This window comes from Pipistrellus hanaki (genome assembly GCF_964339955.1).
Source record: "Pipistrellus hanaki genome assembly, chromosome: 3".
Taxonomy (NCBI): Eukaryota; Metazoa; Chordata; class Mammalia; order Chiroptera; family Vespertilionidae; genus Pipistrellus; species Pipistrellus hanaki.
Genome location: NC_140505.1, coordinates 140,034,160 through 140,094,351, shown reverse-complemented (window position 1 = coordinate 140,094,351; position 60,192 = coordinate 140,034,160). Strand labels below are relative to the sequence as shown.

General features: G+C 44.1%; 1 protein-coding gene across 1 annotated transcript; it reads right to left on the bottom strand.

The window, feature by feature from the left end:
* Positions 1-37,552: 37,552 nt before the first annotated feature.
* On the bottom strand, positions 37,553-58,427 carry GTSF1 (gametocyte specific factor 1). Its single transcript, XM_084879045.1, has 9 exons — positions 58,366-58,427; positions 55,596-55,640; positions 47,947-48,047; positions 45,851-45,977; positions 45,373-45,456; positions 44,854-44,917; positions 43,622-43,716; positions 41,548-41,580; positions 37,553-39,637 (listed from the first exon to the last, which is right to left on the bottom strand). The coding sequence occupies exons 2-8, from the start codon at positions 55,609-55,611 to the stop codon at positions 41,564-41,566; spliced, it is 504 nt and encodes a 167-aa protein (XP_084735171.1). The 5' UTR covers positions 55,612-55,640; positions 58,366-58,427; the 3' UTR covers positions 37,553-39,637; positions 41,548-41,563.
* Between the last annotated feature and the right edge of the window lie 1,765 nt (positions 58,428-60,192).

The following is a 60,192-nucleotide window of genomic DNA, read 5'->3' as shown; positions in this document are numbered from 1 at the left end:
CCTGGTTGTAGGGTCGGGAAACCTCTGTGGAGCTCCGTCCTGGAGTCTGGCAGTGGACCAAGAGCCCGGGAGTGATAGGGCGGGCGGTGTGATGGCCCCTCCGGGTCTTCTTGATAAGACCCACGTGACTCCTGTAACCTGGAGAATGGCAGCGTGGGGTGGGGACGAGGGGGGTGTTATCTTGCAAAGGGGCCACCCCATTCTTCCCAGATCCCCCGGGAAGTAGAGGAAGGAACTCTGCAGCGAGGGAAGGCGGCGACCCCCTGCCCACCCCTTCCTCCACCCCTGGCTCGGCGTAATGAGATCACCTTTCAGGATTCTAGTCTTTATCTCAGTCTGGGGGAGGGGGACCTAGGGGCCTAGATCCGCTCCTAACCTCTTCTCCTTTCCTGCCCGTCCCCTCCAGGACTTCTTTCCCTCCAGAACCATAATTCTCCGAATCAAGCCCCGCTCCCTCTGCTCCCCAGGCCTCTGCCCTCAGGGACTCAAAAGAAAAGTGCCCATAATCAGTGCTTTTTCTTCCGCTTTGAGTTTTGTTCTGCTGCTCTACTTTCTGTCCCAGATCACCCAGCTTTCCCCCCATCCCCTCCCCCTTTTCCTAAAAGCCCGTCTCTAGAGCCAAGGAGAAGCCAGCCGGTTAGCCTGTGGGGTGATGCTGGCCCCCAGCCCACGCTCACATATGCAGGTCCCGGTGTTTTCTGAGGTGAGGGCCGCAAGCCACCTCTGGGTCAGGACCCTCAGCCAGCCCCACCACAAAGATAACCTCTAAGGCAGAAACTGCTCTGGCCAAGGGCGGAGAGCCCTTTTGGGAAGAGAGGAGCTGAGGCCTGGCTGCTGTGCAGTCCAGCAAAGCACACACGTGGGAACCCGGTTCTCTTCCTCTTCGGCCTAGGCACAGGCTCTTTAGCTTTTTCCTGGACTTAGGAGCTCGGGGCAGAGGGGGGCGGGGCGCGAGGAGGGAGGTGTGTGACTCAGCCCCTCCCAGGGGCCTTGGTGGGGGACCGGGGACATAGCGTCCTACTCCAGGCCTCTTCCCAGCTCCACCGCCCCCCCAGCCTTGGCCAACTCAAACAGGCCCCCTCCCTGTCCATTCCCTGCTCCTGTTTACACGGGTAGCCCCTTAGTCATTCTCTGGCTGGCTTCTCCACTCTCTCCAGCATCCCTCCTCTCTTGGCTCTCTCTGCCCTTATAAGTCCTCTCCCAGTTGCCCCAACACCTCTTGCCTTCCCTCTCACCAGGCCTGCTCCAGGCCAGGCCTGGACTCGAGGTTTCCTCCTAGCTGGAGCTGCTTCGGCATTGCCCTCCGGGGCTGGAAGCTGCCCGGGAAGGTCAGCCAGGAGGGTCCCAAGAGGTCACCAGCCCCGCTTCAGGAGGAGGAAGTGGGTGTAGAACAAAGTGACTGGTCCAAGGTCACGTGGCCGGCCAGTCCGTGGCGAGTCTAGAACCGAAGCATTTGGACTCTAAGCCCAATGCCTTCTCCTCTCCGCGCATGGCCCTCGAGAGGCTCCATCGTCTCTCAGTTTTTTCCTGTCTTGTGTATCTCTCAGCTTGTCTCTGACCCAGCCGGTGTGTCTCCCAAGTGTCTCTGCTTTCTTTCTAGGACATGGCCTCTCCGGTAACCTCTGCCTCTCCATCTCTCAGGAGGAATGATTTGCTGTGGTGACAGACTGTTACTAATCACGGCCCGCTTGACAGAGGGGCAGAAGGGGTGCAGGGCAAGGGCGGGACGCTCACCAGGCTCCTGCTGTCGCCAGCCTGCCTGCCCAGAGGCTGGAGCTTCGGAACCAGAGAGTGAATTTCCATAGACATTTCCATAGAGGTGCACACCCGGAAGCCAGGAGCCGTGCTGAGCTCCAACTGGGTGGGAGGATTAATAGTGTTATTTAGCATGTGCCACCTGCCTGGCTCTGGCCTGGACCTGTAACCTGCCTTTATCCCCTTTAATCTTCCCAACTATCTAGCACTAAAAGTGTTATGATCTCCGTTTTACCGTGGGGAAACTGAGTCCCAGAGAATGAAGGGCCCAGCCGAGATCAACAGAAGTAAAGGGGCAGAGATGGAATCCAAGTTCATTCCCAGTGGCTTTCAAAGCCTGGTGCTTTTCCCGAGGCACTGCTAGTTGAGTCCCCCAAACCAGGCTGGGTTCCTATAGGGGGTGGGGGGATATTGTGGAGCAGAGATTTTTAACCCAGGTCCCTCATTCCCAGTGTGGGGTGGAGGGAAGATTGGGTGCACAGTCCATCCATCCTCTGGAACCGGATGGAAATGTGTGTGTGTGTGTGTGTGTGTGTACACGTGATTACTCTGGACTGAGGCTCGATGCTTCTTTTAGATTAGGGGTGTCGAACTCAATCAGAGAAGGGGCCAAAATCTAAAATCCAGCCTAAATCGCTGGCAGAATGGTTTACTGAACAGTCATAAACTGATAATGTCATAAACTGACAGCGGAGTGCAGTGATGACAGCGCGGTGCGGGCCACATTGCAAGGCCTGGCGGGCTGGATTTGGCCCGCGGGCCTTGTGTTTGACACATGTGTTTTAGATCCTCAAATGCCTGGAAATTCTGAAGCTGGCTGTCTTGCTCTCAGGAACAGGCCTTGTTGAGCCTGTGAAAAACCTGGCTGGGTGGCATTAGCTGAGTGAAATCTTCATGAAATTAAACTTCCCAGCTGGGGTGTAGTAGCTGTACAAACAGGGTGTAGGTGTGCTGAGATCTCGTCCATCCCCTCAGTCCCCGCAGCCGGCAAAGGCCCCGGGCTGGTGGCTTCTGGCCACAGCGACCTCTCTTGCTTATCCCAGGGGACTGTACACATCATACGTCCGTATGAGATGCCACAAAAAAGACTGGGAAGAGCTGGCTGGACAAAGGGGCCAGAGGGGCTTGTTGGCTTGTGGCTCCTGGCTCTGGGCCTGGGGTCCCACTCCTGCCCTGTGGTGGGGTGATGAATGGGAAGAGGGAGGAGGGCGGGCTGCTAATGGAAGATTATAGAGCTGCAAGGGGATTCCTGGAAGGAGAACAAGAGCCCAGTTATCCCGGGAGTCTGGGTCCAGAGCCAGCTGAAGCTGGGGCAGTGCCGTGTGTGTGTGTGTGTGTGTGTGTGTGTGTGTGTGTGTCTAAGAGAGAGTAATTGGAAAGTACAGGAGTGGGTCATTTGAACCCTGGGGTTCTGTTGCTGCCCTGACTCAAGGTCTCAGTCTGGGGAAACTGATGGCTCCATCATATGTGAGTCACCAGCCAGAACTTAAACTTCCTGTCTGACCCCATGTCCCAGACCTAAAATAAACCCCAACTCCCTCCCCTTCCCACCCCCACTTTGCTCAGAGCGCAGGGGGAAGGATGAAGGATGTTCTCCAGGGTGGCAAGATCAGGCCTGGGGGACGAGCTGCTTGGGCTCACTGGGTGCTCCGGGACCCTGCTCTCTCTCTAAGGACCAAACTGGGAGATTTTCCAGGCCGGGCTCAGCTAAGGAGGGACGGCAGGACAGGGATTAGGGGAAGGGCACTGACTGGAGAGGGACAGGGCTAAGGGGACACGGGGGTAAAAAACTATAAGACCCAGGGGTCCAAAGCAAGCAGATCAATGAGAAGGAATTTCCCCTACTCCAGCTAGTGCCTGCTCTTCCAGACCCTCTTCAGTTTTTCTAGTTTGCTTTCTTGGCAACAGAATTCGGCAATAGAATGTAACAATCCCAGATAGGAAGTTAAAAAGGAAGTAGGATTCTCTGGGGCGTCCTAGCGCTGACATCATTGGATTTGCTGCCCCCCCCCCCCCATTTCTCTCTGTTCTTTTTCTCTCTTGGCGGCCACGGACCTACCTTGGGAGAGGAGAGGAGGGCCTGGAGCTCCTGGGCTCCAGGGCCTGGAAACCGGAGGAGAGATCTTCCTGGGTGGGAGCTGTGGCCGGAGCATCAGTTTCCTGGGATGGTCTTCGCAGATGTAAGCACATCTGGAGCCCATCAGAGAGGGACCTGGAGCATCAGGATTCTCAATACACATCTGAGCGAGCCTGGGAGGCTCTGAGGAGGAGACAGGCATTCTCACTCACCCCCACGATTTGCCTGCCATTTCCAGTCCTCTCTGAGGAAGGATTACCAACCCCAGACAGGAAGTTAGGGCATTGGCAAGGGCCAGGAGGACGGCAAGACTTTTTCACTAGCTTCATCTCTTTCTGACTATAGAAGTGACGGCGTCTCTGATCGGGTGGGGACCAGGGTGTGTGTGTGTGTGTGTGTGTGTGTGTGTGTGTGTGTGTGTGTACAGCTTCAGTGTGCCATTTGTCCTTATCACAATGATATATTTGCTGTGGTTGGGGATGGGAACCAGCATGTCCCTCTTTGCTCTTCATGAACAGGCCTAAGTGTTCTCTCGACCTCTGGCACTTCTCACCCTTCTACCCACAAACACACGCACACACACACACTCCTTCCTCAGCTGCAAATTCCTCCCTGTCCATCAGCGCCTGGTAATGAGCACTTCGTTTTCCAGGATCACGCACAGGGCTAAGAACAGGTCCACCCTCCTGCCCTTCCCCTCAGGGAGACCTAGCCATTTGGAGTGCAGAATTAGGAGGTAAGTGGGGGTACAGTGGCCTCTGCAAGGGATCCAGGGGTCCCCAGCAGCCAGCCCCTCGGGGTAAAATGGGAAGTCTCTGGGGCTGAGATTCAGGCTTACTGATATGGAGCACTCTTGAGGAGCAAAGCTCTCTCTTTTTTCCACAGCTTTGGCTTGAGGAGATGGGGAACCAAGCCTTAAAAGAGTGTATATATATATATATATATATATATATATATAGTATTCCCCCCCCCCCCCCCATTGATTTCAGAGAGGAAGGGAGAGGGAGAGAGAGACAGAAACATCAATGATGAGGAAGAATTATCAATTGGTTGCCTCCTGCATGCTCCCTACTGGGAATCGAGCCTGCAACCCAGGAATGTACCCTGATCCCAAATTGAACTGTGACCTCCTGGTTCATAGGTAGATGTTCAACCACTGAGCCACACTGGGTGGGCACAAGTGTTTTATTTCTGGGTCTAATTTACCAAAATTGGGTTTCCTGCCTTATCTGCAGCGCAAGTTTAATGGCTATGCCTTCTGAGCCTCCATCTCTTATCATCTCTGGCCTCAATCCTTGACTGGATTTCACAAACCCCAAGGGGAGAAACCAAGGGGAGGAGATGTCCGACCCTCTGGCTCAGAGCCTTTTCAATAGCTGTCCAGCAGCTCAGAGACCAGAGACCGCTGTGTCCCAGGCTCTGAGACAGGTTTGACTAGAGGGTGCCAGCTGACAGAATGGTAGGGCTGGGGCCTTCAGGGGTCTAAGATAGAGGAGAAATGTGTGGTAGAGATGGGCCTGGGAAGTTTGGGGTTTGGGTAGGGAGCTGAGTGGCTGGGGGAGAAAAAGGTGGGATGGAGCTCTAAACCCTTACTACCAGCTCAGCCCTTTTTCTCCGCCACACCCTCACACCCAGCCTGCTCTCAACCCTACCCCCCAAGCGGATTGCTTACAGATGTTCCGAGGAAAGGGGTGGGGCTGAAAGGAGAAAGGGGAGGTAAGGGGTACAGGGAAGAAAACCTGAAGGAAGGAGAGGAGATTCATGGGAGGGTGGGCAGGTGGGCAAGCCTGTGAAGATGAAGAGTGGGAGGTAGACAGTTGGAGAGCAAGGCCCAGTTGGTGTGGCCCCGCCAAGGAGCGTGGGCCTATGAACCAGGAGGTCATGGTTCCATTTCCGGTCAGGGTGCATGTCCATGTTTTGGGCTCCATCCCCATATAGGGCGTGCAGGAGGCAGCCGATCAATGATTCTCTCTCATCAATGACGTTTCTCTCTCCCTTCCTCTCTCTGAAATTAATAAAAAATGTATGTGTATATATATATATATATATATATATATATATATATATCCCCACACAGTTGGAGAGGGCGAGAAGAAATGAAAAAGAGTGTTTGCTTTCTCTGTAATTCACCCTACTCAGTGCAGGCAAATTCATCCTAAACCAAGGCTCAGATGATGTTCTCAGCTCAAAACCCTCCATGGCGCCAACCTTTTTAACCAATAAAGTTCTGTCTTCTCCAAAGCACCTAGACCCGCACATGGCACATAATCAGTGCCATTGACCCAGTTCAGTGGGGGAGAGGGGGGTGTGGAGAGAGGAGGCAGGCAGGGGTGTGGGATCATGGAGTGTGGGAGATGGATAGAAACGGGCTGGGGGCAATCCTTTCTCCTGCTGGGTTGGGAACGCTTTGCTGGCCAGTGAGAGGCAGACTGAAGTCTGCTCCCCACCCCCTTCCCATTGGGGACCCAGCTTTCTGTGCCCTTTGTCATTCTGTGGGTCCTTGAATCGCCTCTCTTCCTTCTCTGGTTCCCTGCCCTCCCTTGCTTCACCTCTTGTGCACAGATTTCCAAGGCTTCTTCCTCCTCACTCCTCACCCCGCCGGCCAGTCTCCCTGGTCCCTCTGCCCCGGGTTTCTTTCCCCGTGTTGGGAGCATGGGGATGAAACAGAGCGGAGGTGTTCGCAGCTCTGGTTTGCTCTCAGCTCAGAGTCTCTTTCCCCCACCACACTGGTCCAGGGCTGAGATGTTTGTGTCTGAAGTCCCTTTGGCCTCTTTCCTGCTCCTGAATCCCAGGGGTGGCATTTGAGGGTGGGAGGAGGGGTGAGGTCCGAGGTGGAAAGTCTGACGCGGAGTCCAGGCCCCCAGCCCCTCTCAGACGGGCTGAGCTCATCTCTCCAAGCAACCACAGCTGGACATTTTCCATGCGATCACCTCGGGGAGGGCCGGCTCGGGGAACTCAGACAGCTGACCGGTTTCACAAGGAGGCTCCGGCCCGGGACGGAGCCCTCAGGTGCCGTCAGGCGCCTCGACTGTGCTCTGCGGGAAGCCCTGCGCGGAGGGAGACGCAGGGCTGGAGAAGAGCCAAAGCCGGGGTGGCTTTTGGGGCCGAGTTGGCACAGGTTTCCCTGTCCCTGCACATGAACGTTCGGCACTGTGCTGGCCAGGCTGGGAGCCGATACCGTGCGATGTGAATGTTTGTGTGAGGTGAAAACACATGTGTTTGTGTGTGGTCCGAACGTCTGAACATGCTTCTGACGGTGTGCATGCATGCGTGATGGGGCATCTATGTCCAGGTGGTCAATGGGTCAAAGATGTGTGGTGTGTGTGTGTGTGTGTGTGTGGTGTGAGATTGCCTTGCTCTCTTCCCAGTGCAGGGAGGTGAGACAGCCGCCCGCTCTCCTCACCACTCCATGCCTTCTCTCCCCCGCAGATAAGAGGAGGGCCGGAGAGAGCGCCACAGAGCAGAGAGAGGAAGGGGGCTCTCCTCTCCAGAAGAAGTTGGGGTGAGGGGCTTGTTGGACGGGCTGAGAGGAGAGTCCCCCCGCCCCAGGAATGGCTGCAGGGGCTGCAGGGAGAGTGGCCTGCGGCCCCCTGTCAGGAAGGGCGCTGGACTGGAAGCATGAGAGGGTGTCCAGCATGGGTCTCTGCACCCCTTCCCGCTCTCCCCCAGACCCGGAGATCGTGGGGCAGACTGGAGGAGCCCGGGAGAGGGGGAGGCAGGGCAGGGGTGGGCAGGAAGCGTTGGCTGTTTGTTCCCTCTCTTTCCTGCCGACTCCTTTGTGGCGGCAGACGGGCTTCCTTCCTCCAGGCGGTACCCTGGCTCCCAGCTCATTTCCACTCTCTGCCCCTCAGCACAGCTCCCGTCTGGCACGGAGCGCTGTTTCCAAGCTGGCTCTTCTGGGACAGGAGAGCTGCATGAGTGGGAATAGGGGCTGAGGAAGCAGGTGAGAGGCCAGTCTGCCCTTCCATCCCATCCAAGGCCAGCAGCCCAGGCCTGAATGAGCTGTGGAGTGGCTCAGCTGACGGGAGGCGCGCTGAACAACGCAGGGACCCAGGTGCTTGGCTACCTGGGGCCTCCTCTCCTTCAGCCCGGATGAGGCGAGAACAGGCTGGAGGGACACCCCACCCTCACCCTGGCCTCTCTTCCCTCTCTGTGTCCCTACTTGGCTGTCCTTGCCTCCGTCTGCCCCTGCCCCACCTCCCACCTCCATCCACTGCCCTACAAGTCCAGGAATGTAAGTTTCCTCTCTCACTCTCTCATTGATTAGTCATGGGCACCCCGATCCCCCAGGGAACCGTTACTCACCCTTGGGCCCCCCCTCCCCAGCAGCCGTCTCCCCAGAACTGGCTGGATTCCTGTAGGAGGAGCTCACAGAGCTGGACGTGGGTGGGGAGGGAGTGGGGGGTGTGGGTGGTGGACGGCGTCTCAGAGAGAGCCAGAGCAGCAGCCCTCCCGCTCCCCGATACACACGCACAGGAGGTCGTGCTCCTGGCTGTAGCGACCTGAGTGGCCACAGAGGTTTGGGCAAAAGGGCCGGGGCTGAGGTCGAGGCGTGTGTGGAGAAGGACCCAAAGCGACGGAGCATCTAGTCTCGTCACCGGTGCCGGCTCCGGGGCCGGGATGGGGGCCTGGGGCCCGCTCTTTGGACTTGGCTGAGCGCCCAGGCCTGGCCTCTGTCTCACAGAGTCAGACAGGGGCCTTTCCCAATAAGGAGCCTCCCAACTCCGGGTCTGCTCCCCTGCTGCCCCCGCTCCCGCTCCCCTTCCCGGCTCCTCTGCCCTAAAATGGCCACATTTCCCTTCTTCCCTTCCTCCTTTCGGCCCCCACACCTAGGCTTGGGCCCCAGGGGAGAGGAGGGGGCTGGGGGAGGGTGGGACCGCCCAGGGGCCAGATGGGAAGGTTTAGATGAGGGCGGTGGGATCTCAGGGAGAGAGGGGAGCGAGGCCACGCGGAGGGATATAGGGGTGGGGATGGAGGCTTGGCTTCCTGGAGTTATTGTGTTTTTTTTTTCATAATAATAATATGGTACCTATACTGTTATACATACCATTATTCATATACAAGTTATCACACAGATTATAACACGTGCTGTGTATTCTAAGAGCTTTCCATGTGTATTCACTCATTCCATCGGCACTGCCACTCTAGGCGGGAGCTGCTGTTGACCTATCTGGTGAGCTGTGGAAACTGAGGCAGAGAGACTCAGTTAAGGAACTTGCTCAGGCCACGTGGAAAAGCTGGACTCAAACCCACGCAATCTGGCTTCCCTTGAGGGGAAATCAGCCGCTCGCTTTGTCTGTGGAATCCTTGAGCCTCGCTGCCGGAGGCGTGGGAAGACCGAGCGGCTTCGGAGGTGCTGATGCTCACAGAAGCTGCCACTCACATGTGACCCGCTGGGGACCCTTGGGTGTTTGCATGGATTCAGACTAAACACTCCCAGAGAGCCAATGACCCATGTTTTAAAAAAAACAAAAACAAATCTATTGTGGAGTGACATGCAAATGATATGCAGGCTGGCACGGAAGCCAAATGGGCGAGACTGGTGGGGAAGGGGGGAGGGATGCAAGAAGAGGCCAAAGTGAGAGTCAGGGAAGAGCTGGGAGAAGGAAGAGAAAAAACGACAGGAGTGTGTGGAGGGACTTCCACGGGCCCTTCTCCAGCCTTTTCTTCTGTTCCAGGCAGTTAGAAACAGTGATTTACTCTCCCCAGTGAGGGGGAGGAAGGAAGAAGGGTCGAGAGTTCTTCTCGCCCTGCGGCGGACAGGGACCTCCTGGGATGGACCGAGGTGCTTGCCTTGGAAGTTGCAGCTTAAGGGAGACTGCCCTTTTCTGACCCTCAGCTTTGCCTTTTCCTAAACTGAAGGGATTGGACGAGACGACCCCTGAGGTTCCACCTCCAACACGTTGAGCTTCCGACATGGGAACACAGTGGGGAAACCAGAGTGGGGCCAGGGCTAAACAAACACTTGGTAACTAGGATGAGCTCAGGGCTCCTGGGGAAAGGCGCTGCAGTGGGTGATGGGAGGGAAGCCAGGCCAGGCAGGGCCCAGCCCCAGAAAAGTGAATGGACAAAACTCATTCATTCATTCATTTGTTCATTCAACTCTTCCTTCAGAAATTAACATCTAGGAACCCGAACTTCCCATTCAGGGAATAATGAGAGTATGAGCTCTGGGTGTCTAGGAAAGGCACACTCTCATTTTTGAAGTTTTGTGAGAAAAATGAGCATTTGAAGATATGCACCCACGCCACCTGACAAGTACCAGGTACAGATCTACGCTTTTTACATATATTACCTCATTTAACCTCAAAACAATCCTATGAGGCAGCATGTTTCACATCTTTCACCAATTTACCTATTTGACCATCACAACCACCCTGGGAAGTTAATAAGGGGAAGATCTTTTCTGGCTCTGGGTTCGAATCGGCTTAGCTGAGGGGAGGGTTGGTGTGCCGGCCTTCCAGCTCTGACAGCTGGGAGACGAAGAAGTACTAACTGGTAAGGTCACCGACAGCCACCAGTCCGAAGAAAAGGGCAATCTGATATCCTGGAGACTGTTTCTGAGAAGTCTCGGGATAGGAACCTTCAATCAGCCAAAGGATCTCGAAAGGCCAGAGGCAGAATTCTGATTCAGCTCGCTGCCTTTGTTTCCACCAACAGCTGGAGATAAGGAAATGGAACACGGAGTGGGGCTTCCCTATTGTTGGGGGCTGCTGGGAGGATTTTAAGTCTTTCAGTGATTGTCAAGTAAAGGCATTCTTCCATCACTGGGCGGGGAGGTGGAGGTGTGAGTGTTAGTGATGGGGGAGGAGGGGCTGGTGGTGGAGATGGTTCCCCTGGTTGACCTCCGACCAGCCAGAAGAGCCTGAGATTTCTGAGGAAATTTGCCAAAAGGGCACTGGGGGGGAGGGTCCGTGTGCTTGGGCTCCAGCCGGGGGTGAAGTCAGAGACATAAATCATGCCTCCCAACTGCCCATTTCCTCTTTGCGCTCCGTTCCCAGCCAAAAGCCCAGCTCTCCTGCCAGAGGAGTGAGTGTGGATGTGGGGGAGGGACCAAGATGCTGGAAGCGGGTGGCTGGAAACTGGAATTAGTGGGAATTAGCTGGGACTACAAATCTGGTCTCATTGGTGTCATGCAGCCGGCTCAGGGCCAGGGCTAGTAGGACAGGGAGCCGGGTTGTAGATCCCTCATTCCCTTGGGACACACCCACAGCCACACCCAGTCTGCTGAGTTCTCCTCTCCTACAAACAAAGGAGACACGCCTGGAGGCACAGACGACTACATAGACACACTTCCTCCTCTTCCCTCATCCGACTGTTGCGCACTTTTGCCAGAAATCCCCGTATCTTCTGGAGCAGCAATCTGCGCTGGGAAAAGGAGTGGGGGTTGAGAGGGACAGGCATCCTGGATTTTCACCGAGAAACATCCTCCTGCCAAAACTGGTGTGGCTCCGTGGATAGAGCGTCGGCCTGCAGACTGAGGGGTCCCAGGTTCGATTCTGGTCAAGGGCACATACCTTGGTTGTGGGCACATCCCCAGTAGGATGAAACAGCTGATCGATGATGTTTCTAACTCTCTATCCCTCTCTGTATAAAAATCAATAAAATATAAAAAAAGAAAAGAAAAGAAACCTCCTTTTCCTCCTAGCCAGTTTGGCTCGGGGGACAAGGTCCTGGGTTTGATCCAGGCCAAGGGCATATACATTGGTTTCAGATTGCAGGTGGGAGGCAACCAATCGATGTGTCTCTCTCACATGGATGTTTCTCTCTGTTCTCTCTCCTCCTTCCTACCTCCACTCTCTCTAATAATCAACGAAAATAAATATCCTTGGCTGAAGGTTAACAAAAAACAAAACAAACCAATGAACAAAACCAGAAACATACCACTCTGGTGATCTAATGGGCCTGCACTGTGTCCTCTCTTTTTCCTTCCCCCTGGGGACAGGTCTGGACGACCTTCCTCTGCCTTCAGGAGAAAGCGGGCCATGGTCCGCCCGGCGTGCAGTTCCTCTGAACCCCAGTGAAGGAGGAGGCAGAGCAGGAGCACGAGAGGGAATATCCATGTTGGGCGGGTATCGAGGGCAGGAAGTTGAGAAAGCTACTCCCTGATGTTTTCCATTGGCTTGGGTCCAGGCTGCTGGGTCAGCTTCACACTCAGTGCTCATTTTGGGGGTAACACAGGAGAGAAAGGGTTGCTCTGGAGAAAAGGTACCCCTTCTGTCAGCCCTTTTCCAGGTGCCTGTTCTGTATTGACTACAGGGACTTGGGGGCCTGAGTAACTTCATCGAGCCTGGGACCACCCCACCCCTGCCCAGTGTCCTCCTCCATGGAGTTTGCCATGGCCCCATCGTGGTGTAACTGTAAGTACTTTGACATCTAACAGGAACTTGATGCTTTTATTTTGGGCTAAGTTGGCCCCATTCTGCTCTCTGAATTGTCTGCTTACACCCCCATTAGACTGGAAGCTTTAATGGAACAAGAATTGTGTGTGTGTGTGTGTGTGTGTGTGTGTGTGCCAGTTGGCACAGCCCCAGACTAGCATTAGGAAAGTAATACAGGGATGGGCAAAAGTAGGTTTACAGTTGTTCGTATAGAAAATAATACAATAATTAATAAATAATAATATAAGAATTTGCCGAAACTGGTTTGGCTCAGTGGATAGATAGAGCGTCGGTCTGCGGACTGAAAGGTTCCAGTTTTGATACCGGTCAAGGGCATGTAATTGGTTGTGGGCACATCCCCAGTGGGGGGTGTGCAGGAGGCAGCTGGTCGATGATTCTCTCTCATTGACATTGACATTTCTGACTCTCTATCCCTCTCCCTTCCTCTCTGTAAAAAAATCAATAAAATATATTTTAAAAAAAGAATAAACTCTGTCTCCCATATTCATAACTATAAACCTACTTTTGCCTCACTTGTACACTTTTAAAATATATATATATATTTTATTTCAGAGAGGAAAGGAGAGGGAGAGATAGAAACATCAATGATGAGCCGAAACCGGTTTGGCTCAGTGGTAGAGCGTCGGTCTGCGGACTGAAAGGTCTCAGGTTCGATTCTGGTCAAGGGCATGTACCTTGGTTGCGGGCACATCCCTGGAAGGGGGTGTGCAAGAGGCAGCTGGTCGATGTTTCTCTCTCATCGACGTTTCTAGCTCTCTATCACTCTCTCCTACACTCTGTAAAAAATCAATCAATAAATAAAACTCTAATTAAAAAAAAAAAGAAACATCAATGATGAGAGAGAATCATTGATCAGCTGCCTCCTGTATGCCCCTGCTACTGGGGATGGAGCCCGCAACCTGAGCATGTGCCCTTGACTGGAATTGAAACCCGAATCCTTCAGTCTGCAAAAGATGCTCTATCCACTGAGCAAAATGAGCTAGGGCTGTACATGTTCCTTCCTTCCTTCCTTCCTTCCTTCCTTCCTTCCTTCCTTCCTTCCTTCCTATTGATTTTTTGACTGAGAGAAAGGGAGAGGGAGTTAGAAACATCAATGAGAGAGAAACATTGATCAGCTGCCTCCTGCACACCTCTCACTAGGGATGTGCCTGCAACCAAGGTACATGCCCTTGACCGGAATTGAACCTGGGACCCTTGAGTCCAGAGACCGACACTTATCCACTGGCCAAACCCATTAGGGCTATACACGTTTCTTGATATGCAAAGAGACAATGTAATAATACTGGGGGAGAAAAGATCTTGGGAATGCTCAAATATATTTTTTCTAAGAAAAGAGGAGGGCCACTGAAATGGAGGTAAACTGACACCAAGGCCTCCCTGCTCTCCCACCTCTGAAAACCAGAAAAAGCTGCTGCTCCTCCCCCTCCTCCTGCTCCCCCCTCCTCCTTCCCCTCCCCCTCCCCCTCCCCCTCCCCTGCCCCCTCCCCCCCTGCTCCCCCTCCCCCCTCCCCCCCTCCCCCTCCCCCCTCCCCCCCTCCTCCTTCTGGTTAATCCTCATCCGAGGATCTTTCTCCATTGATGTTTAGAGAGAGTGGAAGGGAGGGGAAGAGACATACAGAGATAAACACCAATGTGATAGAGACACATCCATTGGGGGATTGAGCCTGCAACTGAGGTGTGTGCCCTTGGCAAGAATTGAACCTGGGACCCTTTAGTCTGAGGACTGATGCTTTATCCACTGAGCCAAACCAGAAAAGGCTTCTTTTAAATACACCCTCTACTGCAGTCACTTGAGTCTCAGTGTTTGAGTACTGTCTCACCCATATGCCCAGTCTCACTTGGTTCCTGAGAATCCAGCATCCAGAATGCACTGTTTCATTCACCAAGGCCCACCCGAGCCCTGCACACATTTCTCCAGCTCATTCTAATGCTCAGGGATGTCCTGCTCTTCTGAATTCCTGCGCTCATAGCCTGGACTAGACAGTCTAACACTTAATTACAACAGGGTATTTATAAAGTCCTTGTGTAACTTAGAAACTGAATACATTTGGATGTGCATATGATAGGAGCAACTATAAATATTTTATGAAAGCATAGCCCATGAAGTTTTTAATGCTAACGTTTGCTTTTTGTTAATGTGCTTTTAACTTGCACAGGAAGAGTATGTGTTATACTGGAAAGAAGACCTGGGTTTGAATGCTGCCTCTCTCGTTTGATAGGTATGTGACCTTGGCAAGTTACTTAACCTCCCTGAGTCTCAGTATTTTAATCTGTAAAATGGAGATCATACCTTCCTCACGATTTGTTGGGAGAATTAAACTAATGTACTAGATGTACAATTACTTACCACAGTGCTTGACTGCAAATATTAAAGATTCATTCAATCTGTCTGATAAGTCTGAAATCTATTCAAATGTAATGGAATGTATTTTATAGGTCAGTTCTGAGCACAGACATTAAAAGCCTTCCTTAATCTCCTCCCAGTACCCAGATTTCACTAGTCACTTATCCCATGGCATTGTATCTCCTTGTTTAATGTATCTCCCGACCAGACTAAGTTCTGTGAGCTAAGGATCTTGTTTGCTCCTGTTTTTCCATTGCCTAGCACCGTGGTCGGCAAACTGCGGCTCGCAAGCCACATGCAGCTCTGTGGCCCCTTGAGTGTGGCTCTTCCACAAAATACCACGGCCTGGGCGAGTCTATTTTGAAGAAGTGGCATTAGAAGAAGTTTCAGTTTAAAAAATTTGGCTCTCAAAAGAAATTTCAATCGCTGTACTGTTGATATTTGGCTCTCCTGACTAATGAGTTTGCCGAACACTGGCCCTACATCAGTGAATATTATTTGAATAAGCTGAGCCTTAAAAAAAAAAAAAAAAGGCGATATAAACATAGCACAGTGATTTCTGAAGTGTATCACAAAGAAATTTAGTTTTTTATTTAGCAAGATAGTCTTCTAGCAAGATAGCATTTCTTGCTATCATGCTTTTAATGTCCATTCTATTCTTGAAATGTGTCTGGAAATATGATCCAATTACTTGTTAACCTGACCAGTCCCTACAGAACTATATTTGGTAGGTGTGGCAGAGACCAATGTTCCAACATCGTCTCCTCTTCCTCTGCTTAGTAAATAGGACCCCTCCACCCTGTCTCCCGCACACTGAGTTTTACCAAGGTACATGGCTGCTGGCTGGGTACTAGTCTGCTCAGCCTCTCTTGCAGAACGGGGTGGCTGAATAACTGAGTTCTGGTCAATGGGATGTGAGTGAAGTTGTGTGTGTAACTTCTGGGTCAAGTTCTTAAAAGGGAAAGTTGATTGCCCCTACTTCCTCTTTCTTCCTTTTGCTTGCTGGGGCACGGTGACAAATTTAGCAAGCCACCTTAAACCAAGAGATGCAAGCCTTCTCTATTAGCCAAGGACCATCTATTTCCACACTATCACTTTATTTGAACCACCCTCTATTTGTGGAGCTCTTTGTTATAGCAACATGGACTATATTTTTTGAATAAAGATTAAGATTACCATGTAATCTGTTAGCCTGCTCTGAAGAATGTTTTCAAGGAGCTCAAAAATAAAACTGAGCCCTGGCTGGTATGGCTTAGTTGGCTGGGCATTGTTCTGTGCACCAAAAGGTTGACAGTTCAATTCCTGGTCAGTGCACATGCCTGGGTTGTGGGCTCCTTCCCCATTAAGGAGGCAGCTGATAAAATGTTTTGCTCACATTGATGGTTTTTCTCTCTCTCTCTCTCTCTCTCTCTCTCTCTCGCTCTCGCTCTCGCTCTCGCTCTCGCTCTCGCTCTCGCTCTTTCTCTCTTCTTTCCTCTCTAAAAAGAAATAAAAAGTCTTAAAGAAACAACCCTGAATCAAGTTTCAATGAAAACAGAATCTGCTGAAGTCTAGTGAAAAGTGTGAAATTTGTTGTAGCACAAGCATATTCAAATTTCTTGCAGGTTCACAAACATCCTACCTCATCTATTTAGCCTAATATATTATTTATGACTAGAGGCCTGGTACATGAAATTCGTGCATGGGGCTGGCCTGGGGGGTGGGGGGGAGGCAGGGGGAAGTAGTGTCCCTCGGCCCAGCTTGCACCCTCTCCAATCTGGGACCCCTCGAGGGATGTCCAGGACTGCTGGTACCCAACTGCTTGCCTGCCTGACTTCCTGATTGCCCCTAACCGCTTCTGTCTGCTAATCTAATCACCCCCTAACCACTCCCCTACCAGCCTGTCACTCCTAACTGCCATCCCCTGCAGGCCTGGTCACCCCCAACTTCCCCCTTCCACTGGCCTGGTCCCTCCCAACTGCCTTCCCTTCTGGCCATCTTGTGGTGGCCATCTTGTGTCTACATAGAGGCAGGATCTTTGACCACATGGGGGCAGCCATCTTGTGTGTGGGAGTGATGGTCAGTTTGCATATTACTCTTTTATTAGATAGGATAGGTGCACAGGTGGGAGCCAGCTGGTGTGCCCTGAAGGGTGTCCTGGATCAGGTTGGGCGTTCCCTTGGGGCGGGGGCAGCCTGAGGTGGTTTGCAGGCTGGCCACGCTCCCTGGCGACCCAAGCAGAGGCCCGGGTATCTGGAGTTTATTTATCTTCTACAATTGAAACTTTGTAGCCTGGAGCAGAGCCAAGCCTTCTGCTTGCTCCCTGGCAGCAGCCATTTCTGTTGGGGTTTATGTATCTTCTACAATTGAAACTTTGTAGCTTTCAGCGGAGGACTGGGCTGGCCAGGGTGTGCAGAAAGCTTGGCTTCTTCCATTGCTGGGGCAACCCTAGCCTCCCACCCTTTCCAGCTCCGTGGCTGCCACCATTTGTTTGGATTTGTTCACCTTCTATCATTGAAACTTTGTAGCCTTGAGTGGAGGCCTCGGCTGGCAAGGGCAGGCGGAAAGCTTGGCTTCCTCCATTGCCTGGGAAACCCAAGCCTCCCTCCTGCTCTCCGTGGCTGTAGCCATCTTGGTTGGATTTATTTCCATATTTGCTCCTGATTGGCTGGTGGGCATGGCTTATGGGTGTAATGGAGTGGTGGTTAATTTGCATATTACTCTTTTATTAGGTAGGATAACTTTGAAATTCAAGATGGATGGATGATGTAGTAGCCAATCTCCAAGATGGCCCAGTGATTTTCATCTCCTGGTATTATTCATGCCTTTTCTATGTTCCCTTACTACCTTGAATCATGGCCTGCCTGTGTGATCAACACAACACTGTGGAAGAGAATCTAAACCTACCACGACAAAAAGGAAACCAGGCTCATCTGGGTAACATCCAGGCTACGTCAGAAAAGATATTGCTGTTTCCATCTTGGTCTTCCTCTAGTTCACTTGATCTGAGGGAGACAGCGGCCACGCCATGGCACTCAAGTAGCCCCATGGAGAGGCCCATGTGTAGAGGAACGGAAGCCTTTCACCAAAAGCCATACCAGCTTGCCACAATTTGACTTCACTTATATGAGTCATCTTGCAGGACAAGGTGGCAAACCCATCAAGTTTCAGATAAGTGCAGCCCCAGGTGATACCTTGACCATGACCTCAGGAGCAACAATCAAGCCAGAGCCACCTACCTAAGCTGCTTCTGAATTCCTGACCCACAGAAACTCTGGGAGAGAATACATTTATTGTTGTTTTAAGTCACTAAATTTTGGGAATAATTGGTTATGCATCAATAGATAACTAATATAGACTATAAATTCCTTGAAAATAGCATTTGTTTTACACTTGCTTCACTTCAAGTTATGGCATCAACCATCTCTCTCCCCCTGTACTGGAGATTAAAGCATACTTAAACATCTGGTGGAATATGAGAGGTGAAATGACATTGCCCTTGAAATTCAGCATAATATAACTAGATGAAAAAACACAAGATGCTAATCAGTCAGAATATTCTGACCATTTTTTCTTCCCTGAGGGTTTTTAAGATCCCCTAGGGTGGAGGTGAGGAAAAGGGAATAGAACTCAGATGAGTATTATTATTTGTCATTTTGGAGTTTCCCCAAAACTCTCTGTTCTCAATTATTATTAAGTACAATATTCTCCTAAGTCTGGGTATATAGGGAAGCTTTGGTGGGTGGGGAATTTTCCATAGCCTCTGGAAACTCACCCAGGCAAAGGAAGTACGACAGTGATGGAGGGAAAGTAAATGACGATGTCTCTCTTCACAGGATAAGTTTAGGCACTGGTCCTTTCCTAGGGGTCAGGTAAACACTGCTCAGGCACCCAGAGCTAACAGACTCATCCGCTGTGGAGATGAATGTGCAAGAAGGGACCTGAATAAGGAAGGACAGCTCTGGGGACAATGAAGAGGAAATGAGAGACAGAACCACATTCACCCCATCATGGGGTAATGAATGGATGGTACCCAAATGAGCATCATTTCCTTTTTGACATGGTAGCTTTAGATTCTTTTAGTTACAAGGTGGACTATAGCCTCCAACCTTTCAGTGTATAGAGGGTTAGCAGAGTTGGACCTCTGACCTCCAAACCCCTGTGGCGGTGGGTGCCTAGTGTGGGAACAGAGACAGTGGGAGTGGGGCCGCTGTGAACTCAGAACTTTCACTTCCCCACTCCTCTAGTACATGGTTCCCTCAGCTTGGACATAGCTGATACCTGGCTCACACGGGGGTCTATGGGCGCTAGACTGGTGGCCCTCCACAAGAGAAAGTCAATCACTTCTCAAAATTGAATAGCAGATGTTAGAGAAGGAAGATATATGGATACCATCTAGCTCAATGTCCTCATTTTATAGACAAGGAAACGAGGCTCAGGGAAAAGAAATGCCTTGCCCAAGGTCATACAGCTAATGTGGGGTATAATCCAGGTGTCCTTCCGCCCAGTTAGCTCTTTCCACCACGCCACACTTACCTTCACTTTACTTTCATCATATATTCCATTTTATCCCACTAACTGCCAACTTTCTTCTGGGTCATCTTCAGGAAGGTCCATTTCCAGACCCCACCTCCCCCCATTGGAAGGGTAAAGAGCTTCTGCTTTGTTTTTAGGTAAAGTAGCTGTTACTCCTTCCCCGTCTCCCTTTCTCCTGTTGTTCTCAATGAGGAGCTGAGTCTGTTTCTCCACACACAGGAGGATTCTCAGTTCTGGCTCCATTCAGTTGTGGCGGGGAAGCTGATGGGCACAATGCCTTGGGATGCCCTCCATGTTGGCAGGCTCATTGTACCCAACTGGTGGTCATGGCCTAGTGCCCATTGGCAGGGCGGGTTCCCATCCATGCTTTAACTTGATGCCTGGCATCTGTGGATGCCAGACGGCTGACTGGCTGGATACCTAGGCTGCCTTTTGCCTGGTCGGCTGGGCCTGGTTTGTGTCATGTTTGGATTTGTGTATAGGAGGGTGGTCCCTGAATGGATTTGAGACACTGGCAGTTTTAGGAAGGTGGTCCCTCCATGCATTTGAGACACTGGCAGTTCTTGATTGGCAGAAAGGACACCTCACTGCCAACCTAGAATCTCTGATGAACAGCATAGGACCCCCTGGACTCCAGGTGCTTCAAATGTCTCTGTGATCCCCCTCCTCATCTTTCCTCCATCATTCCGTGTTTCCCCAAAAATAAGACATCCTCTGAAAATAAAACCTACTTACAGGTTTCCTTCTGAATGAAATATAAGGCATCCCCCCGAAAATAAGGCCACCCCCTAGGCTAAACATGAGAGATTTGGTCCACTGATTCTGAAAGTAATGGAGTCACAAGAAATTCACCAGGAAATTCAGGAATTGGATTGTTATGATGATGTTCCAGAAGATGATGACATGATTGTCATTGAATAAATGAGTAAATTCTTGATACTGTTTGTCTGGTTTGTGTTGACAACTACCATACTACCGTACCATATACAGGTAATAAATTTCCTTTATTTTCATTTAACAATAAATGTGTACTGTATTCTTCTTCATGGAAAAATAAGACATCCCCTGAAAATAAGACCTAGTGCATCTTTGGGAGCAAAAATTAATATAAGACACTGTCTTATTTTCGGGGAAACAGGGTAGAGTTCTTTGTATCACCCCTTCCTAGCCTGAAACCAGAGGCTGACAGGTGACAAAGTTTCTAAGAAAGTGAAGGAAGAGGAATGGGTACATGGGGGTTGGGTTGAGTGGGGACCAGGAAGCAGCGAAGTACCCTGCTTCCTCTCCCCACCGGCTTCAGAAGACTGTGGAAGGAGTCATTTCCACTGCAGTCCAAGGCAGCCTTAGACTGGATCTCCACCTGCTGGCCACCAAGAGATCAGCAGCTCTGTCTCTGCTCTTTCTTTAACAGACTAAAAAAAAAAAAGATTCCATCTTCATTTCAAGGTTGAATTCTTCCTTCTCAGAATCTGTTGAGGTTGGGAGACTGAACAGAGGGAGACCTGGCTATAATTCCCGGGGGATAAAGACCTGGGGTCCTTTCCCTTTCTAAACCTCTCTGAGGCTAGAGCTTCACCTCCTTGCTTAGTTGCTTGAGGGTGGTTGAAATCTATGCCCCTCCCTCCTCACCCTGGCTGACTACGCCCACAGATGGAAGCAGCAGGTAGTGATGTTGTACTTGGACATAGATCACAGGGTCCTTGTTAGCCTGATGGGAGGAGAAGCAATTACTTTTATTATCTCTCTTCCTATCTGATTCCCTTAGGGGAAAGCCTAAGTTTTTTTCATATTCACCCTTCTCCTCTTCCCATTCCTTTAGTACCATTAGCAATAGTTCAGTCCCTGCTGAAGCATGGGTTTAGGAATCCTGAGACTCCCTGGGGCTACAGCTTCCGAAGTGAAGGTCAACTATGTCAGGGAAAGCTCTCAAATTAATACTTTTCTTGGTGAAATGGAACAATGTCAATGAACAATCTTTTTTTTTTTTTTTAAATATATTTTATTGATTTTTCACAGAGAGGAAGAGAGAGGGATAGAGAGTTAGAAACATCGATGGGAGAATCATCGATCAGCTGCCTCTTGCACACTCCCTACTGGGTATGTGCCCGCAACCAATTCCGTACATGCCCTTGCCCGGAATCGAACCCGGGACCCTTCAGTCCGCAGGCCGATGCTCTATCCACTGAGCCAAGCCGGTCCCGGCTCAATGAACAATCTTAAAATTGATCCGGATGAACGTCAATCCATGGAGGTTACAGGGCTAAGAAAACAAATCAGACCCAGAAATTTACTCCCCTTTCCCAGCTGACATTCTGACTTATCCAGGTTGAGAAAAAAGCAGTCATTAAAAAAATTTTTTGGATGCCTAATCTTGATGGAAAAATACCCTTTAAATTTCTCAAATTTTGTCTTAAAAGGAAGACAACAACGAGTTAAGACAGTGTGAGGGAAAATCTTATGCTGCATGTATTTCATGTCATTTTGGTGTTAGGTATCCTCAGTTTATTCATTAGAGCTGATGTGTATTGAGTGCTTAGTGTTGATCTCACGCATCTAGGGGAAATAATGAACAACATAAACTGATGAATAAAAACAGACCCGGAGACAGAGAAGCAGTGATCAGACTGTAAACCTTAGAAGGAAGGTAGGGGATGGTGGGGGTAAGGGGTAAGTCCTCAACCGAAGGACTTGTGTGCATGCATATAAGCCCAACCAGTGGTCATGGACATCAGGGGGGTGGGGACATACGTGGGGAGGGGTTTGGGATGGGAATGCAGAGGATGAGTACAATTATGTGTTATCATAATCAATAAAGAAATAAAAAAAAACTTAAATGCATTTCCCCCCCTTATACCTTATCATCGTATGATTGAGGTTCTGCACCTTTATTATCCTCATGCTCTTAATCATTACAATGCTATACCCTTTACTTTGTGATTAGTGTATAGATTTTTAAAGGACCTATTTGGGTCTATCTTCCTTGTAAATGCCTTAAAAAGAGCCTCTATTCAAAGTGATATGTGATTGTAGAAAATTGATGCATCAGAGTTATATAAGGTGTATTGCGAAAAATAGATTCCAATGTGCTACCTCTAGATAATCCATTTCAGGAAATCTGGACCTAAGCCCAGGAATCTGCATTTTAAAGCGAGCACCCAAGTCCCTCTTATAGAGGTTGATAGGACTGTGTGGGTCCGCCACTGTCCTCTGTCAATCTAATTCGATTGTGCTTCAAAATGACTGAGGATAATCAGAATTAGAAACTACATAAGGGCTTTGGAATTAGATTTTCTTTAACAATAATATACCTGAGAACAGTGGTACTAAGGCAACTTATGTAAGCTTAACCATTTATCCTAAAGGCCTTATAGGTTCAATGCTGTCTTTCCTTTCTCTCCCCCCCCCACCCCCAAAGATAGTTATGCAGTAAAATTTTGTAGATAAGTCATAAAAAAAAGCACCCAAGTAATTGTGATGTAGGTAATATTTGGATTATGTTTTTGAGAAACACTGTCTTTGAATATAAATGGCCTGAAAGTAGGACTGTAGCTATAACAAATCTTCATGTGTACATCCCATTTAATTTGGCTGCATGTAGCAATAGATGTAACACTGGGGTTTGTATCATCCTCGGCTAAGAAGAAACACTGCTCAGTCACTCTGCTACATTTTGCACCGAGGAGAGGCAGCCCTATCTATTAGGGGCCCTTCGAAAAGAGGCTATAAGTTCTAAGTGATTTTTTTTCTTTTAAATTTGAATGATCTTTGCGCAGATTTGATGAAGGCTGTACAGTTCTGACATATAGGCTTTAGTGATTCTGCAGTCCTCACTAAAGAGGGCAGAAAATAACATTATTTTTCTCTACCTTTTGAAATGCACAATGCAGGGGGCAGGGTAAAGGGAGGAGAGTCAGGGGCTAAGCTAGAGTTGGTAAACAAGCTTTGAAGAAACCAAGAAAGCATTTTCGGGGGGAGAAATGAAGGGCTGCACACAGCTCCTGTACCACAGCGTTCTCTGAGACAGCACCAGTCACTGCTGGCTGTTTCCCATTCTGAAGGAAATCACAAAAAACAGCATTGGCAAAGAGGCCCTGGGCTTGTTTGGAAATGGCGTTTTGAAAAGCATTTCACATCAGAGAAGAGAATGAAGGAGAAGTCTTGAAGTAAGAAAGGCAAAAAAAAAAAAAAAAAAAAAAAAATTGGGCCAAAAAACACAGCAAGCACCTTAAATAGCCCAAAGGCGGCTGCGGGACCCGGTGGAAAACAATTTAACCCCCGGCCTGGCTAACAGCCTGGAGGATGCCTTTTAGTGTACTTTTTCTAACAAGCCTGGCTCCTGAGGTTGTGATGAGCCTTCTGGCTCCTAGAATCAGTGATGGTTCTTTGAAAATGTTCTTTCTCCCTTAACTCCTGGGGACAAATGAACCAAAACCCCAAATTGGGAAACTAGGGAGCTTCCTAAGTTGCTCCTGGTGTTTTAAAGACTGTATTTGAGTCAATATGGTGAAGGCAACAACCCCTTTACTTTCTAGGTTACTTTCTTCCCCCACCGCTTCTCTCACGTCAGCTGGATGGACTCTGAGAACAGTTTCAGGTTGATAGGAAAATTTTACAGAATGATCAAAAGCAAAGCAAGCCCTAGAAGTGATTACATAATCTTCCTCCTCTTTACTTTAAAAATTTTTTTTTTCCTTCAATTGAATAACTAGAAAAACAAAATTTTCCAGTTGGACCAAACCACGGACGTCATCTAGTCCAACCTCACTTTAGAGAGGAGAGGAATGAGGCACAGAGAGTTTAACTGGCGTATCCAACGTCACAGGGCTGTTCTTAGACTCAAGATAAGCCCGTCAAACTCCTGGTTCAACGTTACCTCTCTTAACTGCTTTCATAACCACTTTTCTCAAGTAGTTTTTGCCTGCCCATGACTACTTAGTACTCGGGTACTATAGCAACACATATTTGGCTTTTTGGCAGGCACGTGGGGTGGTTGGCAATGGTACCTTTTTCTGTGAACTTTGAAAGTAAGTTATTTCCTTAAAAAAAAAAAAGAAAAAAAAGAAAAAAAAAAAAAGAAAAAGAGGCTGACCTCAACCTTGTCACAAAAACAAATATTCAAAAACCACCACACACCCTAGAGTAAACTCTCAATGTTCCAGGTACTGATTATCCAGTTTCCTGTTCTCTTCTCTGCAGACCACGCATTTGGATGTTTACATTGGTCAGTAGCTCTGCAAAAAGTCTGATACAATATATGTTGTGGGATTGTTTGTGGCAGCTTCCTGATCTCCGATTGTAGCTATGGTGCTGTGTTCTCAGACTCAGCACCCCAGAGGCGGGCGCTCCCTTGGCGGATCCATTCGGTAGAGTTCTGGAGCGTCATTGCTACCTACCTTCTGCTCCAGCTACTCAAATGGCTTTGTAAGGACTTAGTAATTCTGTCTTGTTTCCTTCATGCTTAAAAATATCAAGATATTGAGAATGGCTTCTGTTTCCTATTCTAAACCCTATACAACAAGCACGTCAAACTCAAAGGCTAACACGGGCTAAATAAACAGGTTTAAGTGTATATGGGCTGCAAAAAACCCCCCAAAACCCAAAAAGCTTCAATTTTCATAGAAATGTAGGTTTATTTTGATAGAGACATGCTGAATACAAAGGGCTGAAATAAGTAATTGTTAACATAAAATAATAGAACATTTTATTAATACTAAGAGTTAATATATTTTTTGAACATTAACTTGCCAGACACTGAATAATTGCACAAATTAATAAGGGTAATGCAAATAAACCTATTTTTCTTGTTTTTCTAAAGTGAAATATTTCCTGTTGCGTACACCAAACAAGTCAGCCCAAGACTAAGGATGTGGCAATCGCTGCTAGTATTAGTGGAGAGAAATGGTGCGCCTGCACCTTAGGTGTGTAAGGGAAATGAATGCAACACGATTATGGTAATCAGCCATTAGTAAATGTTGTAGTTCGTTATTAATAATTAGTAGCCCTGTGGGTTCCGTGGGCCTAACTGCAATCAGGACCATGTCCCTTGCCCAGTGTCACTCCTCCCCCTCCGTGGCCCCTGCCTCGTGAGCCTCCTGCTAGCAGCCCTCCCCCTTGAGGGTCCTCAGCCTCTGCTGCCCATTCTCTGTGATGCTCTTCTGCTTCAGCAGCCCCTCGACGCTCCACGCTAACAGCCCCCGTCCCACGAAGCTCCATACTACTCTGCCTCAGCAGCCTCTCAAAGCTCTACACTCATACCTCCCACCCTGCTTCTCCACCTTGCCTCTGCCACCCTGAGATGCTGCTCTGCCTCAGCCACCCGGGGAAGCTCCACGTTAACAGCCCCACCCTGTCAGGCTCCTCGGCCTCACTGACCCGCCCTGCCACACTGGGAGAGCCCGGCAGGTCCTTTGGCTGTTCAGACCCACAGATCCCTCCTCTCAGCCGCCGCTGTGGGCAGCCAGGGGCCAACAGCTCCAACTCCCTCAGCTCTCTAGCCTGGCGTTGTTACTGGTCGTTACGGACCCAGGGTTTTTATATATTAGGATTGGGATTACGTATAACAGGATATTGTAAAAACTAAGTTATGAAATTTTTATTAAAACATTTCTTACATACTGTTGTATCAGCTGGGCTGCAAACATACTCATTGTGGGACCACGAGTTTGACATGCTTGCTATATAGGCATTTAGAAAATAATTACAACTTAACTCATGAACAGTTCTTGTCAAGATGGCGGGGAAGGTGGATGCTGAACTCACCTCCTCCCATGACTACATCAAAATTACAACTAGGTTATAGAACAATCAACCTGATAACCATCTAAAGAATAGCTGAACAGAAGTCCTGTAACTAAGGATGTAAAGCAGCAGCCATATGGAAGTGTGAAGATCCAAATGGAATGGCCTGCACCCATGGGGAGCAGCTGAGAATCTGGAGGGAGCACGCAGCTGCAGCGGCCCCTCTGAGGAGCAGGCGGTCTCAGCCCCAGGCCAGGCTCTCCAGGCCAGGACACCAGTGCTGGGAAGAGGAGCTCATATAGCATCTGGCGTGATAACCAGTGGGGATTCTGTCTGCCCAGGTAAGATGGAAGGCTGCTGGAAACCCAGGAGTCCTCTTCAAGGGTCAACACACAAACTCTCATTTATAGGCACTCACCTTGGGCTCTGCTGGAGGGACAGTGGCTCAGGGGGCACCAAAAAAATACAGAGAGAAAAATACAGAGTTGTGTGGTTTCAGGGAGGGGGTGGCTGCCATTGTCCCTGTGGGTGAGCCCTCTGTCCACAAGACTAAATCTGAATCCACATCAGCCTGGTGAACTCCACCAGCTCCATCCTGATGATTCTGAGACCCAAGTGCATGGCCTGAGGCTCTTTTGGTGGCAACCAGCCTGGGCAATACTTTTTAAAAAAACCCTTGAGCAATTTTGGCCAGGTTCGGGCTGGGGGTGGTGGTGCAAGAGATATGCAAGGAGAAATTGAGTTGTGAGGCTTTAGGGGAAGGGCTGGAGGGTCAGCTGCACCGTCTCCGTGAGCCCTCCCGCCACATGACAAATCTGAACCTGCCTTAGCCTGGCTCCACTAGCTCCACCCTGATGACTCCCTAAAACCCTGCCTCACCACAAAGATCTGCAGGCCCCAGGCGGTGGCAGCTGGCCTTGGTGTGCCCTGAGATTTTGCTGAGTGGCTCAGGGCCCAGCACTGGTGCCAAATTTGAATCTGTATTAACCCGGTGAACATCACTCGCTCACCCTGTGACTCCCTGAGACCCTGCCTCACCCAGCTCCCATACTGACTGAGGCCTTTTCAAGGTCCCTTGGACCCCTTGATGATCTCCCCCAGACTCAAGTCTGATGGCAGCTGGCTTTGGTTCATAGTGTGGCCCCTCCATGTGCATCCAAGTGCAAGACAGGCAACTACCAACCACAGATCACTCTGTAGCTCCAAATAGGTAGCCTGGGCTGGTCTGACTTCTGTGGGCCCAGAACCAACACACCTGGTAGTTGGTTTCAGACCACAATGGAGCTCCACCCAATTAGCTCCACAAGTGGCACACCCAAAGGGAGGCCTTGGCAGGCACCAGACCCTGCTGGGTTGAATCCCATTCCATGTGGTCAGCTCCCACAAAGCAGCCTATGCACTGTGATCATGGCCAATCCTCACAGCCAGCCAGCCGGCCTGTGGGGCAATCCCACCCACTGACACGCTAATAGCAATCAAGGCTCAACTACAACAGGATCCACACAATCCACATAAGGGATACTGTTGGAGCACCAGGGTCAGGTGACCGTGGAGACTCTGCCACTGGACCCTGTAAGACACCTGGTACATTAAGGCAACCATGCCAAGACTGGGAGACGTAGCAGATCTACCAAGTAAAAACAGAGAGAGACAGCCAAGATAGGGAGACAAACATTCCAAATGAAAAAACAGGAGTACGCTCCAGAAAAAAAACTAAATGCAATAGAGGTAAGCAATCTATCAGAAACAGAATTCAAAACACTTAGAGTCCTAAATAAGATGAACCTAAAGAGGCCCACACCAAGACACATCATTATTATTTTTTTAAATTTAAAAAAAATATATTTTATTGATCTTTTACAGAGAGGGATAGAGATTTAGAAACATCGATGAGAAAGAATCATCGATCAGCTGCCTCTTGCACACCCCCTACTGGGGATGTGCCCGCAACCAAGGTACATGCCCTTGACAGGAATCGAACCTGGGACCTTTCAGTCCACAGGCAGACGCTCTATCCACTGAGCCAAACCAGTTTCGGCTCAAGACACATCATTATTAAAATGCAAAAGGTTAATAACAAAAAAAGTATTTTTTTAAAAGATAAAATTAAAAAAAAATTAATTTCAGAGAGGAAGGGAGAGGGAGAGATAGATAGAAATATCAATGATGAGAGAGAATTCCTGAGGATTGAGCCTGACCAGAATCAAACCCAGGACCTTTCACTCCACAGGCCAATGCTCTGTCCACTGAGCCAAATCGGCTCGGGCCAAAGGGAGAATTTTAAAAGCATCACAAAAAGGACAGTTAGTTACTTACAAGAGAGCACCCATAACACTTCCAGTTGATTTCTCAACAGAAACTTTTCAGGCCAGAAGAGATTGGCACAGAATATTCAAAGTGAAGGAAAAGCAAGTACCTACAACCAAGACTACTTTGCCCAGCAAGGCTATTAGTTAAAATTGAAGGAGAGATAAAGAGCTGCTACCAAAGCAAGACCCATGTATATGCTGCTTATAAGAGACCCACTTCAGATTGAAAGACACACACAGCCCTAGCCAGAATTTCCCAGTGGTTAGAGCCCTGGCCTGAGCACTGAAGAGTCTCAGGTTTGATTTCCAGTCAAGGCCACGGGCCTGAGTTTCAGGTTTGACCCTTGGCCCTGGTGGGGGTATGTTGCAATAGAAGTGTCACTCTCACATCCGTGTTTCTTTCTCCCTGCTCCCTCTCTCCCTTCCTTTCTCTCTAAAAATCAATTAAAAAAAAAAAAATCCTTGGGTGAGGATGAACAACAAAAAAAGACACACACACTGAAAGTAATGAAAAGACATATTTCATGCAAATAAAAATTTTAAAAAGCTGGGATAGCAATACTTATATAAAACAGAATGGACTTTAAAACAAAGGAGACAAAGAAGAACATTTCATAATGATAAAGGGATCAGTCCAATAAGATGATATAACCCTTGTAACACTTATGTACCAGCATAGGAGCACCTAAATATATAAAGCAAATATTGATCATAAAGGGAGAGCCTGACAGTAAAATAGTCATAGTAGAGGACTTAAACATCACATTGACATCAATTGAGCAATCTTCTAGACAGAAAATCAACAAGGAAATAGTCTTTTAAAAAATATATATTTTATTGATTTTTTTACAGAGAAGAAGGGAGAGAGATAGTCAGAAACATCAATGAGAGAGAAACACTGATCAGCTGCCTCTTGCACACCCCCCACTAGGATGTGCCCGCAACCAAGGCACATGCCCTTGACCGGAATCGAACCTGGGACCGCACCACCAGTCCACAGGTTGATGCTCTATCCACTGAGCCAAACCAGTTAGGGTAGGAAATATAGTCCTAAGTGAATATTAGACCAGATGGATTAATTGATATTTTCAGAGCATTTCACTCCAAAGCAGAAGAATAGACATTCTTCCCTGGCTGGTTTGGCTCAGTGGACAGAGCGTCAACCTGCGCACTGAAGGGTCCCGGGTTCAATCCCGATTAAGGGCACATGCTCAGGTTGTGGGTTCAATACCCAGTAGGGGGCATCCAGGAGATAACTGATCAACGATTCTCTCTCATCATTGATGTTTCTATCTCTCTTCCTCTCTGAAATCAATAAAAATATATATATAAAAAAAGAATAGACATTCATTTCAAGTGCACAAGAAATATTTTCTAGGATAGATGACATGATAGGTCACAAAACAAGTCTCAATAAATTTAAGAAGATTGAAATTACATCAAACATCTTTTCAACCACAATGGTATAAAACTAGAAATCAATTACAAAAAAGAAAAAGAAAAGAAAAAAAAACACCACATGGAAATACAAATACATGGAAGCTAAATAATGTTACTAAACAATGAATGGTTTTTAACAATAAGACCAAGGAAGAAATAAAAGGTAGTTTTGAGACAAATGAAAATGAAAACACAACAACCTCAAATCTATGGGACACAGTGAAAGAAGTCCTAAAAGAGAAATTTATAACACTATAAGCCTACTACTTCAAGAAACAAGAAAAATCTCAAATAAACAACCTAAACTTACACCTAAAGGAACTAGAAAAAGAACAACAAACAAAGGCCAAAGTGAGTAGAAGGCAGGATATAATAAAGGTCAGAGTGGAAACAAATGACACAAAGTCTAAAAAAACAATACAAATACAGCATGGGAAACACAGTCAATGATATTGTGGTGACTATGGATGGTGCTGGGATAACAGAGGAAGCACTTTGCAGGGTATAGGATTGTCTGATCACTAAGCTGTACACCTGACACTGGTACAAAATAGTATTGAATGTAAACTGTAACTGAAAAATAAGTAAAAGTTAAAAAATAAAAAAGTAAAAAAAAAATAATACAAAAGTCAATGGTATCAAGAGCTGGTTCTTTGAAAAGACAAATAAGATTACTTTCAACAATAAAGATAAAATTAAAAAATAGAAAAGATAATCAAGATTGATAAACCTTTAACAAGATTCACCAAGGAAAAAAGAGTACATAAATAAATGAAATCAGAAATGAAAAGAGAAATAACTGATACTGTTGTGGCAGAACTCTAAGGGAGGGAAGTTTAACCTTTATTTCGCAGATCTGCCAGAAAAAGCACGGGATCCAAAGCTTGAACTGAACTCATGGGGGAGGCTCTGACCTGTACATCTCCTGTGGCTGGCCCCTGAGGGTCAGGTTTGGCGGGGCCTGGGGGGGGGGGGCATGCACCTTAGCTCCGCCCAAGTCAGCTGTGGCCCGGCCCAGGGGTAGGCTCTGTAACTCTACCCAAGTCAGTCAGAGTGGGGAAGTAAAACTACAGTTTTAACCAGATACTGAACTAGGTTGCAAGGTTCCCCATTTTCCTTTTCAATATCACAGAAATACAAAGACTTATAAAAAAAAGCTATAAACAATTATATGCCAACAAATTGGACAATCTGGAAGAAATGGTTAAATTCCTAGAAATATACAAACTTCCAAGACTAAATCAAGAAGAAACAGGAAATCGGAATGAACAGACTACCACCAATGAAATAAAATTAGTACTCAAAAAACTCCCAACTAACTAAAGTCCTGGGCCAGATAGCTTCACAGGTGAAATTTATGAAACATTCAAAGAACAATTACCGCCTATCATACTCAAACTATTAAAAAAAAAATTCAATAGGAGAAAGGCTGCCAAATTCATTTGAGGCCAGCATTATCTTGATTCTAAAAACAGACAAAAATATTACAAAAAAAGAAAGTTATAGGCCAATATTTTTGATAAACATGAATGCAAAAATCCTTAAATATTAGCAAAACAAATTCAGCAATACATTAAAAAGTTCATACACCATGATCAAGTGCGATTTATTTCTAGGATGCAGGTTGATCTAATATCTGCAAATCAATTAATGTGGCACATCACATATATAAAATGAATAAAAATAATAAATCATATCAATAGAGGCAGAAAAAGCATTTGACAAAATCCAGCATTTTAATAAGAACTTTCATCTAAGTAGAAATAGAGAGATCATACCTCAACATAATAAAGGCCATATATGATAAACCCATAGCTAACATTGTATTTGATGGAGAAAAGCTAAAAGTATTTTCCTTAAGATCAGGAACCATCTTTTTCTCAATGGGTTTGCCACCAAAACACAGGTGTCATGAAAACCATTAATAAATATAAGCCAAAATGGGAAAGGAAAATACACACATCAACATCTTGAAAGAGAACGAAGTTGGAGATATGCTGCCTGATAGCAAACTATACTTCAAGGCTATCATCATCAAAACAGCATGATGCTGGCATGAAAAAAGATGCACAGACGAATGGAAAAGAATAGAGAGCTCAGAAATAAACCCATCATTATATGGTCATTTAATATATGACAAAGTAGGCAAGAACATACAATGGGGTAAAGATAGTCTATTCAATAAATGGTGCTTAAAAAATTGGACAGATACATGCAAAAAATATAAATAAACTAGACCACCTTCTTATACCACATACAAGGATAAACTCAAAATGGATTAAAGACTTAAATGTAAGACTTGCAACTATAAAACTTATAGAAGAAAAAATAGGCAGTAACCCCTTTATATTTCTTAGTAATATTTTTTTTCACATATATCCTCAAGAAAGGGAAACAAACAAAAAAATAGCAGATGGAACTACATCAAATAAAAATGTTTTTGCACATCAAAGGAAATCATCAACAAAACAAAAGACAACCTACTGAATGGGAGAAAATATGTGTCAATGATATATCCAATAAGGGGTTAATATAACCAAAATTTATAAAGAATTCATACAACTAAACATCAGAAAAACAAACAATCCAATTAAAAGATGGGCAGAGGACCTGAATAGACACTTCTCCAAAGAAGACACACAGATGGCCAACAGACATATGAAAATATGCTCAATGTTATTAATTATCACAGAAATGCAAATGAAAACCACAATGAGATTATCACCTCACACCTGTCAGAATGGCTATCATTAATAAGTGAAAAAATAAGTGAAAAAATAGTCTTAGTGAGGATATGGGGAAAAAGGGACCCTTGTGTACTGTTGGTGGAAATGCAAATTGGTACAACCACTATGGAAAGTAGTATGGAGGTTCCTCAAAAAATTAAAAATAGAACTACTTTATGATGCAGCAATTCCACTTCTAGGTATGTGTCTGAAAAAATCCAGAACACGAATTTGAAAAGATATATGCACTCTATGTTCATGGCAGTGTTATTTACAATAAATAAAATAAAGGAAGCAACCAAATTGTCCATTAATTGGATAAAGAAGAGGTGGTACATATATAAAATAGAATATTACTCTGCCATAAAAAGAAGAAAATCTTATCATTTGCGACAATGTGGATGTACCTAGAGGATATTATGCTAAGTGAAATCAGTTAGACAGAGAAAGACAAATACCATATGATTTCACTTATATCTGGAATCTAAAGAACAAAATAAATGAAAAAACAAAAATAGAAACAGATTCACAGATACATAGAACAAAGTGATATTGTCAGATTAGGGGATGTTGGGTGGCTGTTGGGGGGGGGAAAGTGATAAAATTAAAAAGTTCAAATTAATAGCTACAAAATAATCACAGGAATATAAAATGCAGCATAAAAATAGTCAGTAATCTAGACTAATAAAAGAGAAATATTCAAATTAACCATACCTCTGCGACACCCACCAGCCAATCAGGAGTGAGCATGCAAATTAACCCAACAAAGATGGCAGGTTAATTTGCGTATGCAGGTGCAGAGTGAAGACTGAAGACTGAAGACTGAAGGCTCTGACCAAATGAAAACTGAAGACTGAAAACTGAAGCGGCTTGGCTTATCTGCTGCGTCTGGAGCAAAGTATTTTAGAGTGCTAGGTAGTTACTAGAATTATCAGGGAGATCACTTGTAAATTATATGTATCTGCCCACATGCTGTACATCTGAAACTAATATAAAATAGTGATCTGTTATATGGATTTGTGCACATTGAGAGGAAATTAATTAGAAGGTGGCTAGCAGGGTAGGACTAGGCAAGACGGGCCAGACACACCCTGGAGCCAACCTCCTACGGTCCTTCCCCAATCAGCTGCACCTGTGGTGGTGCTGTGGCTTGAAGGGAACAATTTGCATATTAGCCTTTTATTAATAGGGTATACACTGAGTGGCCAGATTATTATGCATTTAGAGATCATAATAATCTGGCCACTCAGAGTATATATACTAATAGCCCTGTGTATGAATCTGTGTGTCAGTAGCTCGCTGCTGCCCTCCTGTGCTCTCCACTTGCTGCCATGCCCTTTTGTAGCTCTCCACTGCCTGCTTATAGTTTGCTGCCCCACCCTTCTGCAGATCCGTGATCTGGTCATTATGCAGTTGGTTGTTATGCTTCATGGCGTAATGGATAATTAGTCTGCGGACTGAAAGGTCCCGGGTTCAATTCCGGTCAAGGGCATGTACCTTGGTTGTGGGCACAACCCCAGTAGGGGGTGTGCAAGAGGCAGCTGGTTGATGTCTCTCTCTCATCGACGTTTCTAACTCTCTATCCCTCTCAATTCCTCTGTGTAAAATCAATAAAATATATTAAAAAGAAAAAAAAAAAGAAAATCCTTAAAAAAAACAAAAACAACAGCGTACTGCTTCTTGAATGCTTCAGGGAGTGGTACTAAAATAAACCTCTGGTCTTGCAAATTAGGAGGTTGAGTGGAGATGGTGAAAACAGAGTAGGCAAACTGCAATGGATTAAGGAATAAGCAGGAACTGGAAATCAAGTATAGACAATTTTTTCAAGAAATGCCAGCTCTAAAGGGAAGATGCAAGCAATAGCTCAAGAGGGAGTGTAGAGGGTGCTGTGTATTGGTTTACTGAACCCCTGCAGTTCTCGAGTGTACATAAGCTGGAAAGATAAAACTACATTTCCCACATTCCCTTGTACCTGGGGTTCAGATGTGATTGAAGTTTTGCCAATCAGATGCACTAGTATTTCACTTGAATTCTGAAGCCAGCAGGGTTAAGACAGAGGGTGCAGGGCGTCCATATGGGGCTGATGATAACAGCAGAGATGTGCTTCTTGAACTGGCAGCTTCCTAATTGCAGAAGCAGCAGCAGCTCCTTGAGCAGTCTTTGGGAGTTATTTTTGGAAATTCAGTCTAGGGTTTGTTTTATCAAGCCTTCCCAACAATTCTGTGATCCATCTAATGCCCTGAAACATTTCCCTTCCTGCTGAGACAAGCTCAAATGGATTCTGTTTTCTGCAACTGAACTCTGATTGATACAGAAACGGTATGTGTTTAAAAAAATGAATGTAGACTGACTGGTGTGGCTTAGTGGTTGAGTGCTGACCCATTCACCAAGAGGTTGCTGATTCGATTCCTGGTCAGGGCACATGCCCGGGTTGTGGGCTTGATCCCCAGTAGGGGTTGTGCAAGAGGCAGCCAATCAATTCTTCTCTCTCATTGATGTTTTTTTTTTTTTTTTTTTCCTCTCTCTCTCTTCTTCTCTAAAAATCATAGGTCCATGCTTAACTACTGAGTCACACCAGCTGAGCAATTTGTTATGTATCAGTAGATAATACGCTGGGATACAGTACAGGTAGTAGGATGAGTTAGCCTTGGAGAAGAAGTATACCTCTGATAAAGGAAAAGATGGATGCTGCAAGAGTTAGATCTAGAAATACAAAAAAAAAAAAAAAAAAAAAAAAGAATCTAAGTTTGATGACCAGTATTCTCTCTTGAGTGGAATAGGCAAAGCCACTGGCTGAAAGTGGTGGTGGGAAGTAGAGACTATAAAATTGAGAATAAAAAGGGTGCAAGGGTAACCGGTAAATCTGAATAAGCCAAATAAGATGAGTGCCTGGTTAAGAAATCATTCATCTGCAGCCTTGTCAGTTGGCATTATTTATGTGGTTTTCTATCACTATGCACAATACTCTAAAATAAACAGAGTAAGAGGTAGTGGGTTTCACTTGACTTGGGAATTTGTGAAGTGAGACACTGGACAACAGTGGGGTCAAGGGAACCCTGGGTGATAATTTAGGCTATTAAAATGACTGACCATGGAGTACAAGCTGGTAGAAATGAAAATGAGTTCAGAAACTCTAGCTTGAAAGAATAAGAGGTTGAGTGCAAAATCAAAATTTAAGAAAGCAGGATAGTTATAGAAGCCCAAAGCAGTGAATCAGAAACCAGAAGTCCCACGTCATGGTCACAGCTCACTGCTGACAAGCTGTGATAAAATTTTCAGGGCTTGTCTCCCCTCCCCCCACTACTCTAAAACACTAAGTAAGAACAGTGGATTACCTATAGTAAACACTGTATAACAATTTTAGCAATTACTCTTAACTGGTTTAAAATTATATATTTGATACATACATGAAGCATAAGATAAACACTGGGAAATACATCACCCAATTAATAAACAGAATACTACTAATACACTGTAATTTTTCCTGATCCCACCCCTTGGCTTCTCCCCTAGAGATAACCACTACCTTGGGTTTTGTGTTTATCACTCTCATTCCTGTATTAAAAGATGACATTTGCACATTTGCTCAGGGCCTGCTTCTTCATATATAAGATGGAGTTTTAGATTAGGTGTTCTCTAAGCTCCCTCCAGTTTTAAGAATATATGAGATATAATAGATAGATGTCAGAGTTATATACCTAGTGGAACCATATCAGTGCTTATTTTTAAAAGGCGAAAGATTTATGCGGTCTGAAGAGAAATCAGAGCATATCAGTGCTTATTTTTAAAGGGTTTTGTAAAGTTAAAACACTGACTCTTTTGTTGAAATCTCCAATTCACAAAAGGATATCTCAGTGGAGCTTCTAAGCTCAAGATCAAGGCTTCCCATCACTTTCAATTTGCACCTCTGCTGCAAAGTTCTACTCTAGAGAGAACCAACACAAGGACCTAAATAACCCCGTCCAATGGAAATCTGACTCCAAAGCCCGAGGAAATAAAACCAAAACAGGTGAACCAGAAAAGCACACTTTATTTTAGTATTTTAATAACAATTAAGAGGCATGGTTGATATGCAGCTTTTCATATAAACTGGACTTATTTTCTGTGTGTGTGTGTGTGTGTGTGTGTATAACAAAGTAAAATATTAAACTTATCTTCACATTTACTCAAAGGTTCTTACACTATTTTAGTTTCATATAAAACAGTCTTTAATTAAGATAAACACAAAAGCAAATCTGACCATATGGTTGTTCTTAGGATGCTGTTCTTCCTATTTATATGCAACCTTAGATTTTATATGTCTCACCAGATACCAAGTTTATAAAACTGAGCTGCACCAGGCAGTAGAATGGCCATGTATAGGGGAAATCCCCTGTTCACACACAGGTGTGCATTCTTCAGACTGCTATAGCTGGAACAAAACTGGCTGAGACTGTTGATAGGAGATAACAGGTTAATGTCTTCAGTGGCCTCTGAAAAGGCCATGACTGTAAAGTAGGATACAAATATGTTCCAAAGCTTAACAGTATCAGGAAGATAGTGATCAAAGGAATGAGCTATTACTACAGGAATTTAGGAAGTTTTCCTTATTCTACCCATTGTACTGATACAATAAACGAATGTTTTCTCAGAGGTCTCTTCTTCGTAAGGCCAGTCCTGCCTTGATCATTTAAATGATAGTATACAAATAAACTTGATTTTTATATCCTGCATCTTTAAAAAAGGTAGTAAGTATAATGTTATCTCCTTGGTTTCTGCCTACTTTTGAGCTTCATGTGAATTGTGAGAAGTACAAGTAAAGGAGCTAAGAATGCCAATACAGGCACACGTTTTGTCTTGGAGACTGACACAAGCAGCTGCTGTTCTCCCTCACCAATGAAAGGAAACCGAGGTGCATTATTTGAAATTAAACCTGCATATTTTCCTTGTTTAGCTCAGGTACAGCTACCAGGAGAGCTAAAGGTCCTTCGTTACTTACATTTGTTTATTCCCAGTAATAACATCTGCAAATCACAGAGGTACTTCTAGAACCCCTCTAGAGAAAGGCAATTTTTCAAAAAGGAAATCCTCTCTTTGGGGTAGAATCAGGAAGCCTTACATAAGATCAAAATGTAGGACTCAGAGGCTCTGAACTAAGGTTTCGAAACACCTCTGTATTTAACCAGAACACCTGACTGTAACTGAAATTAAGGTAGAGTATTCAATTCTTTTTTTTTTTTTAATATATTTTATTGATTTTTTTTTACAGAGAGGAAGGGAGAGAGATAGAGAGCTAGAAACATCAATGAGAGAGAAACATTGATCAGCTGCCTCTTGCACACCCCCTACTGGGGATGTGCCCACAACCAACGTACATGCCCCTGACCGGAATCGAACCCGGGACCCTTCAGTCCGCAGACCGACGCTCTACCACTGAGCCAAACCGGTTTCAGCAAAGTAGAGTATTCAATTCTTTATCTTCCACTGTTCACATTCCAAAGGGAGGGTATCATCCCCAAAAGAGAGTCTTAAAGATAAGTAAACTTCTCCCAATATCTGACAGAAGTAGTAAATAGTCACTTTTGTTCTAGTGTTTGAGAATCTCTAAAAATCTCCAGGAAACAAAGACCAGACTAGTGAATCCTAGGCCCAATAAAAACTCCAGTCTCTGAAAGCTCCTAGATCAGACAAATTGGTTGCTTTAATCATTAGTTTACCAAAGAAACAACAGGATTGTCTATTTGTGAGCTAATAACACAGGCAGCCACTCATCCTCCTTTGTGAGTGTTACACTCCAAAAGGTCAGATGTATTGTGATTAAATTCTATCAATAGTAGTCATGAGCAAAGAGCTGTTTTCCTAAAATAACGAAATCAGAGTTTTCATTTGCTTTTCATAAATGTTAGATGTTAGCCTATCACCTCTTTAGATATTAAATAAAAACACAAAGTAACTATTTTCTGTTTAATTCTTTGCAATGAGACTCATATCCCTGTTTGTTTCTCTTAAACTAGGTAGGAGTTCTGAGTTACAAGTGTAGTTTTGTTCTGTCATCATCCAAACAAATGAAATCAAAAGGGTTTTGCATTTTCCAGTAATAAGGCTATTTTTAGATGAAGTGTTTGTGAGGTATTGATACACAACATAAGTGACCAGAATTAGGGGCATAAAGGGTGTTTTCCCCCCTCCTCTACCCTCTCCAGAAGAAATGGCCTAGTTATTCACTTAAGATCACTCAGCTAAGCAGAACTACTAATGTACTGGGGCTTATCTTGAACCGGTTTTTAGAGTTTGGAACTAAAGACACAGCTCTGCTTCATCAGGGAAGAATCTTGAGTAAAACTGGTGGAAGAAGGCCTACTTCCCCTTATCTGTTACTCTGCTTGAGAGATCACTTTTGGAATTGTCAGTATGCTCCATCCAAGTTCCTATCTATACCAGATCACAAACCCCTCCCATGCCAGACAGTTTTAAAACCAAACCGAGTCAAACTTGAAAACAACCACACAAAACAATCGCAACAATCTCTGGGGAGATTATGAAGTCTCCTTGTAAGGGCCAACAAGATCCTAAGATAGCCAGACCTTTGGATGTTTTAAAATCTAACTTATTACACATACATCCCAGGGCTGTCAGCAGAGCCCTCACACATTTCAACTTTGAAACTTAAATTTGACACACAGGTGGAAAGCCTCTCTTCTCCGCAAGTACCCTTGTTCCTCCCCTCCATTCTAATCTTCACTCCTATACAATCTAAATCTAGTTTGATAACTAGTACAACATCTAACTGGAATGTAGGAGAGATCGATACAAGAAACCTATCCTAGGTTGGAAATATTTAGACAGCACGATATCCTCGTTTCTAACAAGAATGGGACATTTTGCCCTATAAATGCTATTGATATCTTGGTGACCCTGGATAAAGAGATGCACTGAGCAAATGGGGCCATTCATACTAAGGGGAAAAAGAATTTGGTCCATGTATGTCAGAGAACACAAATATTCAGTTACTTTTTTCAACCCAAGTTTCTTGCCAGTGTTTCCTGGCTTCTTTAAGATTCTTTAAATAATTATGCTTCATTAATGTGGAATGGGATGTGCATTCTGATCTTGGGGCTCAGATACTTGACCAAACTATCAAGCTATCTACATCAATGGTTTATTTGAAATAGTTGTAAAAGTACACAGAGTTTTTCTTGCATCAAATGACTCAAAAGGGAGGAGGGGAAAAAAAAAGGCATCTGTCAGTTTGAAAGTCACAGACAGTTTATCTTTCTATAATTAGATTAGGGAAAAAAAATGAAGAACCCACTGATAGCAGGAAGAAGCAAGAGTCTTCTAGGTTCAGTCATCTGTAAGGAAATGAGAAAAAAAAAATTAGTTCCTTTCAATGACAAAGGTAACAACTACATATGACAATACAATTAAAACACAATTAAAATCTCTTGGTTGCTGGAGGAATCTGCTATTGTTAATGGCAGAGCACCAAGTACCTTCTGACCCTGAGCTCTTTAGTACCATTAAGCAGATAGAAACTTGTTAATTGAATTAAAAGCATTCTATACAGAGATCAATGTACACTCCTGTGTCAACAGTTTTTTGACTGATGAGGAAATCAGAATTGACTATCTAGGCAATTGACTCTGGCAGACAATTCTGGATTAATTCTAATTAACTTATATTGATCTTTTTTTCTTTTCACTCTACTACACATTAATTTACCAATATTTTCTGAGCTATTACAATGTACATTAGGTGAACAAAAATTAATATTACTTGCTTTTGAGGCACCTATTAAAAAATAGAGTGGTTGATGAACACACAAATGGGATAAAGCATAGACTACAAGGTAAACAAATCCTTTTCACCTCTGTGCATTCAAAAAAAACTTTCTATACAAAATTAAATCCTTAAGGGAATAAGTCATGTCTTCTATTTCTTTTGTATCCTTCCAAAGAAGCTAGAGAATTTTGCAACAACAGGCATTCAAAAAATGATAAGAAGGTCTGTTGCTATTAAAGAGTCTTAACTAACACAGGATAATTTTTTTTCTTAGTTCCTCAGGGGTTACACAGAAAAAAAATTTAATTCCAAATGAGAAGTATGTCTTTTCTTAAGTTAAAGAGATAGAAGTTTCTCTTAGGCTTTTGCCTTAAGAGTAGCCATTTTTACTAGGTAACTATCCATACTAGAGCACCAAGTATTTTGTACAGTGTGTAAGAGAAAGATTCAAAGTTCATGATTTATCCAGATCTGTTTGCACTTTCCTGGCACACCCCAGTGCTATTGTCTCTCTTTTCCTTTGGGGGTCAGATATAATTTTATGCTTTCCTGATGTATTTAACAATTTAATGTCAGAACCTATCAAGAAAAATGGCTGATACTGGAAGCAACTGATAGTTATGGTCTATAGCTAAGGAGTGTTTACTTTTAGAATCTCTTTTTTACTTTTCACCAGAAGAAACATCTGCTTTGGTATAAAATGAGCCCTAACTCACAGAGGACACAACTGATTCACAGTCCAGAGGAAGTGAATGAACTCGAAGGTAAGAGGTCAATCATTCATTCACTAAATATTCACTGAGGACTTACTAGCTCAAAACAGTGGGGGATATACTCCCACCCCTAGCCTTTTAAAATATTCCTTTGCCAGGGGCAAATGCAGCCAGGACAGCATTTGAAGCACCAAACTTGGCTCCGTTATGGGTAATAGGGTAACCTCGAGGAAAGACTTCATATGTGAAAAGCAAGCTTTTTGCTCTCATCATAAAGATTTTGTGAAGTTCTACTAAATCAAATATTCAGATAAGATCAATAGTGCAAGACTCAAGACTCTTAGAAATCCAAAACTTTTAAGAGCTCATTAAAAAGAGTATGAATATTTTGATGTGTTAAAGTGTACTGCACAGGGAAAGAACTGCAGAGCAGTGAAGCACAGCTGTCTGATTAATCTCAGCCCATTAAAGAGGTGTGATAGATCTAGAATGCAACACTGATAAAAAAAGAAAAAAAGAAAAAGGCAATGTGTAGTAACTCTAGGGAAAGCAACTTGGCATGTTAACTGAATTCTAATTTAATCAGTAAATGCCTATTCATTAGCGTGTAAAGCCATAACAGAAGCTATATACTTAAAAAACATAGGGACACACAAAGCTTTAATTTGGTGCCATAATCTGAAAGAAAATTGGACCCAAATTGCTTTATGTCCAGTTAAATCTTGCTACCATCTGAAAAGATAGTGAAATAAAACTGAAACACTTACTTGATGAGATATTCAGTTACTGTGCATTTCCATCTACAGAGTAGAAATATTTCAAAATAAATACACCACGTCAACTGAAATTCACTCCATCCTCTACTCTTAACTAAATACAAACAATTTATTCGGGTATATTGAATTGCAATATAAAAGTAGAAGAATGCATTCATTCACTCATTCATTATTTTTAAGCTCTCACTCAAGGACATGTGTTTTTATTGATGAGAGAGAGAGAGAGAGAGAGAGAGAGAGGGAGGGAAGGAGGGGGGGATGGGAGTAAACAGGAGGAGGGGGAGAAGGAGAAGGAAAAGGGAGTGGGAGAAGGAGAGGGAGAGAGATATATCAATTGGTTGCCTCCCATATACGCTTGTACTGGGGATTGAACCTATAACCTGGATATGTGCCCTGATTGGAAATCGAACCCAAGACCTTTTGGTGCATGGGAAGACACTCCAACTAAGCCACACCATTCAGGGTTAAAAGTAGAAGAATTTAAAATCAGTGATTGCATTCTACTCAAGATCATGAGAAAAGAAGGCAGTTTTTTACCTATCAAGCCTTCTGACATACGATTTGGTGATCTCATTTGTTGGGCAAGTATCCAAAGGAAATTTTTTTTAAAGGAAATCCTCTAGCCACCTGAAAATTAACTCAAACTGTAGCAAAGACTGAAACCAAGGGAATCTGAATTGGGAGGCAACATTAGAAAAATAAAGTGCATATTAAATATGATGGTTATCTTGGGTGTTCCACATGTGGGAATTTCTTTACCAGGGTGGTATGATACAAATTTAGTATGTTTGCTCAGCATGGCCTCTGATGTCTAGGAAGGACATTTAAATACTATTTTTATGCTGATTCTTATGACTCATAACTTTCATGTTCTCTCTACACATTTCCTTTTAGGTCCCTGAAATCCAATTTCTAATCCCAATTCCCTATTGATCTTACGTCTTGAAAGTCAGGGATGACTTCCTCCTAACAAAAATCAATAGTCTTTTTGTTATTGTTATTAATCCTTACCTGAAAATATTTTTCCATTGATTTTTAAAAAGAATACATTTTGTTTGTTTTTCACAGAGAGGAAGAGAGAGGGATAGAGAGTCAGAAACATTGATGAGAAAGAATCATCAATCAGCTGCCTCTTGCACATCCCCTACTGGGGATGTGCCCGCAACCAAGGTACATGCCCTTGACCAGAATCAAACCTGGGACCTTTCAGTCCGCAGGCCGACAATCTATCTACTGAGCCAAACCGGTTTCGGCTTTCCATTGATTTTTTGAGAGAGAGTGGAATAGAGGAAGTGAGGGGGAAGAAGTGTGGGGGAGGAAGAAGGGGAAAGAGGGAGGAAGGGAGGGAGAGAGAGAACAACAACGAAAAAAAACACCTCACATCGAAGTGAGATATCATCTGGTAACCTCCTACATGCACTCCAATCACAGTCAGGGATTGAACCTGCAACCCAGGTACATGCTTTTGACCAGGAATTGAACTTGCAAACCCTTTAGTGCTTGGGCTGACACTCTAACCACTGACACACTGGTCAGGGCAATAGTCTTTTAAAAAATACGTTCTTATTTTATTTTTTAAAACGTTTTTATTGATTTTAGAGAGAGAGAGAAAGGGAGGAGAGAGAGAAACACTGATGAGAAACATCAATATTGATCAGCTGCTTCTTGCACACCCCCTGCTGGGGACTGAGCTTACAACCTGGGCATGGGTCCTGACCAGGAATTGGTGCTTGGGTTGACACTCAACCACAGCGCCACAGTAGCCAGGCTGGGCAATAGTCTTTTTATTGCTCCCCAAATTTACCCGTGGTATTTAATGTCAGTGGTCACCCTATCTTGAAAATATTCTTTTGGTTTCTGTGATCTTGTACTTTCCTAGTACTAATCAGAACCAGGACTAGGATGAACAGAGTGAGGCCCTCAGGGTGCAAAATTTAAGGAGGTGCTCATTCTCAGGGTTATGGGAGTGCAAGGTATACTGACTAAACATGTCTTTGAATATCAAGACTAACTATATTTATCAGAACAAAGAAAAAAATAAACGTATTCTGTCTCATTCACTTACTGTTTTTCCATGGCAGAACGTACGGCAGAGACTTGGGAACGCGCATGCCTGAAGCCAGGTTACTCTTATGTTCCATAACTATGTTGCTTGCAGGGCTGCAAAAGAAAGACAAATCTGACTATGCCAGAATATCTGTATTCTTCAGGCAAGCACACACAAGACAATCAAAATGTGGTATTTTTTTTTTGTGTGTGTGTGTGTTTTTTTGTATTTTGGGGGAAAACAAAACGGCCTACATTATAAAATGTAAACACATTTCCATTAAAACATTCTTGCAATTAGAATGATTACCATTTCTCTGGAAAGCTTACTGTTCTGAACAGGCATTAAGATGGGTCTCAGTATTTTCATTTCTTAGAAATTGAGATAAACAGTAATGCCATCTACTGTTCAGCTGTAGAACAAACACATCAACTCATTCAATAAACATGAGATAAAATAAAATGCCAAGACAATCATACCAAGGGCAACAAATATCAAAGAACTGAGAAAAAAATTAAAACTGTACCAATGAAATTCATTTTTAAGTTTTTCTATCGTAGTGAACACACAAAGTAAGGTACATTTACAATTACTAGCTGACTTCAGGAGCCAAGAAATAAAAATGGATTAAGTATTCAATTTGGGGGGGAAATGAAGTCTAGCATTTCATTTCTTTATTTTCTAATCCATAAATATTCTCATTTGGATTTGAAATGTGATCTTCTAAGGGTTAAAGATAAAATAATAATGAGAAATCTTATAGATTTCAAAATTATATGCAAAATTAGTGGGAAGAAGAGATGCATTTCCCCCCCCTACCAAACAAGTGTTTTGGATTCTCCACTCTTAAACAACTGTTAAGATTACTTTTTCCTTAAACACTAGTTAGCAAAAGTAAAAATGATCCACGTAGTATAGCTGGGGATTTTTTTTAAAGCATTAAAATAATATGAACCTAGTAAAAAACTCAACTAAGACATAATATCTGGCACCACTGTCTCCTTTGCTAGACTATAAACTAGTATTTCTGTGTTCCCACAGTGATTAACACAAAGCAAGTAACCTTTTTATGAATCAAGGAAGAAATAAGAAAAATAATCCACCAAAAACAATATCTATTGTAATAGACTAAGTTACTACCAAGTAATGCCATCAAGGAAAGAGATCAATTCATGCTTTGGTGGCTGTTTTTGGTAACAAAGCACTCTGATTTGGGGAGACAATGCTCGGAATGAGACAATTTCATTTACCTGTTCTTGCCACAGTAGTTCGCTGTGCCCCAGACAAATGGGGTGCTGGTCTGTTCCCACAAATCTGCCAAAGGAAGCAAAACATAGTTTGTGGTATAAGACACCAGTTTATGCTAGTTTAACTTGTAATAACTTATAATACACCTAAGTTTAGAGAAGGAAGTAAAAATTGATCAAGTACCTTGCCTAAGTGACACAGTAGCAGGAATTTAATTGAAGAATATAAACACAAAAGACATAAATAATAATAAACGTGCCTAGTAACAGCCAAACACAGATGGCATAGCACAATTTATGGAAAAAAACAGATGTAAAGAAGTGCTTTTTCCAAACAAGAAGGGAGAGGCTGTTCCACGTGTCTGCACAGCCATACAAATGTGCTCGTTTTGGGGCCCAATAAAAATAACAAAGCATTTCGAACAACATGGCATGTTCATAAAAATGGAAAATCTTCCTTCTGTCTAAAGCAAATGACTTGAGATTTAGATATTGTGCAGAAAAAGATGCAGAAGCACTTACCTTTATCCCAGTCTTCATCACAAGGAGGGCACTGCCATGTGCTCTCAACCAGAGTCTCTTGTCCAAGGTTCCGGGTTTGGTTGACTGAAAGACAACAGAGATTTTGACATGAGAACGGGACATTGCTGACTTATGTGTAAAGGGATTAGTGGCCAAATATGTTGCAGGATAGCCCAAAGGGTCTTTGGTTCTCGAAGATATACAGAGTGGTCTTATCCCCTTGCTGAGAGAGGACATGAAAAAAAACAAAGATATTTATATCTGTGGTAAAAGCATTTTTTTAGTTAGATGAATTATTGGTAAAGTGAATCAGGTTGTTTAGAAGAGAAAGCATTCTGACAAACACAACCTGACATCCTTTTCCTGCGGAAAGTATTCTTCAATATGGAAAGCCAAAAATCAAGGTGACAATGTAGCATAACACAAATTTAAAGGGGCTAACCTCTAGTACAAAAACATTTCAGCTAGTCAGTCTTACCAATGTCTTGCTCTATACAACTCTTGTCATCACAGCTTGAAATATGATGACTGATTTCGGTCCGAGGAACCTGATGGCGAGCATTGAAGGGACAAGTAGCCAATTTGTTTGCGACATCAGGATGATTCTGTGGAACAAAAATTAAGGGGTCTATCAATTCTCTGGACCTCTTAAAAGTCCAAGGGGCATGGCTCAGCTTTATCTATAAATGGCTCCCCTAAAATCTCTCAATATACTTGCAGCTTAGCTATGATAGGTAAATTCATACTAGAAAATTAAGAGGAAATTTTTTTTATCACTCATACAGACCATATAGTATTTCAAAATCATCAAAACGTAAGTCTCTTTGTTATGACTACAGAGACTGAAAACACAGATTTTGGGTTAAGCGGCTTATATGGAGGTAAAGAGAAAATTTAGAATTGGGTATTAGAACTACATCTTCTCTCCCTGTTCCTAAGAGTCATGAGATTCAAGTGGCACAGCACGTAATGGTAGAGCCCTTTGGATGTCTTTGAAAGCTGGTATTGAGGATACCCAGTAATAATAAAACATTCCCAGTCTGCACTGCAGTAATCCCTGTTACTGCTATACAATAGGGCTGGAAAATAATTGTTGGAAGGGAGCTGCAGAAGAACAGACCAATGATTTTTCAAATTAACTTGGGTACACTTATTTAAAGTAATAATGCCTAAAATGAGGCTCTGAACAATTTGACCTTTATTTCAGTTATTTCACTAAGGAAAAGTCCAAATGATGAGTCTACTCTGCTGACCAAGTTTCTTATTAAAGCAAAGTATTTAATGTTACTCAAATCTTATAGTAATATACCAGCAATTAAGAAATTACTTACTAGGAGAAGAAAAAGATATATCACACAATACTAAAAAAATAAATAAATAAAATAATGTGAAATGGGGAGAAGGCTGGAAAAAAAATAGAGGATGGAGAAAATTGTGAGGGCATTTGTTTCCATGATTTTTCTAAGGGATGTCAGGTATTCCAATGCAAAGGTTTTGTGGCCAAAGATCAAGAGCATTAGAAGAGGACATTATAGTGGTATCTTCAGATGCATATGGTCCATGTTCAACTTTAAGGGATCTTTGCTCAAAGATTAAAAAAAGCTGGAGAAATAAAAATTGGCATTATAATCATATCTCCAGGACTACAAAAGAAACACTCATGAAAGGCTGTTAATATATACATAAATTGTATGCAGTTTGGATTAAGTACCAAAACTGTTTTCGAAGCATCAGTCCTGGCAGAACTTTGGCCTCTGTATCTGATGTTAGCACTCTAACAATCTTTTCAAAGTGCCTCAGTTAGTATACCAGCATCAAAGTCATTTACATCAGATAAGTATACAAAAGAATGACCAGAGAAGAAACTCTAATAAGCTGGTTTCCTTCCTCCTCAAAGATGCTGTTGAAATTTGGAAAAAGTTATATTTTAGGAATAAGTTTTTCTTGGTCTAATCTCTAACTCAGGGGTCCTCAAACTTTTTAAAGTGGGGGCCAGATCACGGTCCCTCAGAGAGCTGGAGGGCTGGACTATATGAACTACTAATCCCTACTGTAACACCTTGGCTGCGCTCACTGCCCAAAAAACCTGGCGGGCAGGATCAGACTCCCCTGGGGGCTGCATGTGGCCCGCGGGCCGTAGTTTGAAGACCCCTGCCTAACTATTCAACTTCTCTAAAATTTATAACCAAAAATATCAGAAATCAGTGTATTATTGATTCAATCCTTATCAGGACAATGAATGCATCAAATTCACAAGACAAGAGATTTTCTCATTGCTAGCAAAAATTAGTGTTTCCTCTTTTTACAAAGGGAGAAAGATTCCAGAGAAGCCATTTATCACTATGGGTGCTTATCACTAGTTGGGGGGGAAAAACAAAATAGGAAAAAACTTATGTACCCAAGAAGTAAATAAATTCCTTTCTATAAATGTTGGTATTTAATACAAAGGTAGATTCCCAAAATAATTGTGGCAATTTAACACTTACGTTAAAATTATCTGATATTTACAGAATTTTTTTTTTTTTTTTAAAAAGAACTAAGGGCATCATAGGGAAAATTATGAAAATATCCTACCTTTTTGCACTTGATAAGATGATAAGGAAACCTGCAGGCTCTGATCTGGTGGTTTCTATCATAGGGACATGGTAATAGCTTTTCAGGGTCCAGGGAATCGACTGAGAGAGAGAGAAAAATAGGATAAGTATAAAGCTTAATATGTTTTTGGATAACTACAGGATTACCAATGTATTTTCTTTCTTTTAAAGCATTTTATTTTTTAAAAATATTTTTTATTGATTTCAGAGAGGAAAGGAAAAGGAGATAGAAACATCAATGATGAGAATCATTGATTGGCTGCTTCCTGCACGCCCTCTACTGGGGATGGAGCCAAAACAAATGCAAGTGCCCTTGTCCAGAATCAAAAGTGGGATCCACAGGCCGAACTGGCTAGAGTAGGCGCAATGTATTTTCATGTTTTTAAAAGGCACAATGTATTTTCTAACAGAAACTGCAAAAAGAGAATAAGACATTCTGAAAACAACTTGAAATTTAAATAAAAGGGTAATTAAACATTTGAAAATGAACATTTAATTCTGATAAGATAAAATTGTGTTAAGCACAGCAAAACCAGTGATCAAAGGATAAGGTTTTGGTTCATATTTGGTTGTACTTAAATATTGCTGTTTTCACCCAGCTGGCATGGCTCAGTGGTTGAACATCAATCTATGAACCAGGAGGTCATCACTGGATTTCTGGTCAGGGCACATGCCCAGATTGTGGGCTCAATCCAGGAGGATTGAGGCATGCAGGAGGCAGCTGATCAATGATTCTCCCATTGATGTTTCCATCTCTTTCTTTCTTCCTTCCTCTTTGAAATCAATACAAATGTAAAAAAGAAAAAAATACTGATGTTTTCATTGTTGGTCACCCTTACTATTAAACAAAAAATGACATGACATGACATTTTCTTTTTCTTTTCCAAAAGTGCTAATTCAGGGTCATTTATATTCTAGCTAGCCACCCAGAGCTTCCCAACCAGTATGCTGAAGGTTGGAATGAATAGTGTGCCAATATTTCAATGTAGGAGTCCACACACATGTGTTCCCATACCCAACTGTCCTAGGGCAAGTTGAGGATAGTTACTCCTGCTCAAAAGCATCCCTGTCTATTTGCTAAAAAAGCACTGTTCTATATCAGTGGTATGTTTTATGGAAGACTGAGAAATACTCGATAGATGAGTTCTTTTTCACCTGTCTGCTTTAATTCACTACTACTATAAGTAGTTCTTGATCTTGGTTACTCAAGTTACCTCTTAGATGAAACCAATACCTTTATTAGATAAGTAGTTTTACCTTTAATATTTTAATGCATGAGAAAAAACCAGAATTTTTAAATTTAGTGATTATCAAATTTGCCATAGTAAGAACAGAATAATCTGCAAACACAGAGCTTCCTGAGATTAAGACACCTGCAGACATATGAAGCTGCTATGTGAAAGCAAGCCCCAAACTTATATCATGCTATTTAAAACTACTCTTAGAAGGCTATACTTTCAGGGGTTATTTCCATAGTTTGGAATTGTGGAAATTTCTCTGAACATGTCTCTCAGAGAAGTTTCTCTGAACATATAACTACCCTTAGGGTTTACAAGATGCCCAGGTTGAGCCCCAAATTTTGATAGGCTGATTAAGGACAGGAAATTAAACGGTTAAGCACATTCTCAGTATATTATGAGGATGAGAAGCAACCTAATAAAATGCTTTGTCCCCATTGAAGGCAATGATAAAAATGAAATAAGATAAACAATTCACATTTGATAAAAGGTGTATAAACCAGGAGACTGCTATGAAAATCAGAAGCTAGTGGGGAATTGAAACAGACAGTTTCACTGGAAGAGTGGTAAACATGGAATAAATTGCTAACCATGACCATGATGTAAATGAGCCAGAAAGGTGACGTGAAGGACAGAATGAATAGGAAGAAAAAAATCTTAGAGGACAGGCAGGCTTATTATGCCAAACAGGCATATCCTGACCAGCAATCTTTTTTCTTTCATCTTTTCCATTCTCCTGGAATTTTTAAAATTTCTTTATTGATTATGGTATTACATAATTGTCCTCATCCCCCCATTCCCATCCCAAACCCCTTCCCATGTATACCCTACCCCCCTGTTGTCCATGACCACTGACCAGCAATCTTTTCACTGAAGCTTCAGGACACCCAGGGTGAGTTCACAAATGAAATTCGTATTAAATCCTTTCATTTAGTCCATTCCATCACTAGCAAATGTTAAGCCATGTCAGCAGCAGACAGACTGGATGTACCTTATGATTCATACACACTTTACTGCCCACACAGTGGCATACGTCAGACTTGAAAATGATAGTTTTCTACCATAATGCTTTACTTTTTGGTCTCTAGTAATTTAGGTTAGCTCTAACCTGCTTTTTTTAGATTTAAAATTTTTATTTTCTTTTTAATTAAAAAAATGTAAATGGCTATAAAATATATGCAACATAAAATTTACCATATTAACCATTTTTAAGTGTACAGTTCAACCGAGTTAAGTATATTCACATTGTTGTGTAACTAATCTCCAGAATTTTTAAAATCTTTATTGTTCAGATTACAGGTGTTCCTCTTTTTCCCGCCCCATAGCTCCCCTCCACCTGATACCCCACCCCACCCCATGTTCTTACCCCCTGCCACTGTCTTCATCCATAGGTTTAAGGTTTTTTGTCCAATCTCTTCCCACACCCCTCAGACCCCCTTTCCCTTGAGAACTGTCAGTCCACTCCCTTTCTATGTCCGTTTCCATTATATTCACCAAGCATTCTGTTTTTCAGACTTTTTATTCACTTGATTTTTTTTTTTTTAAATACACTGTATTTTTATTGATTTTGTACAGAGAGGATGGGAGAGAGATAGTTAGAAACATCGATGAGAGAGAGTCATCGATCAGCTGCCTCTTGCACACCCCCCACCGGAGATATGCCCGCAACCAAGGTACATGTCCTTGACCGGAATCGAACCCGGGACCCTTCAGTCCCCAAGCCGATGCTCTATCCATTGAGCCAAACCGGTCCCGACTATTCACTTGATTTTTAGATTCACTTGTTGGTAGGTATGTATTTGATGTCTTTTTGTTGTTCAGAATTTTTATCTTTACCTTTTTCTACTTTTCTTCTTAAAGAATACTCTTCAGCCGAAACCGGTTTGGCTCAGTGGTAGAGCGTCGGTCTGCGGACTGAAAGGGGTGGAGTCTCAAGGCATCACTAGACTAGGGCGTGGCAAGCAGTGATGGCTGGTAGCCAGCCGTCCCATGCCTCCAACTGCATCCCCGCATCTCGCACCCCAGCGCAGCAAACAATTATTCCTGCACACAGCTCTGCAAGGAAGCCACCCTCACTTTCCAACCCGATGGCAGACAGTCCAGCTTCTCCCCATAGGAGTTTGGGTCCTGCACATCTCCCCAGAAGCTGGATTTCAGGGAAATCTGGAGCTTGTTTCCCTTTGGGTTTAAGAAAGCAACGCCTGCCACCAGCCCGGATCACGCGTGCTCCGTACCTCAGCTTTTCAGTGTTTGTGCACTGAATGCTCTTTTCCTTTCTTTCTTTCTAGTTGTAGAACTTCCACTCAGCCAGCCCTCCCATGGCCCTGGGTGATAGACATTTTGTCTTTTAGTTGTAGTTTTGAAATAATTGTGCGAGGCAGCAGTTTAGGTGTTTACTTGCGCCGCCATCGTGGGTTCCCTCTGCCAGAATTTTTTTCATCTTACAAGACTGAAACTCTATATCCATTAAACAACTCCCTATTCCCTTTTCCACCCAACCATGGCAAACACTGTTCTTTCTGTTTCTGAGTTTGACTAGTCTAGATACTTCACAATAGTATTTGTTTTTTTGTGACATTTATTCCACTTAGCATAATGTCCAAGTTTCCTCCATACTGTGGTTGTGATGGGATTTCCTGTACCTATTTTTACTTAAAAAATTAAAAAAAAAAATCTTACCTGAGGATATTTTTATTGATTTTAGAGAGAAAGAAAGGGGAAGAGAGGGAGGGAGGGAGGTAGGGAGAATGAGCGAGAGGCAGCGAGAGACCGAAACATCCATTGGCTGTTCCCATAAGAATCTCCAACCTAGGTATGTGTCCTGACCTGGAATTGAATCTGTAACCTTTTGGTGTACGGAACAACACTAATCAACTGAGCCACCAGGGTAGGGCTGCTTCCCCCCCTTAACATATCTTTGTGCTCCTTCTATGTGAGTCCATATAAGGAATATTTCATTACTGCAAAGAAATGTCCTAAATTTTTTTAAAAAAATCCTTACTCAAAGGTATTTTTTCCATTGATTTTTTTTTAATAAACCTTTATTGTTCATATTATTACAAAAGTTCATTTTTTTCCTCCTCCACCCTCTGCCCTTTCCCCACCCCCCACTGTCCTTATCCATAGGTGCACAGTTTATGTTAAGTCTCTTCCCGCACCCCCACTCCTCTTTTCCCTAAGAATCATCAGTCCACTCCTCTTCCATACCTCTGATTCTATTGTATTCAACAGTTAATATTGTTCATCAGGTTTTTTAATTCCCTTGGTTTTTAGATTCACTTGTTGATAGTTATGTATTTGTTGTTCATAATTTTTATCTTTATTTTCTTTCTCTTCCGAAAGAACCCCCTTCAGCAATTCATATAATTCTGGTTTGGCGGTGATGAACTCCTTTAGCTTTTTTTTTTTTTTTTTTTTTAAATTAGTGAAGCTCTTTATCTGGCCTTCGATTCTGAGTGATAGCTTTGTTGGGTAGATAATTTTTGGCTGTAGCTTCTTGCTATTCATCACCTTGAATATTTCTTGCCATTCCCGTCTGGCCTGCAGGGTTTCTGTTGAGAAATTAGCTGACAATCGTATGGGTGCTCCTTTAAAGATAACTACCTGCTTTTCTCTTGCTGCTTTTAATATTTTGTCTTTTGCTCTTGGAATTTTAATTATGATGTGTCTTGGTGTGGTCTTCTTTGGATTCCTTTTGTTTGGGGTTCTGTGCTCTTCCTGACTTGTAGGTCTAATTCTTTCACCAGGTGGGGGAAGTTTGCTGTCACTATTTCTTTCAGTATGTTTTCGGTATCTTGCTCTCTCTTCTTCTGGGACCCCCAAAGTTCTGATGTTGGTTCGCTTGAAGTTGTCCCAGAGGTTTCTTACATTATCTTCAACTTTCTGGATTCTCTTGTCTTCTTGCTTCTGCGGAGGAGTGTCTTCTGGCTCTTTATGTTCCAAATCTTTGACTTGATTCTTGTGATCTTCCATTCTGTTTTTAGGACTCTGTATAATATTTTTTATTTCAGACAATGTATTCTTTATTTCTTGTTGATCCTTTTTCATATCCTTATAGGTCTCATAGGCCTTCTCTAGGAAATCCTTGAAAAACCTTATAAGCATGATTTTGAACTCTATATCCAGTCACTTTTTGTTCTCCATTTCTTTCGTTTGTGATCTGTTTCCTTGTCTCGGCATTTTCCCAGCTTCCCTGAGTTGGTAGCCTTAAAAGTATCTGTGTTCAGCTTGGATGGGGCGGAGTTTCAGGGTGGAGCCTACAGCCTTGGCTTCCATCAGCCACACCCTATAAGGTTCCTGAGTCTCAGTATTCCTCAGGGTCCTTCAGTACTCGCTGCAAGCACCTCTGAGAGAAATGTGCCCTTGAGTTTCGCATGCTACCAAACAGTCTAGGCTCTCCCCCAATGAACCTGGAACTGGGGTTCAGTTGGAAGTGGGGTTGGAAGTGGGGTTCAGAGCAGTCTGGAGCTTTTGTCTCCTTCCTGCTAGGGCAATCCAGTGGCAGTCAACCGCCTGTTCTCTGTGCACAATGTGCGTGCTTCCAGGACATCCCCTCGCCGCTCCCCTGGGTTTCTGCCTCACAGCCCAGGCTCCCTCTGTATGAGCCTGGGTCCCCAGGGTCTGGCCTAGAACTGGGGTTCAGTGTAGTCGGAACTGGGCTCAGCACAGTCCAGAGCTTTTGTCTCCTTCCCACTAGGGCAATCTAGCAGCAGAGTCAACGGTCTGTCTTCTGCGCGTAATGTGTGCATCTCCTGGGGCTCAGACTTTCGCCACTCCCCTGAGATTCTGCTCAACAGCCCAGGCTCCCTCTGTATGAGCCTGGGTCCCCAGGGTCTGGCCTAGAACTGGGGTTCAGTGCTGTGAAATCTGGGGTTCAGCTTTTATCTCCTTCCCGCTAGGGAATGCCAGCCAGGCACTCAGCCTCCCCCTCCTCTCTGGCTCTGTCCTCTCCGTGCCTCCGTACCTTAGGCTTTTACAGCTCCTCTGATTTTCCTTCTGGTTTTCTCTTTCCTTCTTGTTGTAGAATTTCCAGTCAGTCGACTTTCCTGTACTTCTGGGTAATGTCCATTTTGTATTTTAGTTGTATTTTATTGAAATTGTTGTGTGAGGCTGCAGTTAGGTGTTACCTATGCCGCCATCTTGGATTCTCAAGCCTGTTTTTCTCCATTGATTTTTAAAAAGAGTGAAAGGGAGGTAGGACTGGAGAGAGAAACACTGACCTGTGGCCTCCTGTACACACTCTGGCTAGGGGAGGGGCTGGGAGTAAACCTGAAATTGAGGTACATGCCTTTGACTGGGAATCGAATCTATAACCCTTAACTCTAACCACTGAGCAAAACTGGCCAGGGCTCATAGATTCTTAATCATTTCCCTTACTGATGGACATGTAGGTTGTTTACAGTTTTTACTATTATATACAACTAGAGACCCAGTGTACAAAACGCGTGCATGGGGTAGGGTCCCTCAGCCAGGCCTGCACCCTTTCCAATTCAGGACCCCTCGGGGGATGTCTGACTGCCAGTTTAGGCCCAATCCCGCAGCAGCAATTGGACATTCCTCTTGCAATCTGGGACAGTTGGCTCCTAACTGCTCACCTGCCTGCCTACTTGATTGCCCCTAACCACCTCTGCCTGCCAGCCTGCCACCCCTAACTGCTCCTCTGCCAGCCTGGTCACCCCTTAACTGCTTCCCCCTGCTGGCCTGATTACCCCTAACTGCTTCTGCCTTGGCCCCCACCACCATGGTTTTGTCTGGAAGGACATCCAGAAGATGTCCAATCTAATTAGCATATTACCCTTTTATTAGTATAGATGCTGTGACTAACAATCTATTATATACTTCTTTGTGCACTGTATGAGTATTTGTATTTGGCAGATACCTAAAAGTGCAATATTGATGTATATGTTTGGGCAAATAAATTATTCTAGGTTTTGTTTTCTCAGTGCAAAATTTGAGTGTTAAATAAAGTCATTTTCAGGTCTCTTTTGGTTCTACACTTGTGTGAGTCTAGTGCTGCCTCCCTTTTGATTTCCTTGGCTATCTAAGAATCCTAGATTGCTTGGGAAATAAGAATATTCCCTAGGATTTCTTTAATCCTAAAAACTCAATTTACATCAACAATATTATGTATACCATATTACTCCTCAAAATAGAAAGGAAACACAGGTGTCCCAACTGCAGCCCTTTCAAAGCTTGATGATGTCTCATACCTCTTTATTTAAATTTTAAATATTTTATTTCAAATTTGGGCACTTCTCTACATTACTATCATATAAACCATTTCTCTTCAGCAGTTTAGGAGAAATATGAATCTTTGCCACACATTAGAAGTCTTGTCAAACATAAAATTGTATGCAAGTTAACTTATTTTCTAAAAGCAAGAAGTACATACTGTAATTTTCTTCCATGTTGGAAATGAAGAAGCAGAATCCAAGTGCTGGGGAGGGAGGGAAAAAAGCAGTGGTTCAGTGAGTTAGAAATGAAATGTACATAAACGTGGCCCCAAGAAGTAGAGTCAAACTGGGATTGAAGCTACCCAAGTTCAATATGAAAAACCTTTAGTGCCCTCCTCCCTTACATATTTCCTCTCCCTTTTTAGCATTCTTTGTTACTTTAAAGCATTTCAATATCATTGTTTAATTCACACTCTTGGAATAAATTATAGGGCTCCAAAATAGTTAAGAAAAATCACATCTGACTACTAATTTAAAATGCATTGAGGTGATGTCAATGTACTTGAAGTGCCATTACAGTAGCCCAGTGTTTCCCAACCTTCTCTCCTGATGAGAATCACCTGGTAGAGTTGTTAAAACACAGATTCCTGAATCCCAACTAAGAAGTGCTAAACTAGAATTTTTGAGAACATATAGGTAAAATTGCATACCTAACTTAGTGCTCTGTATATAAAATCTGTCTTAGAGCACTAGTTAAGTATACAATTTTACCTATATGTTCCCAAAAATTCTAGTTTAGCACTTCTTAGTTGGGATTCAGGAATCTGTGTTTTAACAACTCTACCAGGTGATTCTCATCATGAGAGAAGGTTGGGAAACACTGCAGTAGCCAATCACTGTTTGCCATCTGTTAGGGTTTGATGTTGCTTAACATGAGAGAGGGCAAATCAAGACCACAAGAATACTATTGTTTTTAAAAAAACACGGGATGGAAAGGCTGCCAGTCTTGCTCCCTTCTCCCTGACAGTTGGGAATGCTGGAAGCCTGTTAGACGTCTGTACACTCAATCCATCCAATATGCCCAGAGACATTCTCGCTTACTATTTTCATGACTTTTCTTAAACATGATCAGGAAGTGCCACACGTTTTCCACTGATGCTTTACCTCCCCTGTCTCCCAATCTCCTATGCCAGTGGTCGGCAAACCACTGCTCGAGAGCCACATGCGGCTCTTTGGCCCCTTGAGTGTGGCTTTTCTACAAAATACCACGGCCTGGGCAAGTCTATTTTGAAGAAGTGGTGTTAGAAGAAGTTTAAGTTAAAAAAATCTGGCTCTCAAAAGAAATTTCAATCGTTGTACTGTTGATATTTGGCTCTGTTGACTAATGAGTTTGCCGACCACTGTCCTATGCTAAAACAAATAGAGCTGGTTATTTATTTAAAATTTTTTTTAATAGACTTGGTTATTGAATCTCTCCAGTTAACAGTCATTCCTTCCATGCTTTGAGGTAAAATTTCTGAATGTTAGGACTTAAGAACTTTCCATTTTATGGGTAACAGAACCATAAAGAACAGATCTGTAACAGAAGTGTGGGAGATTAAAAGACAAGAATTGGTTTTGTAGTTTGAATTCTCTTCTACTAGAGATCCCTCCTACTTCGCATTGTGATTAAATAAGCTTATCATTATGGGGAATTAAATAAGATTATCATTTAGGAAATAAACCCCTAAATTTATACAAAACCATCTCATAACAAACGTCTGAAAATTGGCCAGATTTACAGTTATTCCCTCTGGAGCAAGCTCTCCTATAATTCCATACCCCTTCCCCCCATTCTATGACATAAGCAGCCTTGGAACCCATGAAAAGAAATACCAGCGACCAGCTGGAACCCTAGTTTATTAATTTGCTGCAGAGCCCAGGTGTTAATTATAACCATTAGTGAAAATGGCATAAAAGTGTTTGTTATGTCTGGATTAGGAAATCCTGACCTTTCTTTCGGCATGTTTTACTTGTACATGGTCACTCTCGACTTTTAAAGTAAAAATAAATGAAGTTTGGAAGGAAGAACCAAGTATTATATTCCTTGATTTTCAGGCATTTAAAGGGATGATCAGCAACTCGATTCAATCACTTGGTAGGATGCCATCCTGCCCTGTGGGGGCAAAAAGGCTAATCCCAGTAGGGAAAGGCCACTGGAATCCACAGCCTCATCATCAGCCTTGTCCACCTAAGTATCCTTCACATCCAACTGTGAACGGGCTCTCTGTGTCTTTTCCCTGGCACTGGATGCGCTGAAACGGGCAAATGACACAAAGGAGTTTCTAGTTTGGGGGGGAAGGTGGTCCGAGGTCACCGGCTAAGGGGCTCAGGAACACAGAGTTTCTTTCTTTACACGGAACATTCCGAGTAGATTTAAGCAACGGGACGGACCAGGAGAAGAGGGGGAGGTGGTTAACTTGTTAACTTGTTTGTAGAGAAAGGAGCTCGGGAGGCCCTCGAGGGGGCGAGGCGGGAACCGTCTGCGGCCGAACAGCTGCGTGGAGAACCGCCAGGCGGAGGGCAAGGGACACAAAGGAGTCCCAGTTTGGGGGGGTACGTGGTCTGAGGTAACCGGTTCCACAGAGCTGGGGCTCAGGAACGGTTTTTCTTCCTTTAAGCGCCGGCCGGCCGCGGGCCGCGGGCCGCATGGTTAAAAAGCGGGACGTCCGGTCCCCTTCCTTTAAACAGAACATCCCGAGTAGATTTAAGCCACGGGACGGAACAGGAGAAGAGGGGACGGTGGTTAACTTGTTTGTGGGCAGAGGAGCTCGGGCGGCCCTCGGCCCGGCCCTCGAGGGGACGAGGCGGGGAACCGCCTTCGGCCGAACAGGAACCGCCGGGCGGAGGCCGGGGCCTTAAAGGGGAGAGAACAGATGGCGAAGGCGCCCCGGCACCCAAAGCGAGTCGTTTGAGGGCCCAACGCCGGGGCCGCGACGTCCTCCTTACCTGAGTCCAGTCACCCTCTCCACACAGTCGTGTCCACACAGTCGTGTCCACCCCGCGCCCTAGCAACGCTCCCTTCCGGCGCCTGACGTTAGGGCGGGGCTCACTTCCGGTGCCGGTGACGTAGTCCCGGCGCTGGCTTGGGCGGGGGGTGCAGCCGCTGTTCTCCTCGGCGCTCCCTCCTCAGGCCCTTTTCCCAGGCCTCAGGTCACCCCCCGCCCTTTGGGTCCGCCCAGTGGGCCCCGGGAGGATGGCGGCCTTGCGTGGGAGGAACGCGCTTCTTCCCTGGCTCTGCGGTGGCCATCTTAGCGGAGAGAACGAGGGCTTAGAAACGGGCCTTTGAGATAGATACGTGTAGAGCAGTGTTTTTCAACCTTTTTTGGGCAAAGGCACACTTGTTTCATGAAAAAAATCACGAGGCACACCACCATTAGAAAATGTTAAAAAATTTAACTCTGTGCCTATATTGACTATATATAAAGTAATTCTCTTGAATAGGAATCAAATAAACACAAAGAAAGTATTTTATAATTACTTTATTATGAAATATTAAGTAAACAAAATAGTGAAAAATTATAAAATTCTTGTCTTGTCTGCACCTACGGCACACTAGTGTGCCGCGGAACAGCGGTTGAAAAACGCTGATATAGAGACAGTAAAGCAACAAGCAGACTGTCAAATTACAGCGAGGAGGGGAGGAGGATCTGGGGGAGATAATAGATCAACCGAAGGACTTGTATACATGCATATAAGTACAACCAATGGACATAAAACTCTGGGGAGGGAAGGGATGTGGGTGGGAGGGAGGGGAGCAAAAAAAAAATCAATTAAAAAAAATAAAATAAAAGGGGGGGGGGGAAGAAAAAAAAGAAACGGGCCCTTGAGGAGGGAATGGGGCAGGTTAGAAGTGGGATGCTGGTTGGAAAGAAGCATTGTTTATGGAAATTGTCTAGATAGAAAGGTAACTGAGATTTCGAGGGCAGAAATGAGGAATATTATAAAGGCGATAAGCAGGCAGATCAGCCAAAAAACAAAAAAACAAAAACCCAATCACCAAGGACAGGAATCTAATTGGTTTTGTTTGGCACAAGTTGTAGAACCTCAAAAGTCAGTAATAGTTCCTAAGAATGCTTGGTAGGACGATGCCCTAGTCTCATTAAAGGGAGTTTTAGAGTTGAGGCGAGAGCCCTAGCTGGTTTGGCTCAGTGGGTAGAGCATCAGCCCGAAGACCATCCAGGGTTCATTCCCAGTCAGGGCACAGACCTGGGTTGCGGCTAGATCCCCAGTAGGGGGCCCCAGGAAGCAGCTAATCTGTCACTCTCATCATTGATGTTTCTATCTCTCTCCTCCTTCCTCTCTGAAATCAATAAAAATATATTTAAGAAAAAAAATTGGAGAGGTCAAGAAGGTCAGAAAGTTATGACTTGATAGTGAGAATCCAAACATTTATATTGTGAGCCTTTGTTCTGGAAACTGATACAATTTTTTTTTTTTTTTTTTAATGGTTCTTGTCCCTAAGGTTGGTTACGCAAACAGGCCCCAAAGTGGGTGAAAGTTTAAGTGGAAGTACAACAAAAGCCAAGAAGTGGTAGAGGCTATAAATTTTTACTAGGAAGAAATCAGTGAGGCTTAAGGTGACCATGGAAGGCTTTATGGAGAAAAGGGACTTGTGGCCTTTGAAGATTAGAAAAAAAAAAAAAAAGTGTTGACACTACAGGTAGATCTGGTGATGCTATTTTGCAAAACCAAGAAGTAGAAGTGTGATATTACAAAAATTTGTGTATGGTCCGAGGTGTAGGTGGCAGTCTGGGAGATCAGTTTGAATGCTGA

Coding starts and splice junctions, on each gene's coding strand:
- GTSF1 (XM_084879045.1), bottom strand. Junction 45,978..47,946: donor ATCTTATCAAGTGCAAAAAG/GTAGGATATTTT, acceptor TTTGTTCCACAG/AATCATCCTGATGTCGCAAA. Junction 45,457..45,850: donor TTGTATAGAGCAAGACATTG/GTAAGACTGACT, acceptor GTTGTCTTTCAG/TCAACCAAACCCGGAACCTT.